The following is a 61556-nucleotide window of genomic DNA, read 5'->3' on the forward strand; positions in this document are numbered from 1 at the left end:
GACATGGCTCCTAGATCCACATTTTTATAACATTTTCTACAGATAGTATAATTATAATATAAATTATGACATGTTATGTCATGTTATGTTATGTTATATTATTAATGTAATATAATAAACAATGCAATCACCCTCATGAATGTCAACATTTTAAATGTCACAAAATGCAGTTTTAAGACCACACAGCTACTATGGCAGAATAGACAGCAGAGAGATGAAATGCTTGTGTGACACATTTTCAGAATGCAGGCTAGAGGAGAAGTTCTCCCTGCAGGAAGAGTTTCCAGCCTCCCTGCAGAGCAGTTCTGTGACCGAGACACAGAGCTGCCTCTGCTGGGAGGAGCAGTCTGAGCCTCTCTGAATGTCCTGTCCTTTTGTGCAGGACTGTAAGGGTAGAGGAAAGGGTGTGTGCCTATTATTGATGCTGTTCTACCAGCTGGTAGAATATTTTGGAAAGCAGGAACATTTTATTAACAGTAAGTTCTTGTTCTCACAGAGGTCTTTAGATGGGCAGAAGCCCAGAGCTCTGCCTTGCACAGGGGCTGTCACAAGCTTCCAAAAGTCACTGACCCTCCATGAAACTAAAATTCAGGGCATAAACATGGGGGAAAAGAGAAACAGCAGGTCATGTTATAAGTAATTTTGAAGGAAATATTTTCCACTGAGCAATTTGCAGATGCTGCAATGGACAGGAATACAAAGCAATTTTTTGATACAGTTAAAGAAACCCATGAGGGTTTGTTTGATGTTCAGCAAACACTGAAGTCTCCAAAGCAGCAGGTTACATCCAGTTAACATTTGAGATCATCCACTAAGCTTCAATACCCAGGGGAAAACAATGAATAAAATGAGCTAGGGAATGATTGCTTCTGCAAATGAAGGTCATCCAAAATCTGAGCATTCCTGTACTGTAAGCTCATTTTGTACTGTCAGGCTCCATGCTATCTCTCATAAATTAAATGTCATCAGAAAGAAGAGCCATGCTACTCATTTTCCTAAGGATTTCCTTTAATTTTATAAAACTTTGCTTACACTAGAGTAGATTTGTAATTCCATTAGAGAAATATAGTACTGCGCTCCACTTCAGAAAATTTTAATGACATAAAAATTTTTTGCATGGCAAAAAAATTATTTGATACTCCTAACTGAGTCACCAGAATAATTCTGTCACCAGAATTTCTGCTGTTAATATTTCTGTAGTTCTTTTGCATCACAAGTCCTTTTGCCTTGCAGAGTTATTATAATTTTTCTTACCAAAAGATCATTTTTTCAACAAGGAACTGTAATTCTGCTAGGAAAGTTTTTCAATATATTATGGACATAGATGTAAACTATACCTAAGTGCAAAATCTTACTACAGTGTTTTAATAATCTCCCAGGACTGGTCATCTGCTATAGTGGAATGTGTTTCCATTATATAGACAAATAAAATATAAACTATTTTAATAGTTTAAAAGTGCAGGGTGTATGCCACTGTTTTGAATCAGGTGAAGGTTGAAATGAAGTTGTTTATGTAGTCAAGAAAGCCACTGCTCAAGGTAAAGGGGAAATGAACATTGAGAGAGGGGCTAAGAGCTCCCCACACTGTAAAAGGGTGCTGAAAGCAGAAAGCAAACAGGAAACCAGAAATATTAAAGTGACATAGTATTGAAAAACATCTGCCACTGCTTTCAGCTGTCTCCTGAGCACTGCTCATTCCAAAGGCTGTCAGTACAGGGGAATTTTGGTGAGTCTGAGAGGGAGAGAAAGTGTGAAAACAAGAACTACCACTGGCAGGAGCTCTCAGGACCTCTGACCAACGAATCAATATGATTTCACAGAAAGCCATTTATTGCTTACATTATACATTTACTTATACATTCTAAAACTGCTTTTCATGTGAACACACACCTTTTCATTGGTGCCCCTACCCTGTAGGGACATGCACCCTACAGGACTCTCTGCACGCCCCCCTTGGGGCACAGCACTGGGTACACACAGCTGTTCAACTGCTCTCTGTTATCTGGCTCTTCTGCTCTTGTTTTCTTGCTTTTCAGACTATTCTTTCTTATTTTTAGAACAGCTTATGTCTCAGCAACCTTGAGAAATTCCAGAGGGTCTGATAAGAAACTCCACAGACAGTTTGGCTGGTGCACACTATGGCCCAAGCTGTTCAGATGCATTGCTACAGACACTATCCAACTTAAGGAAAAGTGCAATGTCTACAGAAAAACCACAACACAGTCTACAGAAGACCTCAAGGATGAGGCTGCCTTTTTCTAAACAACTTCTATTTTTTTGCCAGTTTTTTTCCAATAAGTGCTTTCTCTTTCCCAAACCCTTTTTTTCTATAGTTTAAAGCTTCTTTCAAAACTCTTAATCTTAAATTTTGGGGTGACCCCTGCTGCTATGTCTTTATCTGCCTGCACAGAATCACTTTCATGTGTGAGGTCCAAGATGTCCAAAAAACCCAAGTGATGAATTCTTAAAAGCATCCCCAGACTGCCAGTGCTCAGAAATGCCTTTTTAGCCCTGTAACAAGATTACTGCAAGCTTTGGTTTCTTAACACTAATGTTCAGTGGGAAAAGAAGCCACATCTGCCTGTGAGCGTGCCAAGGTTTAAATCCAAGGTCTTTCAGTGACATCAGCCATGCATTTGAAGAGATGTAAAATTAAAATAGAGTTGTTCTATGGCTTAAAGATTAATGATATAATACCTGGAAATCAACAATGAGAGTAAGCATTATTAAATTTTCACAATGTGTTAGAAGGTCTCCAGATCTTTTTTTCACTGAATTACATTAATCCATTACAAGAGTAAGTGCCAAGCATTGATTTCCAATATTAAAAGCAGATGACCTGCATTTATTGTACAGTTAAAACCATAAAATGTGGATTTTTTTCTATTCCAGTCTATTTCTATACATGCTGCTCTCAAGTGAGAACTGCACTACTGAAATAATTTGCAGAGTTTGCTAATGAATAAATTACTTCCACATTTCAAAATATGTATCATAAGAAAACCAAACCAACCTAGGCAGACTCAAAATGGTAAAGAAAATGAATAGAAATAGCCTCAACACATAGATCAGGATATGACAGACTGGCATTCTGATGTAAAAAAACCAATATTAGTAAGTACAAGCACATACAGAAAGCACATACAGAAAGCACATTATTGCTGGAAATTGAAGTCTGAGTAGATTAGCTAAAAATGTGTGAAGATAGAGGAATAGATATGAAAAACATATAATGAAGTTACATACTCCTGAATTTTTAGAAAAAATGGCTCTTCAAGCCTCATTGGAAGGCACTGTTGTTTTCACTGCCCACACCAGCAATTCAAAGTTTTTTATTCTTAAAACATCCTGGGTTCACACTGCTTTCCATTTTACTGCCTGATGCAGTTTAGTAAATTCTGCCTTGGTGCCTGTAAAAGGCTGTCCATGGATGACTAAAAGAGAGTGTATTTAAGTAAGAAAGCTCTGGATTAGCAAAGGTTGCAGATAAAAATTTGGGAACTTGCTGCAGGTTCACTCTGAATCAGCAGGATGCAATGCCTGTTTCTAAGGGTATTTTTGGGTTCAGCAGCTTTTCCATCCTATGCAAAGAGCTTCCTCCACCCCCAATAGGCAGCAGCTCACTCAGTTAAAGCTTTATAGACCAGAGCAGTGAAGAGCTGACATTACAAGGCAAATGTGGACTGACTGTGCAGCCTGGGTTTGCTTGTGCTGTTCTGAACAGTGCCACAATTCATTGCATTTTATCTGTTCTTCAGGAATGCTATCTTCCCTTTTCTCCAAAACAAATTGAGGCAAAATAGTGCTTCCTGAGTTTGACAACAGCTGTGTGAACATAGAATGGTTTTCTTATGGGTCTGGAATGTACCCAGCATGAGCCCAGAGACATTGCAAGGGGTATTGCAATGGCAGTAACCTGACATTCCCTTTTTTTGTTGGTTTTTTTAAGGAAAACAGTACTTCTAGAATTATCTACTAAGTAATTTTGAATATGTCCTCTTCTGCTTTCAACTAGATCAATTAACATTTTATAACTACTCATGAATTATTGAAAAGTCTCTCTTGAATGCTCAGCTAAATTAAACCCAAAATACTTAAAAACCAAGTAAATTTGGAATTGTTATAGAGCCTCAGAGGTGTTAGCAAAGGATTATTTAGACTTTTTATTAAAAAAAAAAAAAACCTCACAAACCCAGAAAACACAGCAGAAGTATTTAGTTGATGTCTTCACAAACTTTCTGGACAGAATGACCAGAACATACTCAATATTGGTGACAATTTGGTTTACAGAGCTGACAGAATGGAAGAACAGGCTGTTTGCTGGCTTCATGCTGATACCATAATTATTTTGTTGGTATTCTGTCTAAAAGGTCCTTACCTTGCTAGTATTTTTTCTTTTGCTTGTTCTTGCTCTAATAATTTGTCTTTTTCTTGTTCCCTAGGACATTATGACTAAATTCATTACTTGAGTATTTTTAATGTTCCTAAAAGCTACTTCTGAAACTCAGTATTACTAGTGCAAGAAAATTTTAAAGCCCATTTTAGCACCATAAATTGGAGACAGTAATTGAGACAATCAGAAAATATTGAAGAAGCAAAAGAAAAATAGTCAATACTTGCTCTAAAACATCTATAATGGTTGTTTTTATCAGGATTCACATTCATACTAAAAGGACACAATATGTGATAGAGCTGGTTTGCAGGACAGAAAAGGAACTTGGACATTATGGAAAGAAGCTACTCTGGAGAAGCAGGATAGTATTTTCACACAGAATAGTTAGGACTTTAGCAGGGGAAAAAAAGAAAAAATAATTTGGATTCTCTTAGTGACAATCTGTCTTTGATTTCAGCCATCCTTTCTAGAAGTCTTTAAATTTCAGCAAAATTCTATTAGCAATTCGTGACAATTCGCCTCTTTCAAACATCTTTCTTACATTTAATAGCATGTGGTGGTCAGACATAGTGTCATAGTGCTAGCTAATGGATAGGACATTAGACAAAACAGATCTTTGTATTATCCCCAGCTCTGCTGCTGATTTACCCTGTAAGTCAGGTTTTTTGCCTTTGAAATGCAAATAACAATACTTATTCCACCTGAGAAAACCACCTGAAAGGAAGACATGGAAGAAAAATCTAACTTTTTAGAGCTCAACTTCTGCCTATAATTCCTTCACTTTTTTCATCTTTTTACTCCTTTTGTTAACCACACAATGGAAAGCAAAGGCTACTTCACTGAGATTCCCCCAAAGGCTTTTAAAGATTTAAAACAGCATCCAGACCCTTTCAGAACCAAAAGTCCCCAAACACTCAAGGTACACCCTTTGTCTTTCTGTGCACAAGTGTTTATATATAGCTCATATACTTTTGTCTCTTTAATGCAACTCCTTTTTCCTACAAAGCACTTTCAGAAGAACTCATCTGTAACAATCACTGCACTGAAAGTCTCAAAAAAACTTGATCTCTACAATTCCTGCTCACAGACTTCCCCACAAACTGAGTCCACCCACACAGTAGATAGAGCTTCAGAGAACTTCAATATGTAAAATCATAGTTTATAGATTTGCTGTCACTTTTCAACTGTGTATTTTAAAATAATCCTTGGGTTTCCCCCTTTGGCTGGTATTAACAGTATTGTGTGGATAAATTCTCTGTTGATGTCTGAGACACCAGGCATTACAAATTTTCCTCCCTCTGAAAAGCATTTTCTACCTACTTTTCCAGAGCAAGAAGGTTTATGTCATCATAATGCTTTTGTGTGTCTCTTAGCTGCCTCCTGATGATCCTGTTAGCTGTTTTCAAATAGCAATATAAGTCCTAAAGCTAATAACTTCCTCATGATTTACTAAAATAGGTAGCCATGTAAAGGAAAGAAAATGATGAAATTCCCCTTCCTGGGAAGGGGAAAGGCTGAAACTCAGGGAAATTCCTTCCCAAGCACAAAAGGATCTGCACTGACATCAGACAAGAGGAGTGCCTGATACAGTGAAAAATTTAAACAGAAGCTTTCATTTTATTAGACATCAGAGAGTGATGTAAGATACAAAGAAAAGGTCACAGAGGCATTGAAAAACAGGTTTCATTTCACAGAACAATTTGTTTTTGAAAAAGGGTGCGAAAACCCAAATATTTTCCTTAAATGAGGTTGAAACACAGTGTGTGTCTTCCCCAAGGAGCTGTGTCATTCAGTCAATCTGTACAATTCACTGAAGTCAATCAGAGCTTGTTGTATCATTCCAGTGAGTCAAGCTTCAGCAAGAACTCAGCTAAGCATGGAAACAAGGCAGAAATGAAGCACCCTCAGCTGCAGAGGATGGGAAAATTAAAAGAGCACTGGGAACTGGCATCAATAAAGTTCTAATACTTTACAAACATTAAAAGTAGTAGTAGGTCAACCATCATTGTAATTAAAAAGAAATAGAAGAGTACCAGACACCTCCAAGACTAACTTGAGATGCTTTTGTGTTTTCAACTTCCATCCCATTTTCAGTAAATTCATCCTATTTTCCCATTTTCAGTGAATAACTTCTGTACATTTTCACATCCTTCAGTGACTGGGATAAGAAGCTGATTTTCTACTGAGATAGATTCAATTTTTAAGCAATTTTCAAAAAATCTCAACAAAGTTTTGACAAGTTCTTCAGTTTTATATGTGTCATTTTAGGGCAGCAGACAGACTGGAAATGACAATCCTACAAAAGGGAGCAGCCTCAGCTCTGCTCTCTCCTTTGCAAAAAAAAATCAGCGCTGAATGTTTTGTCTCTTTCAGCATCTCAGGCTGCATTTTTTGTTAACTGCCTTCTGAAATGTAACTCATCTTGAGAAAGAAAGGGTTTAGAAAAGAATACCAAAGTCTGAGAGGCCAGGGAGAGGCACGTGGAGCACCTTTGATTATCTGCATTAAAAATGAAATTAGATTAGAAGGATTAGATACAGCAATTCTTGTAATTGCTTATTGTGCAAAAGTAAACCAGGAAATTACTGGAATAACTGAAATACCTGAATGTGCAATATTCTGTAATAAAATCTACAGTAGTAAGCCTAAAATTTTGAAATCTACATATCAAAATAAAATCATCCCTGTAATTTTTTATTGATTCATTCTCATATTGGTGTCAAGGATTCCAGTATGCCACTGGCCTTCTTATGTCCAAGACCACTGTTCTAATGTGCACTTTTGACCTTTTGTGGCCTTTTTAATCTATCTGAAAATTCATTCAAGTCCAGTTAATTTGAAGACGAGAGAATTTGTAGTTTCCTGCTGACCACACCTTTTCCCTAGAACACGTGCCAAGGGTTGGGCTGCTGCAGGCAGGAGTCACCCAGCTGTGTTCTCTCATTAGCAGGGTTCATTTTACTCTGCGAGCTGGAAGTGATGTGGAACTAAGATGAAGGGCTTGATTATTTTTCACTTATTTTAGTCTTTCATTTTTTATAGGAAGTTTGTGAACAGGAAGTTCTTCTCTAGAGCTATAAAGGCCAAATCATGGGAAGAAATGAAGAGGAAACTGAAAGCTCCATCCTCTTGCCTCTAAGACTGAAGACAGTTTCAGTAGCAATCTGAGCACTTGGCTAAGGTTCATCCTTACAAAATATGTTATTTAGGAATAGGCAGAAAATTTTCAAGTGTCTGTTTTGAGGTTGACATTGCTCTTTTATAGTACAGAAGGTGACAGTATATCCCAGTGTATTTTATCCTGAAATTTCAAACATACTTGCAACTCACAATTTTTCTTACTTTCTGTCAGGTGAATAATTTCCTTGACTTCAAAAAATTGCTTGAGAAAGAAGAAAGCAATATGCAGTTATTCATTTGACAGACTTTACTAGTGTTGACATTATATTTTTAAATCAACAGGTTTTAATTTTCTATTTATGGTTTAGACTGATATATAAGCAAAAATGCTGTAAAAATATCTAAATACACACTATAAATAAAATCTTATCATTTTCTGTGATCTTTTTTAAGAACAAACTTGGCATATTTTCCAGTAAGTTAGTGACACAGGAAAAATACATCTTATAAGAATGTTGAAATTTTTAGATGGATTAAGGTAACCCAACAAATTCCATTAAATCTAAGATTTTACAAGAATCCACAGAGTCAAATCATAACCTAAAGCTGTAACAGCAACTTATAATGTGTGAGTGCACTACCCATCAAAACCACTCTACGTGTCTGGGAGATGCTGATACTGTCAAACCTGGCTGACAGCAAACTCTGAATTGAGTGGAGGTGATCTTTGGTGTGCACTGGTGAAAGTCCTGCCCCTGCACACCCAGGAGTGAGCACAGGGTGGGATAGGGGGTGAAGGGAACAGCTCTGAAGGCAGCTGGAGCTTCAAACACAGATGCTCTGCTGCTGCTGCTAACACGTTCTGGATGAAATGTGTCTTGAACCAAGGGAAGTGGGAGCAGCTTGTCAGGTATAATGACAGGAGAATAACTCTGGAGTAGAAAAAAGAGAGACAAGAACTACTTTAGAAAGAGAAAAGGTGCTTCACTATCTCGAAGTATCACAGCAGAAGGACAGAAAAGACAGATTTATACATCGTGCTTCAAGAAGGGTGTTATTTATCCAGACCCCAAGCTTGTCTGTAGGGAAGCTGCATCCTGTTTATATGCAGAAACCTCTGTTTTAACACAAATGACATTCTGGAATGTGGCCCCATTTTCCCTTCCTCTCCACAGATGATAACAAAAATGAGAATGACAGAAATATAAGAAAGGTTTGTGTGCTAAGAAGCTTGAGCTAATGACAATCTAATGACAACCTCACAAGACTGACATAAACAATAAATCTGTTGTTAGAACAGCACAAACAACACAACAGGCAGCTCAACATTTACACTAAACCATGATGTTTCTTTGAGCATTGAATAAAAATGAGCACTTGGACTGACTTTTGTTTATGGAATAGAATATGGGAAAGGAAAATATTCTGATGACTAGAAAAAGAGGAGGCTTGCAGCACCTATAAGAGAAGGAGCTCTTAATTACATCTAGGTACCAGCTGAACCTAGGTCTCTAAAACACTACTGGAAAAAAGCTTAATGAGCAGTGAAATATGGCAGTGATGCATTTATCCAGATAGGGGTTTTCACTGAAGTCTTCTCTGTAGCACTGTCACAGCAGGACAGAAGATGACTCAGTATTTCATTGCCAAACATCAACAACGAGCACCTTCAATACTTGTGAACAAGACTGGATTTTTGTTGTCTGTTTTACTCCTGTCACTTGTACATCTTTTTCTGTTTGATTTTGCTGATATTTATAACTCTGAAAGCATCCAAACCTTCACCACTTTTTGACTGTTCTGTCCAAATTTCTTCAAATTCTCTTTGCAACAGGAGGATTCCAAGGTTTAATAGGCATTTCATGACTGTTGCTTCGCCCAGTGACTCCATGAGGGTTATATTCTGCAGTGGGAACTGCAAGTTTTGAAAAAGAGGGTACAAAAGGTAGAGAGGGAAAGAGTGAAAATGTAAAATTTGGAATTGCTGCACATTCTGTCCTTAACTGAAAAACAAAAAAAAGCTGTGTGTGAGCGATCCCTTGAGAGCTTTCATGTTTGGGATTTTTCCTTTTTAAATTATTCTCATTTACCATCCATGTGTTTGTGTGGATTAAACTGCACCCAGTGTCAATAAGCTTATTACCTTTGCTTTAGCATTGTAAAATCATAGTATGCTCTATAAAATGCAGGAAGAAGATACTTTCATAAGAGGTTCCATCTCTTACCTAGGAAAGATAAATATCTTGCCTGATATTTATTGATTTTTTTCTTCAGCTATATGCTCACTAATCTGTCTTGCTGCCTTTTATTGAAAACATCGTATGTCCCTTTTCCATATCCCTGTCCCATTATATTAGAATAAGTGTGTTCATCATGTAAATCTGTAAATGGTTTATGTGCTTATAGCTGGAGGTATTCTAGGATGTTGCTCACACAAACAATTTGAAAGCACTTCACAGGTTGTGATAATAGCATACACAGAGGTATATACTTCAATGGGAATGCAGGCAAGCAAAGATATATATGTATATATATATAGAGAGAGAGAGAGAGAGTGAGATAGATATATAGATATATAGATATATACATATTAGAAACAAAATCAAGATGTTTAACATCATCTCATGTTAAAAAAAACCCCAACAGCTTCCAAAGCTGCTCTGCTGCTAGGAGGGGAAGGAGGGGATGAGGTTTCCCTTCTATCTCCCACCAGCATCCTGTAAATTTATATAAGACAGAAGAATATTTACTTTCTTAGGAAGGTATGGTAAATCCCTTCTCCATAAAAATATATTTAGCAGACTCATAAATAATTGAAAAATTTTAGCCTGTCTCAAAAATAATTATTCACTGCTCATACCTTTACACAAAAATGACCACAAATAAGCAAATTAAGGAGTGATACAACTTTCAAGTTAATGGCAAGTTCTCAGTTGCCAGACTTTCTAGGAAATATCACACTTTCCATACACATCAAGATATAAAACTGCTTCTATTAGTACAAATACTAATATATCTGAAACTATTTACCATCTCTATTAAAAGACACCAATAATCTTGCTTATGTTGATGTTATTCTGCTGATGCTTGAAAGCAAATCTAGACTTTGCTAACTCCTAACTGATAGCAAACTCCTTGCTGACTGGATTGGTCAAATGGTAATAAACTTACAAGGTTCACATTTACACTTTGGGCCATCAGAGGTTCACAACCTACAGTCTGAGAATCATTGGACCTTAATGATATTTTCTCTCACAAAACTGTTCTAGACTATGCATGACTTCTCCAGTTGGGTTGTGCTGAAGCTAAAAGGTTCACTGGAGTCAGGATTAAATAGCTCTCGAGATTTGAAGATAAAAATCATAAACCATAAACTTATTAGCTTTTCCTACAACACTGGGGATAGGTTAATGCATAAACCCACACACCACGTGGCTCCATGTGCCAGTTGCCCAGGATCTTAAATGCTATTTTCATAACTGTCTTGGCCAGCTGGTAATGTTGTTTCCTGGGAAGTAATCTCTGAACAGACACAGGTATGCTTGCAAGGGAGCACTGCCAAAACATTTGCTATTCCCATTATTCAAATAGTCTTTTTTTTCCCAAGTACATTATCTTTCATTAGCAAAATCATCCCCTTTGCACTCACATGGTCAGTGCATCTGTCTCATTCTATTTCTGCCTCATTGAGAAAAATACCCATATTTTGGTGCCTTGCCAAATAAAGGAATAAAAACAAAAAAAAAAAAGAAAAAAAGTAGGGGAAAATACTAACAAAACCAAGAAAATTCATCCCTGTTGGCACTAAAAGTACGAATATATTTACTTTTATAAGAATACACTGTGTTCTCTGACATAGGGTACGAGGTTTGAAATGGAAAGAATGGCTTTTTCTCAAAGTGGACATTATTTGTGCAATTTTTAGAGATTTTATAAGGATTAAGAGTCCACAAAGCAGATGCAACATGGGGGTGTAATCAGCTGCAATACTGAATCTCACAAAGTGTAGGCTTTTATTTACGCTGAATTTCACTTTGTACAAGGGATCCTCCTGCAGACCATATTCAATATGTGCAAACATTCACCAGCACTGAGGCTTCAGATCATGACAGCAGAGCACAACTGAACTCAGATTCTGCCTCTTACAGATTTCCTAAATACTGTGAGAAAAATAAATTAACCACTTAGTTGAGAACACAGTATCTCCTTTTTCACAGACTGAGGTTGGAATCTCTTCAATAGCAGCGTCTTGCAAGTCCATGTTTGTATGATATTTAATATACTGCCTGCCCTGACTCAGGTAAACCCTGTGGGGTGTAATGTATGTATTGCTTGGAAAGTGTTATTATGGAACCACAAATGAGAACATCAGGAAAAGGTATTGATTGCACTTGTCATGTCTTCTCAAACCATTTGGATATGTTTAGCATATGCCAAGATAAATAACATAAAAGCACTTCACAAAATCCATGATGGTGCTTGAACAGACTCATTGGCAATTAACTTAGAGCTCCACTTGTTTTTCATGAAATCTACAGCATTAGCTCCACATCTGCAAACCAGACTGAAGGACATTATGGGGTCACATTTTAATGACCAAGTCTAATTTTCAGGGAGAAAAAAATTCCTTCTACACATTTTCCAGAGCTGCAGTATTTGAACTCATGTGTCCTTTGCCTTCACATGTTGCTGTAAGAGCTTTGTGCATTGAGCTGTTATTTCAGCTGACTACAACACACAATTGGCAGGAGGAAACCAATCTCTACCGTTTCACAGTTTAGCAAAATATGAGATTACGTTTCCTATCACCAAAAGAATTTTTATCCTAAAGGTGACAACTTTTTTAGGTAGGTTTTAGGTTTAGGTTTAGGTAGGGTTTAGGTTTTTTTAGCTTTTTTTTTTTTAGGTAATGAATGCCCTCTCTCTTCAAATATGGGTGGCTAAGGTTTATCCAGCAAGGGCCAGGAGTGACATGCTCTGTGGAGGTGCACTAAGAAAAATACAATTTCACCTATCTTAACCCATTATAAATAAAGGGTTTGAGAAGGGACCTTTTCACTTTCCCAGTTGAAAGCAAAACTAAGTCACAGGCTTTAAAATCTATTTGACCTTTTTCTAGCATTTCTGTGACTGATTTGTTATGTTTTCCTTTATTTTTCACATGAGGGAAACACTAATCTCCCTACTGCCTCTTATCCTCAAGGAAAAAATCTCCATTTACTCATTAATTTGGTAAAGAAATTAATTTTCTGTACCAAGAAATTGTATTGCAAACATACTATGGATATTTCTGTACAATCACAAGGCTGAAAAACCAAGCAGCTAGAGGAATATCATTTTGCATCATCAAATATTGATTAAGCTAATGAAAACTTTGAGAAACAGCCATATAATGGCATAAGATTAACTGCCTTGTATGCTTTTACTAGATATTTTTCCTTTGTAATTAAAAGCAAGTTTATATGTCACAAAAAATTATATGAATAAATGAAGAGGAATTAAATTGATTTTATATTACAGTTGAAAATGCAAATGATACTCTTCTGATATAAATTATAATCTTTCTCCAGGACCACCTTTGGTACTTCAGAAGCAAAATTTAATTAGAATTTTACAGGAGATTCCAACAGACCAATTATTGGTATTATTTATGAAGACAGTAGCTGTAGTGCTAGACAAAAATTGAGTCTCTTTATCGTTCTTCAGAAAAGCTGTTTTTTATTTCGTGTATGTGCCTAGATCAAGAAGACTTTAGAACCATCAAAACAAACTGGCACAAAACTGCACCAACAGTGTTAATAAGAACAATATTGTGACAATGAGAACTGTTCTTACAATAAATTTCTTTTTCCCTTTTCTCAAAAAACTCACTCTTTCAAGAAATGACAAGGATTTTTACTGATCAAAAAGATGAATTCTCAGTGTGAAATTCAGCAATGAAGAAGACCTACCAGTTAGTAGGCAATTATCTGCCAGGTACAAATCGTGGAGTTTAGCACTAAGGAAAAGTGGAGAAATGCACTTTTGTGTGATCTAGTTTCAGACATATTCCCATGGGAAGTCTTGACCTCCTAAAACATTTCCTAATACTTGTTTTGCAACATATGGTTTGTGAGCATTCAGAAGAAAACAGTATGACCTGTAAATAAATGCCATTTTTAAGAAGCACCATGTGTGCAATTAGGAGATTCCCCAAAGAGCTAAGTGGGGTTTAAAAGCTACTCCAGTGCCTTTGGGCTGCAAAGCTTGGCACAGATTGAACCAGATGATTATTTTGATTAACAGTGCCTGGGAGGCAGAAAGAGAGAGAGGGAAGGAGAGCACTGATGATGCTCAGCAGCACTGCTGCAAGGCATCCTGGCCAAAGCCCCACAGGAGACCGAGCTACACTCTGTTTTAGGTGTGACAAGCATTTCTGCCCTATAACACCCTGATTATGTACAAGGTCTTCGGTACTTGCTGCTCTCAGTCCTGTTGGCAAAATATTCTGGGGACTGCCTGGTCACAATTACTGGAGTTTAGGAAACTTCTGGTACCTATACAACACCTGCCATCATTCCCTTCTCCAGTCCTCAGTATCATTACTTGGATTATTGTATGACTAAAGAGATGGCAGAAGAAAGAACATTTACAGTTATTCTCAGTAGAAATACATTATACCATCTAATAACAATAAATCACTTTATAAGTTATTCTAATCCAATATAAAACTAATTTTGTTCTATAATTTCGTCTTTTTTTATTGCAAGTTAGAAAATAGTCCAAATATGGTACTGGTTTCTGTTCCATGCAGGCTTTTACTTCTTTGCCTAAGATTCAAATACGCCCAGGAGACCTTACCCACCTATGACTTTTTTTTACCTTATTCCTAAAGAGAGAGAAAAAAAATCTGAATTCAGTCCAGAGCTGAGTTTCATTGTTTTACATTATAGTTCTCCCTCTTTCCACAGACAGCTCCTCAAGGAAAGTATGAACATCAGCTTCCATCAGCCTGGACTGTACATGGGGCTATTTGCTGTGCACTGTCCCACTTCCTCTCATGTAACTCATCCTACACAGTGAATTCACAGTCCCTGTGAACAACTTTGGAAAGCATTTATCATGGGACTGGTTTCAGCAAACCTGAAGGATAACCTGTACCTAAACTCTTCCCAGCTGAAAGAACACTTCAGTCTCTATTTACGATCTTTTGGGTATTTTACCCTGTGCAGAAAATCTGTATGACTAGCAATTACCCTTATAACAGATAATTTCTATTTAGAAAGTGTATCAGAGGTATGAGAATTCTGAAAAGGCCGAGGCAACACCGACTCACACTGTCAGTGAAACAGTTGCCAGACATGACAGCTCCATGTTCACTGCACTGAATGAATTTTTGAGTATTATTATATCCCTCTTTCTGAATATCTTCAAGTAGCTCACTGAATACTTATATCCAGGAAAAATGACATTCATGCTTTCAGAAAGGCTTATTTTACTCCAAAACAGACTTTGTGAACACATCACTAGAGATGCACATTTCTTCTGGTTCCCTGATTCAGTTACCCAAGTGAGAGCTGAAATAAGTACTTTTGCTTTTTCCTCTAAATGCCAGTTGGGAGATGACAGATTGTACTCACAATCTGAATTATTTGTGAGTGCAATTAGTGACAATTGCTGTTGTATGGTCAGCTTTATGCCTGATTTTGAAAAGAATATTTTTTTAAAGAATCAGAGTAGTACTTCAAGATATGTCTGATTTGAAAGCTCCGCTCTCCTTAATTTAGTCAGGTTTAAGCATATGACTCAAGTTGGCTCTTGCTGAAATTTCTCCTTGATCTCCTTAAACAGTTCCAAATACAACTTATTGTTCTTCCGGAGCATACTTTTTATTACTTTTTATTACCACTTAGTTATTAAAATAATCACATATGATACTGGTGTTATATTGGAAATATGTTGTGGTTTGACTCTGGGCAAATGCCAGGCATCCGTAAGAGTAATTTGCTTACGCTCTTCTGCTACAGTTGGGAAGAGGAAAGCTAAAAAAAATAATTAACAAAGGGTTCATGAGTGAAGGACTAGAAGAAAAACACTCTAAGGACAGATAGGTTTAAACTTAAAGGTATAAATTAAATTTATTATTGACAGAGTCAGAGGAGGATAATGAGAAGTAAAATAAGCCCTTAAAACACCTTTTTCCCCCACAGCCCCTCCTTCTTTCTCACTAAAAGCAAAGGGAGACAGGGCATGGGGGTTTTGGTCAGTTTGCCACTCGAGATCTTCAGCTCACTCAGGGAGAGGAGTCTGTTCTCTGCTATGCCATCAGTCTCACCCATGTGCTCACAGCATTCCCCAGACTGCTGTGCCATAGGTCACTTGTCCATGGGGTGCAGTCCTCTAGGGATAGGCTGCTTTAGTTTGGAAGCAAAGCCCCTGTCTCCATCTCTGGAAGCAGGGGCCCTCTTTCTGTTTGGGTCTTCCACTGGATCATTGCTTTTCTCTGGCATCCACCTGCTCCAGTGTCAGCACTTTTCCCACCGGCTGCCAGTGGATCTCTGCATCCCCTGGGGACTTCCTGCATTACAGGGGGACAGTTTGTTTTACTGCAGTCCTCACTACAGCTTGCAGAGGAATCTTGGCTCCAATGCTTGGAGCACCTCCTCCCCCTTTTTCTTTTCCTTGGTGCTGCCATTGTTGTTTTTCCTCACGTTTTTCCCCTTCTCTGACTAGAAGAAAAACTGCTGTTTGTAAGTACCATTGTCAACAAGTTCCACTGCTTCAAGGATCCTTACAAGATCCTGCAGCACCAGGAGGTTGATCTCATCTAGGTTCTCCATCGGGGAGTCGCTTGCCAGGTTTCCACCACTGGCCAGGCAGCCCTGCTGCCATCACACGGCCAGTGGTGGCTGCCATGGTGCTGGCACTATTTAAAGCCTCTCTTCATGCAGGGCACAGGGAAGGAGAAGCCACCCCAGCCCTGCCCTTCCAGCTGCAGCAGGGCTGGCTGGGGGTGGCCAGGCAGGCGAGGCTCACTGCGGGCCACAGCAGCGTATCGCCACGGGCCACTCTGCCATGGTGTGGCTGTGGCAGCGGCAGTGGTGCTTCCCCACCCCTGGGGAAAAAAATGCATATGCACTGTTTTGATTTTCTTCTTAAATACATCATCACAGAGGCATTACCAAGCTCTCTAACTGTGTCCATCTTCAGAGTCAGCAGGGATTGGCTCTGTCAGGTTGGACACTTCTAGCCGCCTCTCACAGAACCCATTTCTGTGGCTACTCTCTACCAAAAACCAGGCTGTGCCAAATCAACACAAAATACTAGAAGCCCTCATAACATTTATCTAAATGTAAAAAACAACCACTGTGTAGGTTTTCACAAAAATTAAATTTACAACAAAATCCCAACATTCTCAATGAATCTTCTGAAGCATTTTTCTTCACAGTTGATACACAGTTGATTATTTATAACCCAGACAAGAACTATGCTGTAGATAAATATGGACAGTCTCTAATGAATAAACTTCTAATATTTTTTACAGCACCTCATTATCAGCATCTTCTAGGCAAAGAACCATCATTCTGTTTCATCTTGCAGCTTCAGTGCATAAAGCCATTCCCCAAACACAGCCTCACACACCCACACAGCACTCCTCAAAAGCTCATCTCCTACTTTCTTGCAGCTGCTGCCCTTATCACTGAGTCACTGACAAACTGTATCATGGTAAATTTGGTTTTTATCATATTTAATTTAATTCTGGAGCAATCTCTTTGGAAGCAAACATTGCCCACATCTTGCTAAAGCATGCTTTCTGCAGAGTAGAACTCCCATACTGTACCTCAAACTGACTGCATCAGAGAGCATTGGACTTGCTTAAAATACCACATTTAAAGCACACAGCAAAATGATACTTTAGCAAAATTTCATACTCCACATTAAAATAATTGTCATTTTTATACAAAGCAAACCATTAGCCACATACAGATTAAAGGCATCATACGCCTTCCACAGGAAAAAAAAAATATTTATTTTCACATACAGGCAGTGATAGTATTTTTTCTAACCTGGACAATTGCTACAATCTTGTATGTACTGCACAGCTCTCCTCCTGATTTGCTTTACTACCACCCCCAGGTGAAGAAAAAGTGTGTCAGCTCTCTGTGCCTCAATTACTACTTTTCTGAGGGTAGAAGAAGATACATTAGGCTCATAACAGTACTACAAGTAGATGGGAAAAAAATAAATTGTCTCTCATTATGATGCACTACAATTATATGCCCACTTTAGTCAGGTGCAAAATAGAAAGAAACACACATTGTTCTGAACTAGAACCTGTTCTTTGGGGAAATAGATAGAACTGCTCAATGCCTTTAATTTCCTTCAGTAATTACAAAGTCTTAACCCCTAATAAGACCCACTCCCTCCTTTCAGTTCATTAAAATGGGTTTAGAAGACTTTATTTGGAAAATAGTTACAGTTGAGTGGCTAATAGCATGGAAAAAATGTCAGTAATCTTCCTGAGTCAAGTAGAAATACAGGTGTCATGGTTTAATGCAGTTCAGTTTTTAGTTAAGAAAAAGAAAGCCACTAGCTATGAAAATGATTCCCTGTAAGGACCTTGGCAGCTTCCTTCGGACCTGACAAAACCAATCAGCTGGCTAATTTTATGTTGTCAGCAGGAAAAGAAAGAGGAGTTTGGAGGAGGAGAAGCGTTCTGAAGATTTATTCTGATTTTTTATTATTTTTCTTTTACTTCTGTTAATCAAGTTTTCTTTATACCCTTTAAAGATCTGAACCTGCTTTGCTCTCTGAGCTACAGCCCACGACAAGGACTTTACTGGATTTGCCATCTCTTTGAACTGCGAGAGGTTTTATTGTTTAATATTATTCATTTTTTATGCTTGTAGATACTTTGCTTGTTAAATGAACAGTTTTTTTCCACTTTTCTCCAAGGAAATCTTTTCCTGAACCAGCTGGGGAAGGGGCTGCTTAAATTTGCTTTCTGGAGGGACCCCATTAGGAGGATTTCTTCCAAATTTGCCCTAAACTAGGACAGAGGAATAGACAACTCCAACTGGAAAAAAAAAAAAACAAAAACCAAGAAACAAAAACCAAAACAAAACAAAACAAAAAACCACAGGCAAAAGATTTCAGCAATGTCTCACAACTACAGCTGGATAATAGATTTGATCTCATGTTGAGTTCATAAGGCTTTGAGAGGAGCCCAAGCTGACAAAATCATTCTGTAAAATCAGAAAATGGTTGAGGTTGGTGTGACCTCTGGAGATGCCTTACACTCCCTGCTCAAGCAGGAAGAGCACCACACCAGGGTGGTTCCAGCTGTATTTCAACATCTCCATGGATTGAGACTCTGCAACTTCTCCAGGCCAACCCATTCTAAACTGGTCAGAGATGCCAGTTCATTTACAATTCAGTTACATTTATTAGGGAGAAACTAAGAGGGTATTATAGCATGATGATGACTAACTGAACTTATTGTAATTAGCAAAGAGAGAAAAGGTAGTATGGAAATGATAGAGGAAGAGTACACACACACCATCAGGTTATTGTTTGACAAAATTACTTTTCTCTCCCAAGAGACATTTTATCTATTTATGTAATCAAGGAATAGTCTTCCTGAGACTTGAAGAAAACAGATTTTCCTGCACTGGGAAGGAAATTGGATGTTCCTCTCACTGAATGTAATTATGCAGCAATGAAATAAACATGACTGTTTTTAAAGAAAATGACATGGTATAACATAAAGTGTCTATTGTGTACCTTTGCTTATGTCCCAACACATAATCCCCACACAAGTCAAATCATTCCCATTATGCCAGCATTCTGAAAGCAGGGCTAAGGCAGGGACAGGTGACTGTTTATTTCTTATACTTTACTAGCTCCTAAATCACTGACACAGTCTGCTAAGGAAAATTATGTATTTGACACTACTGAGTTGCATGACAGGTCACTACAGAATTTATTCCCCACACATTCAGTACTTGGTGGTGGAAACACCTTTACTTCTCTTTGCCAGGTCCATTAATATGAAGGGTTAGCATCCTGACACAAGGCAATGATAGTACACAGGTTTTAAACGTTAAATGAAATGTTACAGTGCATTACACCAGCTGAAATGACATGTCCTGCTTCTGTCTTAAAAAGTGACTTATTTTGTAAAGTATGGCTCTGCTGAGAAGTTACATTATAAAACTGGTATCACATTGCCACATGACATTGCGATGACTGACTTGTAGCATATTTCTCAAGCTACAGATAATTTTCTTCCCTCAACTTCCATCATTTTAACTGACAGTCCAGAAATTTTTTCATGAATGCTGAGACTCAGGCAGATCTGTCAAACCCTCACCCCTCACCCCTCACCACCCTCCACAGCTCAGCCAGGCAAGCCCTTGCTGCAGGTCCACAGCTACAGCTTGAATAACTGTGGCTGAACAGGAGCAATTTAACAGCAATTTAAAAACTTATTTGTAAACAAAACAGCCTAGTGAGGCTGTGAATCTTCCTTTGTAGTCAACCAAGCACCCTAATAACCCTCATGGATGTTTCAGTAATGGCTTCTGCTTTAATTCACAGCTCCGAAGCCTATTACTCCTCTTTGGTCAGTGAGGAAGCTGGAGGTAATTTGAGAAAGTTTCTTTTTAGAAAGAAAGGGTTTTTCAAACTCTGCCACCTAATTACCTGTTGGTAATTTCCAAGCCAGAAACAGCATCCATGTGAAACCTGCATACATTCAGAGGTTTTGAATGTGCATATGGAAATATTTTATTAACTGTTACTAATTAGAATATTTTTAGAGATTAAGATCATACACCACTTCAGCTCATGAGTATATCCATATACCAATAGCAGGAATACACTCAGATTCTGTTATGATCCCATAAATGAATTGAATCAGTATTTTCAGCAGTAAAATTATACAGTTCTGCCAGTTGCCTCTCTGCCATGAATCAGAATGGGATCACAACCTAACAGTACAATCCTCTTAGGAGATACAGCTGGCATGCAATTTTAAAATTGGAATAGTTCTATTAGTAATACCTTATTCAGATTTCACTCTGATCTCTGTAAATCAATGAAACTGAGCTGAATTCAAAGGGTTAAAAAGGTGTCAAACTCTCTTGATTTGAAAGACAGTTGTGTGCTAGGGAAGGCAGGAGTCTCCCTTGGAATGAAAAATTGTAAACCTCCTCCCTCTGAATTATTATAATTTTGAAATAAAGTGGCTCTCAGGCAAAGACATGGGGATAGGAATAACAGTTCTTTACTAGTATGTATAATAAAGCAAACAAACAACAACACTGGCAGAGACAACAAACAGAACAGGAACCCAGTGACCCTTCTCGGCCGCAGGCACTTTCCCCCGGGTGCAGTTCTGCTCACGGCCGGCAGGGGCGCTGCTGGCTCCCGGCCGGGCGGGGCAGGTGTGATGATTCCCCCGAGGCTGCAGGGGGCGCTGTGGCGCCAGCTCGGGGAGCACGCGGTAACGGCGGCTTGGCTGGGACAGGAAGGGATGGAAGAGAGGCTTTGCTTCACAAACCCCCTGGGGCAGCCGATCCCAGTGTTCCAGCAGGACTTACAGAAACAGCAAGCTGGAATGGCAGGAATGAGCGGAAATGTGGTAGCAAGATGTATCAGAAGCTTCAGAGCTGTGCCTGGAACAGTGGGACATCTTGGCAAGCAGGATGTGCGGGGCCACAGTGCAGCAAAAGCTCGGAGCAGCACCAAAGAGCAACGAGGATAGCGACAGCACAGCCCTCAGCAGGGCAGAGAGGGGGCGAGATAGTGGCTGGGCTTCGGTGGTGACAATGAATCCTCCTTGTAGTAAGCAACAGCCCACCTGCCCTCCTCCAACACCCACAGCAAGAGACCCAACAGCTCCCTAACCCTCGCCTTTTTGCCTTTCCAAACCTCCAGGTATCCCCTCCCCTCTCCCATGAGTTTGGTCACTCTTTTGTTTATCTTAAGTACCCATAAGTACCCAATAGTTTGTTTCCTAACAACTTATGGAAAAAAATTCCAGAAGAACAAAAGAAAGAAACCCAATCCCCAACACAAATCAATAAAGCAATTACTCAAAACGCCCTCACAACCTCCATGTCAGTTTTGACAGTCTATCATAAATGTTACCATATTAATACTCTAAATAAATATTTGACCTTGTCAAGTCCCATAACTAAATGAAGTCTAGGCTATAGATTAATTGATGTATACAACTGCTTTTATACACAAGCTTTTGCATTTTTTTGTTGCACATAGGAGACAAGTTTGTAATTGATTAAACAATAATCTAACAGCAGAATGAGGCCTGACAGGACTGACAGCATTTAAAGAATCCAATGAGCTGTGGATGGATTTTTAAACATACTGAAAACCATGAGGTGAATGTCAAATTAACACACCTTTAATTTAAATTCTGACCTGGAAAAATCAGATAGAAAAGGGTAACACCTATAAATGAATATTTTCTTTGTTGTTGGTGGGGTTTTATACTTTTGGGATAGTTTTTAAGGATTAGTTAATTTAATACTTTGGATTCTATACAGTTGGGATTTTAATAGCTCAATTTAGCTATTGGTTGGTTTTATATACTTTTTCAAATAGTTTCCCACAAAAAGTTGGGTGTTTATACACTGGACCCTTTATGTGGTTTGGTTTTGTTTTTTTAACTTTGGCTTTTTCTAGAGTTAGTATTTTGTACTGGTTTTATATTTTCTTTTATATTTACTAAGCAGTTAGTTTTTATATTTTTGGTTCTTCCTATGGTTGAATATTGTTAGACTTCTGTATTTTTTATCTGGCTTATTTTAAAACTTTTATTTGTTAAACAGTACTATGTTTTTCTACACTTACACAGTTGGTTTTAATTTGGTGGGAGTTCTACATACCCATATTTTTTTAAAAAAAATCTTTTTACAGTGGTAGTTATAACAGTTAATCTTTTGGTATGGTTTGTTTTAACATGGTTGGGGTTTTAAACTTTGTGTACATTTTGGCATTTGAATACAATTGGGCATTTCTGCCCTGGCTGTTTATTGTAGCAGATTGCTTTGGTAGTTGATTTGGTTGGCTTTTGATGAAGTCAGGTTGTAATATACTTGGGTTTTAGCATCATTGCATTTCTATCTCTTGTGTGTTCTACACTTTTGGGGTTTATGCAAGTGGTTTTTGGTTGGCCTTATACAGTTGGTTCATTCTGCTTTGGCTGTTTAATGTTTGATTATTTATGCTTTCATATTGTAATACAGTTAGGTTTTATAATGTTAATTTTTCATACAGCTGCTTTTTTATATGGTTGGGCTTCTGTATTGTGTTGTGGAGCATTTGTGTTCTTTCTATTGTTAATATTATGTTCCTGAAATTGGTATGCTCTGTCACCTCTCGGTTTGGTTGGTTTATTCCAAGTTGTGCCCTCCTACCCTGGTTGTCTATCTTACCCTAGACCTGCCCCTTGTTCCCGAATGTTCCCTGGCCCTCCTCCCCTCAGATGTCAATCTTCCCTTAGGCCAACCCTCTATTTGAACTGCCCCTTTGGAAATCCCCTAATCCTCGAAGTCCCATTGACCCTTGTAACCCACTCTCCTCCCCTTGTCATCCCCATTGGCTTACGGTGTTATGTGACTCCACCTTGTACACCTCCCCAAGACATCCCTCACTGCTTCAAGTTTTGTGCCCTCCCCTTCATCCTCCTGTGTATATAAGTTGCTGCATCCCTGTGTCTTTTGTTTTTTGTCCCTGGACCCTCTGTGGAATAAAGCCAGGTTCCTTGGAACCCGTACAAAAGACCTCCTCATCCTTATCTCCACTTGTGCCTGACGACCAAACTGTGCCGTAGAGCGTTTGCTCTGAGCCGCACCTTGGGTCAGCCTGCTCCCAAGGTGTGTCTCACCCTGGGCACAGAGCTGTGGGAGAGCTAGCTGCCTCCAGCACCGCTCGTCAGGATTGTCAGGATTTTGTGTAAAAAACACAATTGTTTTTTACACAATTGTTTTTACTATAGTTGGTGTTCTACCCAGCTGGTTTTCAGCTATTTGGTTGAGAAAGCTGGTTTATATAAGCTTTTCATAAGGGTGGTTTAATACGCTTTGGTATTGCTGGATTTTTACATGGGTGGTTTTAGATGATTTTTTTGCCCCCAGTTTTTTGTACTCCATCCCCCCGCCATTGGCTTTTGCAGTTAGTTAAAATATGTTTGGTTTTTTTGCAGTTGTTTCTAAACTGGTTGTTTTTTATAGGTGTTTTTACTGTGTTTTTTTACATTATTGTTTTGCATAATATGGGTATGGTTAATTGGTATGGTTAGCTTTTTTTATTGTTGGGATTTACGCCTTAGTTTTATATTACAGTTGGGTTTTTATATTGTTGGATACCATTCACTTTCATAGGGTTGTGTTTTTATACGACTGGGCTTTAGAGAGTGGACATTTTACCTGGTTGTGTTTCATATAAATTTTTCTTTAAACTCAGGTTTACATTACAGTTCATTTTTTTAAATAGGTATTTTCAATACAGTTGGTTTAGTACAGCTTGTTATTTTGATATAGGGTGGGGTTTTTTGCATTTTTTATAATACCTACAGCTTTTTTTTTCTATTCTGCTTTTTAATATGAGTGGGGTTTTACCATTTTATTCTTAATATGGCTGAAGCTTCAACTGCAACCACAGGTGAAAGCTAGTTTCTATACAGTGTACATTTTGACAGCAAACAGGTTTCTCTAAAACCTTTCTCCCTCATTATTTATAATAATAAATGCTATCTTTATCTGCTGTAATATTTTTTATAATATAAGCTTTTAATATATCAAACAAATGCATACACACATACAGAGACATATCCAAGATAACAGAGGTGTTGCAAAGTCTGTGCTGTTTCTGGGAACACAGTGACTGGAAAACCATGAATACTGTTGATAACAACATTAAATTCTCTCAGTGTCTGGTGAGACACCAGCCCTATGCAAATTGAGAGCGGTGGGCACCTGTTTTCCTTCCTTTTGCTTCTGGAGAGAAGTGGAAAGTACCTGGCACCATGCTCAGAAACTGCAGCCTCCTCTGGTCTTGAAAGGACTGGTACAGGTGGGTACATTTATGGCCAAACAGGCAGCTGGAACCTAGTCAGTGTTTCACTTTTTAAGATTTAATTACAAACTTATTGAGATTCCTCCAACCTTCCCATTTAATTTTTTCCTTCTTCATGCTCACATGCATACTGAAATTTTCTTGTCAAAATCATAGAGTACCTTCTCATTAAAAGTTGAGATAATATAGGGATCCATTCATTTGGAATCAAAAAGCAGTGTTACATTTTGCAGCAAAGCTTATTAAATAATTTAAATTGGAAAAGAAAATCTTGCATTCTACTCATGGAAAATGAGAAGAGCAATGATTTTTAAAATGTAGATTTTTATTACTGAATTAAATGATGTAGAACAGAAAACTGTCATGTTTAAAGAACAGGAAATTTTGTTTTAAAATACAATCATCATTTAAAGTTGTTATTTTCACATTTGAGACCCACTGAAAGCTGTTGCAGTACACCTAATTAATAAGCCATATATATCTGAACATCTGTATTTCACTCTTCATTTATTTTCTTGCTCATCTACTTGGAGAAAAAACACTTTAAAATATTTAAATGAACATCCAGTCAGTAGATAAAATCACAGTTGTCTGGTAAAATTGTCTGGTCTGATGACTTATTATTTGTATGGTTTGGAGCTGAATGACCTTCTGACAACACCAACTTTCTGTCACTACAGCATCAGCTCATAAATACAGTATGGTTTACATTCTGAGGCATGTAACATTCAATTCAGCTGCCTCAGGGTGGGACACTACTGACCTTGTTCAAATGCTGCCCTAGGAGGTGCTCTGGATAAACTGGTAAATTAAACATTGGTCATAGCTGGTTACTGCAAACTATAATTGGGTGAAACAACTTGCCATTCATTGCTGTTAAACAGGAGATAACAGCAGGCTCTGCCTGACAGCCTTTCTTCTCATATTGTTCTAGACCAAATACCCTTTCTTAAAGAAATGTGGGTTTTAACAATTAAGCACTTAATGACTTCTGGGTTGTTTGTTGAGATTTTATTTTCCTGTTTTCCCCACTGACTGCAGTTACTGCACCCTTTTTCAGAGTCACTGAACATAGCAGTTTGCAGTCTGGGTGGAGACAGATCCTCAGACAGTCTCATTGCCAAACTCAGCCTCTTACCTCAATCTCTGCCTCACTGAAATGCAGTAAAGAAGGGCTAAATTTTTGCCAGATACCTCCTGAAAATATGAGAAATGCTTACAGATAAATAAAATTTGACATCATGATAGTATCAAGCAGGAGAACAAAGCAGTTTTCCTGATATTGAATAGAACTTCATAATGCCAAACAGAAAATGCATTATGAGAGGAAAATTAACTGCATCACCTTTTACAAGCAAATAATTCTGACCTCTGTGTTTAGCAGTGTGTATGACAGCCTGGCTATCAGGAATACAGTGCCATATGTGAATGTACCTAAAGACCACTGAAACAAACATCAAAACAGGCTATTTCAGTTTGAATTGAGTAAATTTCCATACTTAACTAAATTCAGTAGGCTCATGCATATTTTACATATTTCAATGAAAGCCTGACATCTTTCATTTAATTTCTTCTAAGCCTACAGTAATGAAATGAGTCTTCTGCCAGAATTTTTCAGTCACTGGGTGACTGAATTGTAATACCACAGAAGTTTGGAAAATAACTACCAAGAGAATTTTCTTAGTTATCTAACAGCTACACAGGAAATGAACAGACTAATGAAACGATGACTTCCTGCATGGAAGCATCCAAGAGAGATTATTTTTGCTTTTTGCACTAGGAAACAAGATTTTATTGAGCACTTGAGAGCGGTGAATACACTGGGCACCAACTCAAACCATTCTGCATTACTACATCCCAGGATGTCAGCTGTTTGCTCTTTGTCCCATTATAGGCATGGCAACTTAGAGCAGTCCATTTCAATGCTTTTCCATAATCTAAAGTGCTCCATCCACTTAAAAACACTCACTCAGACAAATTTATATTGAAAGCTTAAATATGCTCAATGGAGAACAAAAATTAAAGAAGAACCATGTAATTTTCAATGCAGAAACGTTGTCTTGCAATATTTACCTTACATGTAAGTTAATTAAAAAAAAATTATCTGAGCTGTGTTCCTCATTAGATAAAAGTCCTTAAATTTTTCATCTGCCTTGATTTTAAATTCTGTCACATTTGTCTGTAAAAGCACAGTGAGGTGTCCAGATCATTCTCAGTTCACAGCAATCTATCTCATACAGTTGTTTGTAGTATGGAGAGCTGTGAAAGTACAGTGTAGAAAACCACAGAGCTAATATGAAATCTCTCATGGGAGGCTGAGGAAATGAAGAAGATTTAAGAATTAATATACACTGCTTCATTTCAGTCCCATTCTGTCATATCAGTTGTTTCCAGAGATAGAGAAAAATCATCCAGCTGTAAACTAGCAGAGCAAATTGACTTTCTAGGCATTGCTCACTAGCACACTGAATCTCACCACAGCTAAAAAGCAGCACCATCATATTTTAGGAAAAATTCCTTCTGCTGTGACAACCACATGGAGTGACAGCGTACAGACAACACAGATTATGAAAAAGAAAACTTTTCTTGTGGAAGGTCTTTGAAGGTTTTTGCAGCTTTTACAGTTCTTACTGAGTTTATTTCACCACAAAGCAATTCTGAAATAAAACAATCTCAGCTATCACCTAAAGAACTCAGAAGAAGGATCAATTACACAGCCTATGGAATGCTTCTGGTTGGTATAGACCTAATACAGTTTTTCCAGCAGATCAGAGTCACTCTCAAAGTGTCTTATTTCAAACTGTGTATTCTGTAAAAGACTCATATTACCTCTGCAAGTGTTTAATAAACTCATTGTTCACAATGACTACATGGGAGTAGAAAAATTAGTATTTTATGAATTAATCTTATTTATTTTTTTGATCAGCAGGGAATAGCCAAGACTGATTAGTTTAAAGAACTACAAGAGGGTTCATGAGATGGAGTTTAGAAACAGGACTCAAAGCCAACTTCTGACAAAGGCAGAAGTTGTTACCAAACTTCTGATCATTTTATAATTTTGAGATAGAAAAAATAAAACAAATACAGGGGACTGCTGAGTCTCCAATTCCAGCCTCTTTTCAGCTGCTGTGCCAGGCATTTCAGATATTTGGCAATATTCCAGCAGGGCTCACCTGCTGAAGACAGACTGAGTGATTTCCCCCAGAATTAACCAGTAAACCCCACGTTCTACTCATAATGTCACCGTGATGTGACATAAAGTCTACATGTCAGGGATTCTGGCACCGTTAAAATCCCCAACAAAACACAACAACAAAACAAAACAAACAAAAACCCCTAGAAAGTAAGATAATCTGGATGGTGCTAGGAGCAAGGTTCTTGCATTTCAAATGCTCTCAGTTTAAAAAAGTTTAAAAAAAATCCATGCTATTTCTCTGGTCTGTTCACTCTAATAGTATTGGGGACCCTAAGTCTCAGAATTCAGAAGAATGACTGGGTTGGAAGAGACCTCCAAGATCATCGAGTCCAACCCAGCCATAACACAAAAAATTAGATCATGGCATGGAGTGCCACATCCAGTCTTTTTTTAAACACATCCAGGGATGGTGACTCCACCACCTCCCTGAGCAGACCATTCCAGTACTTTATCAGTCTTTCTGAAAAAACCTTTTTCCTGTAATCCAACCTAAATTTCCCTTGGCACAGCTTGAGACTGTGTCCTCTCATTCTGTCAGTTGCTGCCTGGAGAAAGAGACCGACCCCACCTGCCCACAGCCACCTTTCAGGAGGTTGTAGAGAGTGATGAGGTCACCTCTGAGTCTCCTTTTCTCCAGGCTAAACAACCCCAGCTCCCTCAGCCGTTCCTCACAGGGTTTGTGTTCCCAGCCCCTCACCAGCCTCGTTGCCTCCTCTGGACACTCTCAAGAGTCTCAAGGTCCTTCCTAAACTGAGGGGCCAGAACTGGACACAGCACTCAAGGTGTGCCCTCACCAGTGCTGAGTACAGGGGGAGAACCTCCCTGCTCCTCTGGCCACACCATTCCTGATCCAGGCCAGGGGCCATTGGCATTCTTGGCCACCAGGGCACAGGGCTGGCTCATGTTCAGCTGCTGTCACCAGCACCCCCAGGTCCCTTTCTGGGCACTGTCCAGCCACACCATCCCCAGCCTACAATACTGCAGGGGGTTATTGTGGCCAAAATGCAGGACTTGGCACTTGGACCTATTAAACTTCATCCCATTGGACTCTGCCCATCCATCCAACTGTTCCAGGTCTCTCTGCAGAGCCCTCCTCCCTTCCAATAGATCGACACATGCTCCCAGCTTAGTGTCATCTGTAAATTTACTAATGAAAGACTCAATACCCTCATCCATGTCATCAATAAAATATTGAACAGACCTGGCCCCAGCACAGAGCCCTGAGGGACACCACTGGTGACTGGTCCCCAGCTGATGCAGCACTGTTCACCAGCACTCTCTGGGCCCGGCCATCCAGCCAGTTCCTAACCCAGCACAGAGTGCTCCTGTCCAAGCCTGGGCTGCCAGCACAGAAAACACAGTACATGTTACTTCTTTTGTTTTCTCTACAGGAGCTCAAGGATATGCCAAAGGATTCCTTTATTTTGTTAGGATCTTTGGTTTGGATTGTTTTCAGCCTCCTTTTATTTCAGCTTTCCTCTTGCAGTGTAGTTATCTATGGCCCTCCTGGATCCTGGTGATGATGGAGCACAGTTCCAGTATTACAAGGTAGCTTTAACACTATTTGGGACCAAAGTTTTTCATTTTTTTCTGCATTTTCTTTCTGTTTCTAAGAATAAATGACAGCTCATATTGTGCGTAGGTTCCTGCTCATGACAGTCCGGGCTGCTAACAGATTGCTAATCTGATAACCGGGCTATTAAAAGATCTTGAGGAGACGATTTCCTCTTGCTTTCCAATTGCAATCTGGGAAACTTACTCCCTGTATTGAATCATTAGCAATATGAATTACTGTCATGGTACCTAAAAAGATAATGTTCCTTAAATCAGTTCCACACATTCAAAAAGTGCTCAGTCTGCTTCCTCACAGCCCCTGCCAAGGATGGGAACATACTGTGTTAGCACACAGGGATGGTATCCCAGAGCAGGGAGACTTCTGTGGGAGAGGGACCCAAACCACACCAAGTTATGGTCATAAAAAGTAAACATCAGCATGAACACAATATGGCACTGGCAAATGTTGCTGTCTACTGGACATATACTTAGTGTTATATTTTCTAGAGTTACAGATACAGACAGAGGAGCCCATACAGAGACAGCAGGTTTAGATAGGAAAAACACTAAGAAATTAATAATGCTCTACTAGTTTAATACTACAGAGATATTATTCTTCAATTCATTTTGTATTATAAAGCATATTATCAATTCTAACAAGGCAGAAAAACTTCTAAGCCATTCCATCAGTTATCTTTTTTATAGAATAGAGAGAAGTTACTTTCCACAACAAAAAGTAATTATTCCTCAGTGTTGAAAGAGGCTACCACACACTTCCTTTTCATGCAAGGCAGATGAGTTTGGTGATAAAGCCATCTCAGCAAGCCTGGAAAACATTATATTCTGACAGATGTATTATTATATTCTTGTACTAAGATAATTCTTAGGGTTTCACGAATGGGGTAGGATGCTTCTGTACGAGGTACTGTAGAAAAAGAAGATCCAGGAAACACTTTCTTTCCTAAAGCTGAACAGAATTGTCAGCCTATAGGATAAATATAGGATGGCATGACATCTCTTGGAACAAGGCAGTAAAGTAAGCTGTTTCTACCAGCCACTGTTAGGCTGCTGGGGTCTCTTAGATGGAGCTGACAGCACATGGTAACTGAGCTGTGTCTGCTCCCTCTGATTGTCTGCTGTGTCCTCAGAGGGAAACAGGCTTGGATTGTTTGAGCCACTCAGCTGCAAAAAGAGCTAAAGGTCTAGGCTGAGGGTAAACAGCCAGAGTATGTGTATATGCCTCTTCATCCAGAGCAGGTATTTGAAATGAAGAGTAGCCCCAAAAATGAGAACAAAACTGATGTCAAATCCCACTTACTTTGTAAAGTCCCTTCCTAAAATAAAACCAGTGAATCAAAAACTCACAGATTTCAGTCTAAACATATTTTGAGGAAGGTAAGTTTACAATGCTTAGAAAAGTTAATTAATGTAATGAACCAGGATAAGTTTGACTACTAAGTGTGTTTGTGAGGCAACTACTTCAATTAAGAAAAGATATTCATGTTAATAACTCACTGACTCTCCCCTCATCAAAAAAACTCAACTGGTATTACAAAATTCAAATTCTTCATTATTCCAGTCTATTTCTCCATTGGCTGACTCAGCTGTGGCAAATTAGATTTTTTTGCACAGCCAAGTAGTTTTTAACATGTGTTAAGGTAGAACAAATGTTTATTCTAGCCAATATTAAATCTGTAAGATTTTTTTATAAAATGCATGAATTTCTGAAATGTCAACATTTCTCTGTGTGCTTTTGGTATTCTAAACCAAGCTATACTGCAGCAAGGAAGAAAACATTTTATATTAACTGCTTCTCTAAAGATGATAACACAGCAAGTAAATCTAAGGAAGTGAACTAATAGTCTGTCAAATGATTTCATGAATAAGAAACGGAGACAAGACAACCAGAAACTGACAGTGACTCAGTGGCAACACTCGGATGGAAAAGGGTGAATTGGACAGGAGCACGCAACAAAATCTGTACTGGGATTCTATGTGACAGATCATTATCTAAGAATAAAACCTGTCTCATTCCATATCAAAGCATTTACAGACTGAAGGGCTATTTTGTGAGCTGCATGAAACTCTGGGTTTTGAAATGAAAATAAATTCAAAACAGTTACTTTTCAGACAACTATGGAACTACAAAATACTACAAAAAGACAAAAGAACAAGGAAAAGGTGCTACACAAGTAAAGCAACCAACTGTTGTCAGTTCATATTGCTATCTTGAGCCATGTTAACTGATAATTTATTTTAAGTAGACTGAATGAGAAGTCTTAATGGGTAAGAGAACATTAATAGCAAGGTTATCAGAACACAGATAGGGTTGCAGATGCTGAATACATAAATTTTCTCAGAAACAGATAAACTATGGGTGAGATCCAGAAGTGAGAGGAGTTTCAGGTTCTGATAAAATCCCACTAAAAATCAGTCAAAAGCCTCACACTGAATTCAATGAACTCTGTCAAAATTAAGTGATCTAATCAAAAGAACATCTTTTTAAGTATGAACTTGAGAGTTCATCCAACATAGGAGAATAACATTCAAAGAGCACAGCAGAAAATAAGGAAGACTGCCTAAAGCATGTAGCATCTCCCATCTGGTTGGGTTACCATCCTGTGACTGATGACACACTTGGGACTGTAGGCAATGAACTGAATTTTGTCAAACTAAATGAGACACAGGAGAATTTGAGCAAAGACCTTTAGAGCCAAGAGCATGAAGTATTATCTTCTCAGATAGAGCTGTATTGTTATGTAAGCAGCACAAAGAACATAGGAGAAATGTTAGCAGAAAGGTTAATCTTCATGGAGCAAAACAAAGAACAACTTCAGAGCACAAACACCACCTGAAACACCTTCTGAAACAAAAACTCCTGGTTCCTGCAACCCAGCATGCTTTGGTGTGCATTGCAGAGCTTGTACAAACCAGATTTCTTTGGAAGAAAACTAAACTGGAGAGAAGCCTTGAGGAACTCAAACACTTGCTAGCACACATTCAGTTCATGGCATAGAGGAGACTCAGGTCAAGGGGAGATCCCCAAAGACTCCCAATGCCACATGTGTCCTCAACACCATTATCAAACCATGCTCCCTGAGATGTTAACCAGAGCCTACACATGTACAAATTGTATCTGAAGAATCTACCCAAGACAAAGGAATCAAATTTGGATGCAGCAGAACAAGATGAGGCATCTGTTGAAACAGTAGGAAGAACAATCAAAGCCTCAACCTGAGTTTAGTCTGAGTTCGGTAGAAAGAATACAAGCAGAAAAGCAACCAAAAAGCCCTATTGTAAATTGTAATACTAAAAAAAATAAACTCTCAGTCTGAAACAATGGGAAAATGTAACTGCATGTAATATCTCAAGAGATTAAACACGTGTCTGAGCTAGGTTTTTCCTTCATTCTGTTTCTCAGTTTAGGAACTGGGCAGTTAATTCTTAACACTAGTATGACTGATTTATAGCTAAAAGCTATTTTCCTTGGTCTATATTAAATGGTGTTTACTTGAGAAGGTCAATAAACTGCACTGAGAGAAAACTGAAGTATGAAAGAGATTTTTTTCATAGTGGAAAACAACCATTATTGAGAGTAATTTGCCCACTTATTGACTATTTCAACCCAAAGGTCAAGGGATAAATGAACAATGAAACACTTAACTGTGGTGTTTCTTTGAAACTCAGATACATTTAGTCCTGTATTAGTCTGTTGGAATCAAAAGGTCAACAATATGTGAAAGGGAAATGACTTAGTTGCTCTAAGGTAGCAAGGGAAAATATTTTGGTTTTGCTTTTTGTTTGTTATTAATTACTAGGATAAACAATAGCCCAGAAGTTAACACTATTTTAGGCTGTACTGGTCAATAACCACTGGAAATTAATTTAGGTAAAGAGAGCATATAGAAAATAACATCACTGTTTTCCAATAAATTTTCTCCCAGAAATACTAACTTAGTTTTCCATTTCACTGCACTGTTAGTCACATTCAATAAGTTTAAAGACTGCAGACATCTTTTATACCACATTAAAACCCTAAAAATTATTTGAAACTCTCAGAAACATCTTACTACCTCAGTTCATTCCTTAATAAAGTTGGTATTAGATGTATTATAGTCTAGATAGACCTCACTTTTGGAAGTAATGTTCATTGTAGTTCAGATCTCTTGCTACATTTGATAAATTCTTATTGCTCTGGATAGAAATTGGAGCTGGAGACTTTAAAAGTGGAGATGGTGTGAATTATTTTGAAGTCAAAGTGCATCTGATCACAGGCATGTGATGTGAAGGATGTCCAAATCCCTACTACAGTGCACATCTGTGAGGGGAAAAAAAAGAAGAAGTAACCAAAATATAACAGCTAAAGTCTGTTACAGATTAACTAATTACATGGTTATGCCTTTGGACCATTTTTATACCTCAACTACATCTACAATATAGCTTCATTAAAGATAAGGTAGTTCCTGTTGCAGAATGTCAGACCATGTGTTCTTTCTGAGATGGCTGGATATTGAATAACAGTGTTTAGAAACAGCCCCATAACATGTGTGAGATTTATTGTGTGCAGCTTGCCCCACAAGGAGTTTGTCATGGGTCCCAGCTCTATGCTAGTCCAGCACAGTCATTGCTGCAGCCTCAGCACAACAACAGCTTGCAATGGAAATGTTCTTGTGTTTTTTAGAAAGGGAATATTTTGATAATGTCCATTCCCTGAAATTCTGAATTATGACTATTTTAATTTTGGGAGAGAGGGGACTTCTGCTTTTTTTTCAAGTAGTGCTATCAGTCTTCTTCTATATAAAACATACATTTAAAAACAACCAATTGTGCTTCATACTGTATTGGGTATGAAAAATTAGGAAAATTAGGTTCATTTCCCTAGGAAATTTTGAACAGAAAAATCATAACATAACACTGAATATTGTTCACACTGGACAGTTGCTCAGATGTATTAACCTACAGGTTAATTATTCCTATTACAGGAATGACCTTGCTGCATACTGCAGGCAGACTGCAATAGTGACTATTGTCTAATTACTGCTATGGCATAATGACACATTTCTGAAGGGTGCTTGAGTTGCTCCTGTCCTTCAAACATTTGCTGGGAAACACTACAAAACCTGCAGTTTGTCTATGCCAAAGGCATTATGCGACCTGTATGTAACTCTTCAGGGATGAGTGTTTAGACAGCACTCTTAAGCTGGTTTGTATTTCTAGTCCATTTCATGTCCTGATGCTCTCTATAGGAACAATTTAGCTGATAGAATCAAGGAAAAGAATTACAAAACTGCTGAAAACACAATGTTAAGCAGCAATTCAAATAATTTAAGATGACACAGGAAGGATTAGGAGGGACTTAGCCATTGAAAATTACCAAGTGTTTGTTGGCATCCAGTGTAGATGGCTACAAAATTAGCTGAGGCATTTGAAACAGCAGTTGAAGGACAGAGATTTTGGTAAATATCCAGTTAAAAGCTAACTTTTAACAGTAATTGGCTGTTACTGGGGAGCCATGCAGGCTAGTACTCTTTTTCTGTATATAAAAAAAAAATAACCAAAAATCCTGACAAACAAAACAAAACAAAATCCTAAGAGGTATGTCATTTTTAGATGTTTAATGACTCTATTCAAAGGCATGGATAAAAAATTAAGAATGATAAAATACTTTAACAGGGAAAAAGTAAAAGCAAGAAAAAAAAATCAATGACTGGAAAGGCATTAATGATTTGAGGGTTTGCTTTGTTTTTCATTAGAGTTGTGAGAAATGGCAATTCTAATGCAAAGCTACATTTCAAGGAGCACAGCCTCATTGCTAACCCAGTAAAATCTTTTTCTAGTGCTGGGATCATTTAGAAAACATTAACTGCAGAAATTAGAATATCTTACACAGACAAAGGCAGTGTGTACCTTAAAGCTCATCTTTGCCTCTGTTTACTGACTGGTATCTAGATTAGAACTAAGATAAGAAACTAAAATTCTTGATAGAGTGTTGATTTATTGAGTAGAAGTTGAATTTACTGCTCTAAAAAGTAAGATGTAATGGGATGATTTGCAGCATATGAATTGAAAAGCAGAATTTTAGCAATAAAAATCTAAAATAGCCCTGAGGATTTCTGACCAAATATTTACTTTCTTGGGAAATGAAGCTTTTCTGTTTATTTACAGGCTGACTTGCAGGTCACCATTTTGGAGAGACTTCTTTGTCCCAGCTGGCAAATAATCACTCCTGAGTTATGTCCTAACACTCTTAGTCCCTGCAACATAAACTTCCAGCACAGCTATTCCTCAGGAATATCCTAAATCCTGAACTTTCTGTCAAATGCTCTATAGTCCTTTCAACATCTCTATGATAACCTGAAATTTATTGCAATTTAAAAAGAAAACTATTTTGGAAGCTGCTGAATATGCCACATTTTATGCACCAAGAAAAGAAAAAAAAAAAAATACTACCATTTGAGATACTAAAGATGGCAATATATGACATAATGAATTTAGATTATTTCTTCAAAGAAATTTCTATATTGGATTATGACTGTGTGTTGTTTTCAGCTGGATGATTTCTGAAGCACCTGTCCTCTAGGGAAAGTCAAACAACATAATTCCCATGAAATTCTCTTGTCTCATGGAATAGTGATTTTGGTGTAGTATGTATGTATGTATGTATGTCAAAACTGACATAGGAGCCAAGAAGATTTTGAGGGTTGATGAATATGGGCATTCATCAGATATCCAAATGACGTTTTTTAGTTCAGAGATCCATCTTGACAAGTCTAAACACACTCTTAGCCCACTCATAACCTGGTAGCTAAAATTTGCTAGCAAGAGCTCACCAAGGAGTAAATCTGTGCTCAAGTAGCCCCTCCTTTCTGGGGGGAGCCCAGAGAGGGGCTGTTGAACACTTGGAAGAATTCCCTCTTTTGTTCCTGCCCAGGGGCTAAACTTACTCCTTATATGAGGCTGATACAGGAGGTTTTACTTCAATACTTGTGTAAAATCCTGATAATCTACAAGTAGAAAGTGCATATGGAGAATTAATGTAATAATGACCTTTTAATTAGCTTTTAATAACCCAACACACTACATGGTAAGGAGTACTTCATCCACTTACACTTTTCATGACAGAGCACATAGGATTGTGGCTTACTTGAGGAACAGCATCAGCTGACAAACACATATATTTACTTGAAATTTAAACATCCTCAGAGTTCCTTCGGGTTAATCAAGCCCAGTCACGCACATTTTCAGTGTTGCAAGTATTTCTGAAAGAGAAATGGGACATGGGGCAAGACAGCAAAGGATGCCCTTCCAGATTCCTCTTTTCCATAGTTTGGCTTAAGCTCTGCGGGTATAAACACTGAAAAGGGCATCATGTCCAAAAGCATCTGCTAGATTCAGTGCCTTCATGCCAGCAAGTTTAATGCAACCTGAAACATGATATTACAGCTAGAAGTCATACAACTTAGAATCAAATAGACTGGTACAAACTGCATTTTAATATTAAAAAGAACAGTCCTGAGGACAAGAGCAAAATCCTTGCCAAGTTTTCAGTTTGTGAAAGAAGCTGAAACTCAGTGTGGACAACAAATGAGCAACAATGATAGGAGATTGCCATCTGGCCTTCTTATTTATAAATTAAGAGGCATAACAGGATGAACAGCAAAAAAGAAGCAAGAGGTGACAGATTATTGCCTTCAATATCTCTTGAAATGATCCCTAAATTATGCTGATGAAGGGAGGCTCAGCAGGCTCTGTAAACTCATACAACTCACAAAACCTTGACAAAGCAGATGTAATTATTTCAATTTAAGTGCTTTTAACTGTGTTTTTTGGTGAAATTATTCTGGTTTCCAAAATAACTGGATTTTAATAGAGACAGTTTTGAACTATGGGAATCATTATAGTGCTACCACATATGAAGATCTCTGTGGACATTTTTGATTTCTTTTCACTTATCTGCCATAGTTTTAAGGAGATTCTGCAGGATAGGATTTATTTCTTCTGTGTTTCAAAGTCTGCACTACCTTAGTATGTTCATTAACATTAATATCCTTATAATAATTCCATTAGAGAGAAGTTTTACATAATAATTTCAAAAATTAAGTTTTTAGCCACAGGAAGCAGGACAAATTATGTTCAGTCTGCTTATAAAACATCTTGGTTTCTCCTCTCTTTTGCAAGAGGAGAATAAGAAATACAGGAAAATTAAAATGCCAATACTATCCATCCTGAAGTTCATATAATTTCAAACAAAAGCACTGTTTATCTTCAAAGAAGACAGCTTTGAATCCAAGCACTTTGAAACAGAAATGGCCTAAAAGTATGTGTGTTTCTTAGCATACAAATTTCTCTGAATCTGAGCAATTCTGCTTCACTGTTCTGCTTGCCCAGTGCATACACGTCATAGTTACACCCCCAAAATACATCAGGAGAATTCTAATTCTATGTTTCATTAACTTTTTTTTTAAAAAATAGTATGCACTGGTGACTTTTAGGTGCACTACTTTATTTTAAGTGCCATAATAAATGCTGCTGGGCTCTGCTTTTTCCCCCTGAATTAATTTATTCTGTTTTGATAAGTCCCTCTCCAGTAGGAGACAAAGATGTTTTGTGAAGAGTGGAAGGCAGGTATATTTATTTTAGACAGTTGCTGGAGAATGGCAAGTGGACAGTCAATATATTTTAGTTAAGTAACTCTATTCACTTAATATGAACAAGTTTCATCTAAATATTAGTACAACTGCTAAAGATGTTAAAAAACAGCTTTTGAAAGTTCAAGAAAAAAAATAAAGGATGAGTTGGGTTTTTTAATGCATTTTTAAAGACTTTACACAGTTGGCAGACTTTCCCCTAACACATACCTCTTGAAAATGCATTTAATCAATTTTAATTAATTTCTTAAATTCTTTCAAGGAGTAACATGTATATCTGACAGAAATTTAATATGAAAAGGACTAGAAAAGTAGATTGACATTTTTCATGCACCAACTCAGAGAGTCCAAGGCAGATAAATTTTCCTTCCTGTTGCCTGTACCTGAGAAGTATCAGGCACCAGTAAAATGGAGTTCTTGTCAGCATCCATGAAGGACTGTCTCAGGTTCTTTTCTCTTCCACACATCAGTGCCTTACACCCTTTTTCCTTCCCCTAAATCAATTAACATTATGATAATTTTGTTCCTGACTCCTGTTTTTGGCTTGATGAAGCTGGCTTTCTAATCAGGAAGGGTAAACTTAAAAGTCAAGTGCAATCAGGGATTATTAGGCAAGAAACGATTATGAGAAGTATTCAAACATAACAACTAATGCTGTACTAGTATAAAAAGCAAACATCCTTGAAACAAACCAAATGAATTTCTCTTTGATTTAACACACAAATAACCTAAAAATGGGTTGATATGCTCCTGTCTTATCCTCATCTTAGAAAAGGAAATATTTTTGAGAGGGAGATTTAACCACAGAAAATCTTCATGAAATCTGATACCGTTATTTATTTTGACAGCCAACATAGAAAGCAGGGACTGGACAGAACTGGAAACTTAAGTCCCCAATAATTTGCTGTGTTTCAGACCAAGTGTGGATGCAATTTGGTTGATGAAAAGTGAAGAACAAACACTTGATGTGGTATATGCACACTGCCCCTGTTCTGTCAGTGCTGGTTGGCAGCTCTACAACAGAACACACCCAGCAGAAGATGACAGTAAATGATGTTCTGAACATCAGGGAGAAGAGCTTTGGTTTTTACTTGTAAGAAATTCAGATAAAGACTTTTTCAGACAAGGTCACAAAACACAGTGTTTATAATATGTTCAGAAGCATCACTCCATTACACATGGAAATGGAACAAAGAAGACAGATGCATTTTCTTCTGCTTCTTTCAAAATCTTTAAAAATAATTCAAATCCACGTAATTTTTATTTCTTTTTCCTAACATGAAAATTACAGAATATGAATCTGTGGGAACTTAACTTTTGTATCATTACATTATATTGTTTGTATCATTGTCTCATTAGTCCTCTCTCACCCTAGAGATTGGACACACAAGTTACAGTACAATTGCCATGATCTCCTACAGGATTTCAGCCATAAGAGAATATAAACATATCATAGGATATGAGTAGATATATAAATGGCTTCTCAAGAAAAATCTGGATCTCACAAGACCTGGAAGTACAAGTTTTACTAGGTGCCTGCAGGAACTTTACTGAAACCAGTGAAATTAAGTTATTATGAGAATTATGAGAATATGATAATATTCTCTAGTGAAACAGAGAATTCCACTGAAGCGGAACCACTCCACAGAAATTTACCTGTTAAAAAAGAAAGACTCATAGAAAAATGCTTCAGTGGAGGAAGAGGTTTTACTGAAAAATATTCACATTATCATCACTTGGAAATTCCTTAAAGCCTCTGTTTAAAAATTCACAAAGAACTAGCTCCACCACTAGGACATCAACAGAACTTGGACTAGGACATCAGCAGAAGTAAAAGATAAGTTTGCCTGTTCAGGGATTTGGGAAGGCATATTGTTTTCAGACACAACGTGTTAAATTGTGTGGCAGAGCTCAGTTTCCAACTTCTCCATAGGTGCTGGCTGCACATAAACTTGTGACAAACAAGCTGACAAAATGACAGCATTTCAGAGTATTTAAAGAATGATTTCTATGTCCTTCCAGTATTCAACTTGGTAACTGAGTCCCTGGACAAAACACCTGGATCACCCTGTCACTGCTTGGTGGCAGGTGACAAGAGTGGATTGTTAAGCGCTGCATGGGCAGGAGATTTGATATCACAAATGCAGGAGTAGTCTGTTTAGACTGTGGACTATTTCTGACACACACACAGAAGAGTTTGAGTGTGGCAGGTGCTCAGACAGAAAGAGTTGCCTTCTTGCCCCACCACTTGAAACTGAGAAGTTCAGATTATTTTGCATTTCCACATTGACTTCTGATATACTTCTATTAAGTATATATTTCATTAAACACCCACAAAGAGAAAACTAATTAGAATTTGTTTTTAGGATTAGCTATTATTCTAAGTGATGACGGAGTAAAAAATGTAGAGATTCTAAAAATCTATCACTACATTAACAGAGATTGCGCACTGCTTTGTATCTTAGCAACAATATCTGTTTGCAAATCAAGCAATATAGGCTATATAAAAAACAGAAGTCCAAACTTCCACTTGAAACAAATTAAATAAAACCTAACAATTTGTAAAATGACTTCTTCCACATGTAATAATTCAATCAAAAGTCTGAAGAACTTTTCTGTTCTATTTCTGAATCAGTTTGCAAGCCTCAGGATCATAAGTATCTGTCATATGGTTCCAAAAATTCATGGTAAATCCAGGATCTCTGAAAATTACTATTTAAGTGTCTTTTAAAGTTTCAAATGCTCCTGTTAAAATATTTTATCTAGGAAATGATGAAAATATGAATGTAAAAATACTGATCATTTTGATGGGAGCAATACTTTACAATTGTATCATACCAGACAAATAATTAACAACCAGTGACATATAAAAACAGTGCTAAAGTCATACATCAACACATAACTTTGAATCTGAGTAATTGCATTTGTTACAGGTCCTGTGGGGAATCAGTATCAGAAGTTCTTCCTCCCCATTTCAATTATAGCTATAACACAAGTAAATTAAGCCAAGTCAATATTCTCAGAAGTTAATTCTGTATATGCCAATGTCTGCTCAGAAGTTTTAAATAATAATTTATGCATAGCAAGGAACACTTGGGATTTGGTTTTGATCTCCTGCTGTTTGTGGCTTTCTTTTTTTTTTTTTATCTAGTGGGGTTTTTGCCACACAAATTTACATGGATTAACATTTATTTAAAAGGATCTTATACTTTATTTAATCATTCCATGTTTACCTCATTTTCAAAATCTTTCTTTCCTATTCATTTCCGTACTTATGCAACATATTTATTTCTTTCGAGCCTTGAGGCATCCTGCAATCTGAGGAATATAAACCACCTTGGTGCCATTCATATTTTATTATAGTGATATTGGAATCTCTGTGCTACCTTATCCTCCATTACTTTTATATCTAGTTGTAAGACAATAAAAACTAAAGGCAATTGCATGGCTCTATGACAAAAACAGAGACTCAAGAATTTAATTATGCCAGAAATGTGAATATAAGCAGAAAAAATGAAATAATGATCTCTGTTGTTAGCAACAATGTGAATATAAGCAGAAAAGATGAAATGATGATCTTTGTTGTTAGCAACAATTTAGTGGCACAAGGAGGTAAGGGCAAGATTCATGATTAGTCTGTCTAATGTCTTTTAAGGACTTTTGGGGATTTTATTTCGATGCCTGCTGAAGTCTAACACAACATAGAAAAATCTCCTTTAAGGTTTTGCTTCCTTACTTTGGGATTCTTGAATTTTTGATGATTTAACCAAGCTGTTACCATTTGGTAGAGATAGCAATGAAATAAAGGGACAAGGCTGTGAGTTATGAAGCTTGCTTGCTGCACACTCCAGCTCTTTCAGTTATAGTTTGATGAACACTGTTTTTTTAAAAAAAATCTTGCAGATACTTGAAGCTGTTTATCCTCTGTCCAGATTAGATTTTCTTGAACTGGTCCATTATAACACAATTTGAGTTAACTAACTGTCCTAACAAGGCCTTTTCTTGCATCCATCCCATCCTCAGAGGAGTTAAACTCCATGATTTTAAGAGGGGCTGAAAAATTGACTTCCCCTGGCATTGTAGTCGCAGGAAGCTCACACTGTTCCCTGCTGTCTAACCCTCCCAGACAAATCAACAGCAACATCTAATAATTAAAGCCACATTTCAAGATTTCTGTGACTGAGAGCCCCAGATGCAAGTAATCCATCTCATCCCCCTGAATTTTACCCCCAGGAAGAAAGCAATGGAAATTTCTTTCCCTTTCAGCCATGCTTTCTGTGCCATTGCCACTGTGGCTTTCTGTCCCTGCAGGAGGAGCTCTCATTGTTACAGACCTCTATACTATTCCTTTTCTGGAAGAAGAATTAGTATATTAATATCTTGCAATGTCATCTCTCTGATTTTTAAGTGTATACATAATCACACCAAATACTAATTGATCTACACAGCAAAGTCATTCATTTCAGATGTTAATCTTAGACAAATCCTAATAGATTGCAATCTAGAAAACAATAGTTTTCACATCTTCCCAGAAGGAATAAATTAACTGCTTGTAAGCCATTAATTTGCAGCTCTCCAATGATCAAGGCTGTCAGACTAATGTGATTTTAAACCAATTAGGATTTGTCCTTTTGTTCATTCATACCAGTAACAATAACGTGAGCATAGTAAGAATTGATATTAAAATATAAACTTTCAGTTGGAAGAGAAAGATTGCAGATTTCTCTACTTCATGTGCCATTTCCCAGCAGTTGCAGTGTATGGACTGTTAAGTTAAAAGAGTTCATTTTAAACACAGCTGGAAAACCTGACTGGCAATGAGCTGTACCTAAGAACCTTGAGTAGGTTTCTAACCTGTCCTCCACTCAGATTGTATCTTTAAGAATGTTTCATTTCTCTGGTGAGATTTTATATGTAGTTCTATCTTTTGGATCAAAGTTGTCAGGCATTGTATATTCTATATTCTAGGCCAACAGAACATCTACAACCACATAATACAATAATGCTGAATTATAGCCACATCTTTATATTGACATTCACTTCTTCTGCAGTAGTTTGTGATTCCTTAAACAGACACAATTAAGTGCTTGGGTTTTCCATAGCAGTTCTCAATATTCATCCCCCTGGGCAATTTCAAGCAGACATTGAAGAGCAGGTGGGGCCTAGTGATCTTCAGCAGCTAGAATGAGGAACTTGACAAAATAAATGAGTTTTTATTCATTTCCCTCTTCTCTTCGCCTTTAGAACCGGTAGGAAACAAACTGGCTTGAAAATGAACCTGATTTCTTCCACTGCTCAGCCCCACAAAGTTGCAGCCATGCAATTAATGCTTCGTTTGTATTCAAAAGCTAACGAGAAAAATTAGTTGAAAAGTAGATGTGACATTTCTTTTAAACACTATCATAACAAGCCAGATGATACATTCACCTGCTGCTCATGCATGGCAACAGTGAATTAGGAGAAGATACAGATTTTTTAATGAACATTTAATTGCCATGGGACTGAAGGTGTCTTGGTTTTATGTTGCAATATTTCTAAGGCTGTACCCATTAAATGCAAATTAGTTAGAAAGCAGTCTTGATAGATAGAGCAGGAAAAATGATGCATGTTTTATGTCCTTATTGAATTTCAATACTGTTTGAGGTCTGACCCTTTCTCTGCCCTGGGTCCAGGGCTGTGATGCTATTTGCCTGCTTAATTTTCAGCCTGTTTCTTGAGAACTACTGTTCAGCAGCTTTTCACACTGGCTGGGGATTCATCCAGAGCCACCCCCAGGCTCTCCACTCGACATTGTCTTTGAGCCATTTTCTATGCATATGATTTTCTTCTAACACAGAGGAAAATAAAAAAAACCAAACCCAAACCAAAAAAATCTTCTTGAAAAATTCAGGGCACATGTATGCTCACTGTGAACACTTAAAGTAATTTAATGATAAACCAAATAAAGAAGAATAAATACCTGATCCTTACCCTGCTGTTTTAGGGAGAGACAAGCTGAGATCAAAAAGAGTTAAATAATTTGACAAAGGCAGCTAGAAACACACGTGTGTTCCATCTACCTGCTCCAGGGCTCTCTCTGTAACCAGTCCTACCCATTAATCAGAGCTGGTTATTACTCTGGGTTCTGAAGGAAGAGAAAGAAAACAAAAGCACTTTTAATCTCAACTTGTTTTCATCTCATCTTTCTGAAGAAGGGAGATATGTCTGAAGAGAGAACCCGTCTCTGACCAGTTGAGCTGTCACAATGAAGAAGGCACTCTCAGAATCTTTCTTAATTAATGAGTGTATGAATTGAGGGAAGACTTCAGGCTGAGAGTTGCCACTGAAACAATGACTTACTGACTGTAAACCAACAGGACAAGCTCCTCAGATGCTATAAAATCACAGTAGCACCATCTGGCACTCAGTCAGTCCTTGTGGAATTTAACTACCTGGCTGAAAAATGGAAAACTGCACTCTCCTGTCCACTACTTGTTAAAACCTCAACTTTCTCATAATAACTTTAAAAACTGAATTATGTTTTTAATCTCCCATTCCTCAGCTATCTTGAGAACATTTCTCTAAACTATAAATGTAGTGGTATTTCTTAGTTGGCTTACCCTTAAGAGTATTTTATTCTTCTCATAAATACACTGAGACAAATGCACTTGAAAAAAACTGATAATCTAACATCAGCCAAATCATGGCAGTCAGAATCACTGACAGATTCAGTGCACTGACTGCTTCAGAGCATGAGGTGAAAAACTATTCATTTTCCTTTTTACATTAGACACAAACCCTTCAATGGTAGCAAATAGGAATAAAATCATAGAACAACTCACTGTCAGGCTGGAAGGCTGAGCAGCATTAGAAGTTCTTGGAGTTCATCACAGAAGATTCTGACTGCTACTGCCAAAGCTTTTGTAGGGACACACAGTTTTGATAGTGACAGATTAAAATCATGGTCATGCAAAGACACGGTCACAAAATCAAACATTTTGCTGTGTAAGCCACAGATATCATTCCTTCCTCACAAGAGGAAATAAAAGCATATTTGCACCCTCATTTTGAGCAAGAACATAGCAACATTCTTAGAAAAGCCCTTTGAGGACCTCTTTCACTTGGCTATTTTCAAACTTACTTAGCCATTCACAATGTATGTTTACTAGAATACACTTGATATTTCTAAATTGTTCTTTTCCTCCAAATTAACACCAGAATGTAGGCTGATAGATCTCTTTCACAGGCAAACAAAATTGTGCTATTAAATATGTCAATGGATAACATTTTATATCTGAGTTTAATGACTTGGCCCATGTGTTGTTCCCTACCATACCCAGAGTCAGATAAATAATATTTTATGATTCTGTGCAAATGAAAAGGTAATACAGTTTTTATTTCTTGCTAATAAAGCCACCAACACTTATCTTCTGGCAAAGGAAAGTTTGTGCTCCAGATCATAATTCCTGTTCTTAGAAAAGGTTGTATCTATTTTACAAAGAGAAACATTGTATTAGCAGCCATTGCAGTATTGTCTGTCACCTGCAAAGGTACTCTCACCTCATCACACAGATACAAGATATATATATATATATTTTATACTATATACTGTATCTTTTAAATTTATATAATATATGCAAATTTAAAAGAAGACAGACATGTATCCTGAGGGATTCTTCAGAGAGCTCACCCTTTCTCATTTATTGTAGGTGGTTCAGTGCTAGATGAAGCATATTTAGACTTTTCTTCCACCCATGTGCCTTGAGATTTCCTGCTTTTCCATGAAGGCTCCATCACTCTCTAATGGTTTATGTTCTTAAGGTTCCAGATCAGACAATATCTGAATTCACCTCACTGAATTCAACTGTTACCTTTCATTGCTTTCAGTGATGCATTTTTATTGCTTTAATGGGGCATAAAATCCTCACCTAATACCAACTCTCAGCTGGAAACACTTACTCAGTCTTCAGTTTACCTACCTACCATTCCCTAAACTCTTCTTGCCTTTAACTCAGCAACACAGACTAGCTTCTGTCAAATATGTTCTGACAAATATTCCCAGCAGTTTATGGTGCCAATATAACCTCAAGGTCTCTCTTGTGTCTCAAAGCTTTGCCAGCACCATCTTAGAAGCAAAATGGGGATATCCCCCCAAAACATCTTGAGTACTACGAGCAAAGTTCATTCTATACTTGACCAAAGAAAAAGCACTTTTGACCTCTAGGCCTTCACAGCCCTGCTAGTGAAGATACAGAAACAAGTTTATTTAAAACTAGGAAAGATCTTATTGACATAGCCAAATTCCTACTTAAGAGTCAGCAGCTACTCTGGAAACTAATCAAGGGCCTACAAAGGAAGTTGGGGGAACAGTGATTTAGTTCAAATAAATTATAGATTGGCTTTGGTTCAGAAACTAGCACATGAAATTTAAATATCTCATACAGAAAGGCAGACTAATTGATTCAAATTGCTTTTGGTAGCTTACCAGCTGTGAGTAAAAGTAGCACTACTGCAATTACAGAAAGGCAGAAATCTTGTTCAGACAGGCACAGCATTTATGAATGAGTGAGGTTTACACTCCATTGCTTGTAGGAAAGAAGTGTGCCTTCAGATCCTCCTTCTTCAATTATTTGCTTTTGAACTGTTACAGGACTGCTGCCTTTACATATTAATATAAATTCTTTACAAAAATTTCAAAGAACTAGGTTCATCATCTTTTGTAAAGAAATAGATGATTTGTTAAGTTTTGTTGATACAGTGCCTGGCAGAGCACAGCCATGGTCTAGTTGAGGTGTTAGAGCTGGGTTGGACTCAATGATCTTGAAGGTCTCTTCCAACCTAGATTCTGTGATTGATTCTAGGCATGGGTACTGTACAAGGACTTCAAGCTATCACACACATCTGCATCTTTGCAGGCTCTGGTGTTTTCCTTGGAAACTGAACTTTATAAATCAGAGTTCTATTTTGTATCAAAATGTTGCATTTGATGGTGCAAAATCATTATCTTTGGGTTTAATTTTCTTCCTGTTTATATTCATAGTGGCTCAATTACTACGTTATTTATAACCTTTTCAGAGTCTAATTATATTGCATCAGATATCCTGAGATATTTCTGGATGGGCATTTTCTACACAAAAACTTCCTGCTTATTTTTATTGTTGCAGCTATGCAGCTCCCGCACACCAGCAAGATTAATTAAGTAGGCACAATATTGCTGAAATCGCCTCTGGTTTGCTCTGCCTATCATCACTGAGATTTCTACAACCAGCAAAAGACCTGCTGAAGAAATATGTGACTAATGCTGAAACAATCCAGTTTAATGAGACCTCCTGGGAAACCACTTCTCCTTAAGTGATCAAAAGAGGAACTTAAATCCCTTTTTGTTCAAATGGAAAGGGTAACGGGCTGCATAAATATGTACAGCAGCTGTTGAGGTCGATGAAAACTGACCTAAGGCCATGAGAAAAATCCTCGTAGTCATGAAGAGCAAAATATTACCCACACTGCCCCCTAAACAGCTGTATGTAAATGTTGCTAGAAAGTTCTATAGTTTCTCTGTTGTTATTGGTGAAGATTTGGTGCAATAATTTACGTATTCCTAATCCCTTGTTCTTATTGGTTCTTTCCTCTTAAACTCCACCCTCAACCAACCGTATATAAATTACTTTCTACCCTGGAACCTGGCCTTTTTGGTGCACCCTCTACTGTTGTTTGGTTTATGTGTTTGTTGTTTTGGTATGAAAGATTTTTGCTTTTCGGGTCACTGAATCGTGCCTGTCCCTCTTTTCTTCATCACCCTCTTGAGGACCTATCAGTGAGGATCCTGAGGTAGCACCCGGCCAGACCATCTGGGCCTGGTGTTCTACAAGTCTAATCTGTGCTAATTTATACAGATTTACAAGTAAATCTGTGCTAATCTGTTAAACAGCCCTATAGCTTTATATAACTGTATTTAACTTCACACTCAAATATAAATCTTGTTCATAAAGCTCACTGTAGGCTCTGCATATATAGAGCACAATTCTGCTGTCAACTACCTAGAAGAATTTATTTCCTAATTACCTGACTAGTAATTCACTTTTCTTCTCTGTGATGTATTAAATTCTGGTAAGCTCAACAAACCCTGATAACTGCAGTCTGTGTTTACCAATGTGATGATTGCCTGTGTGCTCACAAGAATAGAACAGCACCAAAATTCATAGAGATGGTCAGAAAAATAAAGCACCAACAGCTATGCTGAGATTACAGGAAGTCTCCATCCTACCCTCAGGCTCTGAGTCTTTATGGATTCCTTATATATGAAACAGAGAGAAAAAAGTTCCAGCTGTGAGTTGTCCTCTGAAAAAGCATCTGTATTCATGGAATACCAGAGACACGTAGGCAGCTATGTTTCTAATTTTTCTAATTGACTGTCCATGATGCCCTGTAAGGTTCCTTGTCACCCATTCCAACCTTTTGCTTTTCGGGAGGCAAGAGGCATCAAATCAGTTCTTGCCCTAAGAACTCAACATTATCCACTCTCTGCTTTCCTTTATGTCCTGATCTGCTCAGTTCACACCATTTTTATGTCCTCCTGCTGCCCTCCTTGGCTGGAGTCCGCTGTAGCTGCTGCTTTCGGGGGCCCTTGTCCATCACTTGGACATCACTTGTCCCAACTACAGCCCAAAAGTACTTAACCTGCAAAGGATGAGGAAAAGAGGCCACCAACAGAAATGCAAAGGGTTTTTTTAATCAAGTCAAACCATGTATCAAAAATCAGAAAAGGAAATATAACCAAGCAGTAGCACCCATTGTATTTTCTTTTCCTCTCCTTCTTATTGTACCTGACTGTTCTCTACTTTTCCTGGAGGATGGAACATCTTCCATTTTTGCATCTTACTTATTTTCCCATTCTTATTTTGTTTATAATTAAGTTACTGCTGGGCAGAGAGTCTTCAATTTGAGCCAATTTTGACCAAGCTCCAATTATATTTTAATTTAAAATGTGAAAGAAAACAAACTACTTCATATAGAATGCTTCTGCCTGATAATTTGGAAAATGCATATTTTAGTGGAGAAGTCATCTTCGTTAGCATATTTTAAATAAGGTTGTATAATAAGACCTCTTCCCATTTAATATGGCATTGCAGGGAAAATTGAGAGAATCCCACTGAATTTTACTAACACGTTTTAAGACTTTTAGCATTAATTAAATAATGTTTGATTACAGAGAAAAAAAATGCAGCAAATTTCACAGGAAACCAGAGCTTAAATGGTTTAAGTTAAACACAGGTATAAAAAGAATGAGTTCCTCAGGGCCATACATTATTGTGAAGGAAATACAGCTGAACAAGTTAAGCAGAGTGGGAGATGTCAAGAGGGAAGCTGGAAGCTTTCAAATGCCAGGTTACAGCACGGAATGAGTGACAGCCCTTGCAGCTCTAAAAGGGACTATACGTGACTGGAATTGTCAAGGATTTTTGGTACAGGAATGAATCTCTTGGGTGTGATTTTTTATTTTTTTTTTTTTCCCTATCTTTCCATTTCCTTCTTTCTATCGACTAGAAATCTCTAGAATACAAACAGCACAAAATGTACACAGAAGAATGAAATACAAAATATAGTCATGGAACTGACAGAGAGATTAAATTAGATATTTGTTTTCTCTGAACTAATATTGTGGATTTGTTGATCATAAATATAGGCTGGGAAGAGCTGAAAAGCATTGAAGTATGAACCATTTCAGGATGTTTGCATTATTTTATTTCTCTTTTCTTTAAAATACACACAAAGGTAAAGAGAGGTATAACTTGTTCTGCTTCTGCTATTATTATTCTCTTCTAGTGGAGGTCTGAACCTCCAGAATTCCAGTCATGCCAATGAATCCTGACAGCTCTAATATAAAAAGCTGCTCCAAGGAATTGAATGTATATTTTTCTTTCCCGGTTGAATGACTACAACCTTGTATTGTGATATTTTTATGAGAACTTTCTGAAATCAAGTACCAACCTGGCAAAGCTGCTAGGAAACAGAATAATGCAGGCTTAACCTGTCCCCCTGCCCCAATATTTAGCATTGGTTCAAATATTGAGTAAGCATGGAATAGTGAGGAGAAAGGGAGATGGTGGTGACTTGTACATCTCAGAAGGAGAGTGGGTGTAAGGCCATGTGCTGCAGCAGGTGGGTCAGGAACTGACAGGACCAGCTCATTCTGCACCAAGGCAGATGACAGCTGCTTCCCTTGGTCTCCCTCCGTATCTCCAAATCAATGATTCTTACTCCTGAGGCATCTTGGTGGCATCCATGATTTGCTGGTCCCCAAATCTATTTATGCTGTTGAATAAGCATAAGAATTTCAGCTTCATCAACCTCAGAAGAGCTTTTTCCATGGTTATGCAATCACTGACAATACCAGCAAAGCTGAAGGGGTCATCACTGCCATTGTTTATTTCATCTTCTTACCTAAAAAGCTCTGCTAATTCTTGAGGAATTATTCCAGACTTGGGATTAATGAGATACATTATCACTGCACCTTGCCAGATAACTTAAACCACCCTAGCTCAGGTTCCTGGAGCAGTCAAACTGAGATAGCACAGAACTCTGCAGGGACCAATTTCTCACTCAGCAGCTTCTCTGAACCCAAACCACCAGGATTCAGCAGCTTGCTGGTTTCCAGTGCCCATTTCCATTGTCTGTTTCATTTGCAGTGCCCATTTCCATTTGTTCAGACAGCACTGCTCCATGAGCAATACAGACACAACCTGAGCGTGGTGACTCAGCCAACATTTAATAGGGGACTCCCTTTTAAATACCCCTTTTTTAATACCCCTTGACATCATTTACATGGACTTTGTTGTGTTTAAATACTTGTAACTGAAAAGACAGTACTTGCTAGAGCTTAATACATGAATGCACTGATGAATGACTGGCCAATAGATCATCAACATCATGTTAATATACAGAATTACTTTATAAAACTAGAGGGTTTTTGATTGTTTATAACATTTTTTTTAAATATAACCAGTAAATATAAATGATTTGTGATGCTTCTTCACTTACTTGGGCCATTTAAAAGGGAAAATTAGAATGTAGTTTTCAATGAGCATAGTAATCAAGGTTCATACTAATGTGATATATATAAGTGTGTGAGAAAAGGACTGACAATGATAATCATTACCATTGAAGATGATTTTGATTAAACGATGATTAAGTAATTAAACATACTTATTTAAAATTTTTCCATTTCCATCATAGCATGTTTGATTAAAATGTCACATAAAATAACAAGGTCCTGTATGAAATAAAGCATTATTTCAATATTACAACCAAAGTTTGTCTCCAGAACTAAGAAGGAGAGGTTTATTTCATTACTTTCAGTTTTAGTTTGCCAATTATAGGTGATAATTTCTTTGCAGTAATTTTGAACTGGGGAGAAGCTGCTGTGTGTTGTTTCTCTCCTTCTCACACCATTCAGCAGGTATCCAAAGAATCACGGAACAGGCTGAGTTTGAAGGGACCCACAATGATCATCAAGTCCAACTGCTGGCCCTGCACAGAACCATCCCCAAGAGTCATACCAAAATTCTTGTGCCCAAGAGCCTCGTCCAAACACCTCTTCAGCACTGTCTGGTTGGTGCTGTGACCACTTTCCTGGGGAGCCAGTTCAGTGTCCAAGCACCCTCTCATCCAACCTAAACCTCTCCTGACAGAACTTCAGGCCATTTCCTCAGCTCCTGTCACTGGGCAGTGGGCAGAGAAAACACTATCTGTATGGTGCAGCAGCAAAGGAGAGACAGGCTGAAGACAGGGCAAGGCATTTGAATTGTTTTTCTACATTTAAATTTAGTTGTATGCAATCTGCTACTGAAAGACACCATGAGGGATTCATGTGCTGTGCTGTAGCTCTCATGATTCATCTAACTATTTTAGATCTCCAGGTCAGAATGGGATCAATCCAGGCCCAGAAATGCTGGTTTTATTTTGTACTTTAGCACTAGAGAGGATCCTTTATTTTGAAAAATAAGAGTATTTAATCTTGCAACTTAAAATTGTATGAATAAATGTTGAATAACATATTACATATAGCTATATCTATCTATCTGTCTAGTAAAAACTCTGTAGACATAATGACTGCCAACCTCCAGTCACTTCCAGACACTTGCCATTGATAGGACAAACAGAAAGAAATCTGTTTGATATTTTTGGTCTAAATATTTCAAAAATAAAAGAAGAAAAAAACTTTTTTATTCCTTGTTTTTTTTCAGGTGAGAAATTCATCAAAACCTGTTCTGTGTGGCAAAATTTTTTCCTCTAAATGATCACCATTCTGTCTCTTCACTTCCCCTGCCTCATAGTCATCAAAAATTTCCTTACCAGGTGTAAGGGACTAGGAAAGACAATAGCAGAGTCTGTTATTGTTTTAAATCTGTACCTTAGAATATTAAAAGCTCCACTTTGAGCAAAAGACTAAAATTCCAATTGTAAAAACAAATCTATCAACCATATGGAAGGGGAAGCTGAAATTTTACTGGTATATCCTAGAGAGTTTCTACTAGAGCACTTACATAATTGTAGCACCTTTATAAAGGGGGAAAACCAGAAATGAATGCAGAGAAATATAACTGGTCTGATGCTCACAGATGGGGAAGGAAATAGAAATTATGTTTTAGATTTTTTTTTTTTTAGCTAAAAATAATCCTGAAATCTTCAAACTGCATTAAGATAGCATCTCCAGTACAAAAAAGGAGTTGGAGGTAACACTAAAGGGACCAACCCAGAGCAAAAATGAGCATGCAGAAGGACCTGGGGTGATGCAATATTCAGACTACAATGGGGCCATTCTAAAAGTGAGTTTCCCCATTTCCAGTTCATGACTGTGACAGGGCATAGTATTGAAAATTGAGAGGTGGTTGTGGTCACAACATTTGGAGTTCTTCCAGAGTAACCTTCAGAGGGTTTAAAATGAGCACAATCATTTCTGTAAGTGCTCATTCATTTTTCATATGCCCAGTCTGTCTTCCATTCTGCTTTAAATGTATTATACTTGCACTTGCACTTTTAATGGATATCTAAGATTTTAATGGAATTTCAGTGAACTGCACTTTGTATTTTCCCCCAAAAAGGAATGATTCATTAGGAGCTGAAGCCAGGCTCCTTTTTTGTTCTGGCTAGTGAGAAGACAGCCTGGAGGTATACTGTATTAATTCCTAATATAAATGAAGTTAGATGACTGCAGAGCATAATGGTTATTTATGCTGAATAATAAAGCAGGCATAGCAAAGAAAATGTGAAATGGAAGGGGACATAACAGAAAATACATTTCTGCAAACTAGGGAATGAAGTAAGAGGGTAGAAAGTTACAGAAAGATTGCATACAGAAATGCATTCAAACTATAAGCACTATTTTCTTTCAGATATCATAAGCAGAATAGGATTTTGTATCATATTAATCACAGTTTTATAAATGCAACAGAAAAAAACATACAGGTGAACACCAGTAGCTAACAAATGAAATAAAAGCTTTAGGTACATTGTTTAATTTGCCAATTCCAGTCACATTCCCTGCAGGAGCTGTCTGATATTCCCTACTTGGAATAAATATATTTGACTTCAAAAATAAATGTATTTCAGCGTGTATTTATTCAGCTTTTTGGTAGTGCAGACTTAATAACAGATGTGTGCATGCCATGGTAGATGAGCATACAGAACTTTAATTATAGCTATGTCAATTTTAGGCCCCAAATCTTGCTGAAAACACACTTACATTGGAAAAACTTGTTTGCATCAACTTTGTAGCTATCTTTTATGTTGTGGAATGCATTTGTTAAAGGTGACACCATTTATCTCATTTTCTAGTTCATCGACGTGTCCCAGAACTTTTTTTTACTAACCTCAAATCTTTAGCACTGTATCTTAAAATCCTAATTAAAGATTTCTTTTGTGCCAGCAAAGAAATGATAAAGCAATAGCTTTCATATGTAACCATCAGGAAAGCAGGTAAAAATATCCATTAAATGATTGCACAGGACATGTATTCAGGAAGGTAAAGAAGCTGAAATGATGGAATTGTTTTGCTATTTCATTGTCTTATTACATTATGCTCTTTATCAACTCATTGTCTTCCTTTGTAGTACCCATTCTCCTTTTTCTTCACACTGAATAACTAAATAACCCCTTTTTTGCAGAAACACTTAGCTGAGATGTACATTGTTGTATCTAGTTTTCTGAGAGTCTCAACCAGAGACTTCTCACTGACTTCCCTAGGGGTTGGACCAAGCCATAGGAATAGATTTGAGACCAGCTCTTTCAGAGGTGTTTTTACTTCACAAGTTGCTTCTCATTCACAAAATAGAATGATTTGATCCTGAGAACGTGTCATTTCTTTCCAGAGGAATTATTACATTTGTACTCAAAATAGTTCCAAGAAAGTAATTGTTTTATGTAATGCCCATGATAATTGAACTGTGTGCTGCTGATAACTATATACTGGAAAAAAAAAAACAAAACTTGAATTGCAGAATTTCCTCTTTTGTAGAAAATAATTTGAAAGCTTCTGGATCTTACATCATAACCATGAAACTTCTGTCACCCACATGCTTGTGAAGAAGAGTGACTCACTGAAGAAACAATTATTTTTTACTTATCAAGCAGAAGCATATGTTTTGTAGGTATTATTTTTCCTATTGGAGACTTTCTCACACTTCAGGATACTCCTAAGCAAATTTTTGCACCTTTTATGCAGTGCCAACCCTGCTTTTTACCAATCTAAGTAACCTTATACAGTATATTTGTAGTCAGAGAGAATCACAAAAGAAAAAAAAATAGATTAATCAGTTAAAAAATGAAAGCATATAAATAAACCACAAAGGAGATACAAATTGTTATTTAAAGAACTATCAATTAACAGTATTTTCATAGTTAAGAGAAACAAACTCCCTGCTGCAGAAGTGGTGGATCCCATTCATTTCTCCATACATTCTCAGAAAATTATCTCTGGTTATTATCCTGTTGTGATCTGCAATACTCTGAGCCTATTTCTCTGGAATCTGCCATTTATTTATTCAGATGAACACATGTGTCTCCTATCAGAAGTCGTAACAGTTTCTCAAAAATTATCAAACCTGTTGCTTGACTAAAGACTTTTTGATACATTTATGATGGTGGATAAAATAAGTGGGTGATGGACCTTTTCAGCCACCAGTTCTACAGAGCATCTGAGCCAAAGGGCTGGAGCCACCAGTCTTCACAGCTGTTCATCCATCCACCTTCCACTGCTGCAGATACTCTCTTCTTCCTCAGCTTCAGGACAAGATTGCCATTACAGAAAATCTCAAATTTATGCAAAAGATAAAAGGAACCTTCCAACCTACCCACCTCAGCACAAGGAATATCTCAGAAGCACCATGTAAAAATAATGATATATTCATTTGATTTTAGCCACCACTGTCTTTCAGATCTTTTTCAAACAGGTTAATTCTTGTTTATTCCCATTACACCCTGCCTCAGTAACAGATGTTAGACAGATCTGTTACCATTGATACTGACAATACTTGAGCCACTCAGCTGCACTTTGTCCAAGATGCTATTTTGTCTGTGAGGTTCTCTTTCAGGACCTGTACATACAAACTCCAGTGATACTCATTGTGCATAATAACACTGATTTCTGCGACACCCAAGCCAAAGACCTGTGAGAAACACATACACAGATGTTTGGTTGCCAGCCCATCCCTGAGTGATCAGGCAAGAATTCATGGACAGAAGGACTGTATGGCAGGAGCCATAGTGAATGAAATAGGCAGGAGCAGTAGTGAATGAAATAATGCATGAATACATTGGCAGCAGTGATGAAGAATCCTCTTCCAACTGAGAAACACAAATAATAAGCACATCTTTTCAGATAAAAAAGGCTTTAGAGCACTGTTTCAGAGGCAATGGTCCACTAATCTGGCAGTTAAAGAAGGAAATATTTTCACTGGCCAATGAATTAATTTATACCTCAAGTTATTCATCATATCCCAGGAAGGCAGCTCTCCATTCAGGAGACACCTGCATGGGACATAATATGGCCTGCCTGTTCACCTGTATTTGCTTCCCAGATCTCATGCTGCAAAACATCTGCTTCTATTTCTCTTCTCAGAAACTTTCCATGAACGCTTTTATTTTCTGGTACACAGATTCCTGAAAGAATGACCTTGAGGGGATGGATGCAATGAAAGAATAAACCCTAAAAAAGCTCAAACCAAACTATAGGGAGAAAACAGGTCTTTCCAGAGCAAGTTTTACAGCTTTTCAAGTCATTTGATATTCAGTGTTTAATAATACAAACAAAACTCATCCAGGTGCACACAGAGTATTGGACTTTTTCTGTGCTAGTTCATGCAAGAATACATTTACCTATGAAACCAGAAGAACATGAAAGTTTCTTACCATGCCAGGAACTTCTCACCCCAAGCCCGAACTGCTAATTAATTAAACCATCAGTAAATTGCCTATCTTTAGATTTATTCCAAAATACATAAATACTAGCTTAAATATTCCACAGGAAGACATTACTAGAAAAAGAATGCCATGATGAGAATAAAGAAACCTGTCACTTGAACTCTCTTTGAATTTGTTTTGTCATACACTTCCACAAAATGAGGCATTCCAAATTAATCTTATCACAGATTACTGCCCATTGGTACTTTATCTTGTGCTTCATTTATATCAGTTTGATTCTTTAAGTGGTCTGCTCCAGAATGGAAGTTCTTGGGGAAAAAAAGGTTTTATTTTTCCCTATTTTTTCTTTAGATACTGCTTTAACATAGGAATTACTCCTTACGTATCACCATCCAGTATACTTAGGCCAGTATGTTTTTCATTTGCAAATGCTTCAGAGCCAGGTCCTTGTTCTGCAGATGTGTTTATGGGGGTGCCTGTCCCACCCAGTGACCAGCATCACCTGTGTCACCCCAGGGAGCCCAGACATCCCTTTAACAAGCCCTTGAAGGCTGGGGTGCCACAATTCTGTTGAATTCATTTCCATTTCCATTTCATTTCTGTTGAATTCATGTTGAATCATTTCCAGAAATACTCACTTTGGTATGCAGCTGACATGGGCAGGAGGGCTGGACACGCCAGGCTGCAGTTGGCCTTTCTTCCTATCAAGGCTGTTATATTTATTTTGATGGATGTTCTTTGTACACGGGGTAGAGATTGTGCTGCTTGCACTGCAAAGGCAAAAGGATTCACTGAGTATTTCAGTTACTCCTTACCGTGCTGAGAAAAATGTTATGGAGAACAAAAACACGTTCTTCATAACATTCACAGCATTCTTCTGTTCATTAGAATGCTAATCTGGTGTGAGTTTTTTTGAGTATTACTCAGGGAATTTAAGCACTCTGAAAAGATCTTGTGGAATCAGAAATGTCGCCTGGTAATAATAATAGAAGAAGGGACTTGTTCTCTAATTACCAGACATGAATCTGAGAAATTTGTCTTCCAAGGCACCATGACTTTGCAGTTCATTACATTCTCAATGACTCATATAATGAATATGTCCTTTTAATTGCTCTGTGCTGTCTTGACCCCTATGTTAAGAGGATCATCCATTCTTTCAAAGATAGTGGTTACCCTTGTGTTCACAGAGTGCTGCCTTCATCCAAGTGGATTTGCTGCATCCAAATTTTAGCAGGTAATGGGAATCCAAGTGAAGAGCACAGCTACACAGACTGGGGAATAATCCAGAGAGAGAGAATCTCCTCAGAGTACAAAAGAGAGCTGACAGAAAGAACAAATTAAAGGAAGATTGAAATAAGCACCAGAGGGTTAGAACTTTCTGTGTTTCTATTACACTGATATCAGAGGTTTAATATCATATGGTGAGGTCCTCATACAGATACACCTGTATCTATTAGTGTAGTAAACTGCACTGACTCTGCTTCCCATCAGAAGGTATTAGAATTTGTAAACTGAACAGTCCTTCACCACTTGTCACTAGAGTTACACGCAGAACATGTACAAGTCGATACATGAAACACCTCATAGAAGTACCAAATCTTAGGAGGGCTTTAAGTATGTTTGGAATGTGGTATTGCTGACTATCTTCAAAACAATTAGCAATAAACATTCAGTTTACACGTGTGAATTTCTTGTTCCCTGAGGCTTTAAAAATTCCACTCCAACTAATTTTCATGGTTAGATCAGCATCAGTGAGGGTTGAATCAGTACCATCTTCTGTTAAAAAGCTGCTGCAAACCACTGATTCATACAGACACTTTGAATTCTCAGTATAATGGAAAATCATTTATGTACATGTCAAACAGGTCAAATTTTATTGACTTGAAAGCATTAATAGTTTATATTGACCTTGAATTAACATAGTCAATCAAAAACTGAGATAAAGCATAAGCTACCATGTCAGCTTACTGCTTTGTGCTTGTTTCCTTTAGCACTGACTCATCTTAAGTTAAAAGGTCAAAAAGTTCTGACTGCTAAAGAACTTTGAGGAAGCTTCTCACCCTTTTAGTGAAAAAGATGTTAAAAAGTTCAAAGCAAAAGAGAACATGAAGTTATGGAAGAGCAGCCACTAGCAAGCCTAAAATCTGGAGTTAATCATAAAAGCAGAGTAAAGGAGGACTCTTTTTTTCTTTTATTGCTGAGAGATGAGTTAAATCTTACCTAACTAGCATTATCCAAGAATAAGAATGTCTAGTCTTCTTGCTTAGCATCACTTTCCCTAAAAAAAAAGTCCTTTTCACATAGACCCTGGAGAAGTCTTAGCATATGCATTCACCCCTATGGTTTTGTTTGTTTTTTTCTATAAAAAAAGAAAGTTATGCAAAAAACTTACTAGTATTTTGTCTCTTAGCTCCTGATAGCTTTCTAACTTGTTAAAACTAAATTAATAAAGTCCTGCTAAAGTTTGGGCTATCTGAATACAGTTTTTTCTAGGACAGAGGACATAATAGGAGTTTTACATGTTTCACTGCCAACTCTATCCATTGCACAGAGGCAATTATGTAGAGCAAATTATGAAATGGATGGTCTTATATTATAAAATCTCAAGAACTGTAATAAAAACCATGAGCACTAACCCTAACCCTGCCTGCTGAGTTTACAGTACATACCAAGACAAAAGCTGTGCACCAAAATCAGTCTCTTCTGAATAGGAATGAAAAGGCAATAAAAGCAGATATGCTGACAATTGATAGCCACCAGGATCATAATCAGGATCATGGATGTACTGGACATATTACATCCTATACTGTCTAAATAGGATCAGCACTAGAAACATTACAGAATTTATATCTATGTACTGAGAAGCAGTTAATGGAATTTCCAACAGGCATCATAGAATAATTTGGGTGGGAAGGACCTGTGAAGGTCAACTAGTCCCAACTCCCCTGCAAAGAGGGGTTCTTAACCAGATCAGGTTGCTCAGAGCCCAACCAACCTGATCTTTAGTGTTTCCAGGGATGGGGCATTCATCACCTATCTGCTCATCCTGTTCCAGTGTTTTGCCATCTTCATTACTAAAAATTTGTTTCTCACATCGGTATCCAATGATAGGAAAGAGAAAAAGCACACAAATGGATATGCAAAAAAATCTAATTAAACATAAGGAAGTGTCTTACTGTAAAACTGATCAGATACAACAACCAACCATAGAACAGGCAGCCCAGAGAGGCTGTGGCTTCTCTCCCCCTGGTGATGCTCCCAACCCAACTGGACACAGCTGTGGGCAATCTGCTAAATTGATTCTGCTTTGAGCAGGGATTTCAACAAGATCATCGCCAGGGGTCCCTGCCAAACACAGCCCTCTTGGATTACGTGGTTTTAAGTGTTTTTCTCATCTTTGTAACTCCTTTTGGCAGTTAGAAACAAACAGCCTTTTGGCTCTCACACTTCCTTGGAATATAAATATTTAGGGATATAGTTCAGTTGAGGTTTACATTGTATCTTCAAAATTACAGAATTTGCCTTGCTGTTCATATCTTGTATTTTCTAAGATGCTTAATGTCTTTGTTAAAGTCAAGCAATATTGCATTTGTCACACTGCCATGCACTAAGTAACAATTTAAAATCAGTGATGTTCACTGCAGAAAGTGCTAAGATGACTACTTTTTCTGGACTGGAACAGAAAAGAAAAGCACATATTTGGTGGATAAAAACCATGTTAATAGAGGCCTGTTTATGACAACACATAGTATAACTGATGATTAAATAAGCTTGCACATATGGCAAATGAAAATTATAGACAAAATCAAAATTCATGTACATATCTTTAGAGACAAATTGAGCACTGTGTAAGTCTAGGGATGGTTTTCCTTTCCTTTGGAAAATGTCAACTTTGCTTTGAATGATAACATAATATAACTAAAAACAGCACTAAAAGCAGTGCTGTTCTGAAAGACCAAGGAGGCAGGAAGAAACTCAATGCAGCAGTCTAAAAACCATGACTAAAAGCTTCCTCTTCCCTCCCACCACTACCATTTAAATTCAGGTAGTACAAGGTGTAGTCTCATATTGTAACACTGTTATGCATGAACAGTCTCTCTTTTTTGTTTCAATAAATACTGAACATTCTTCTGAACACTGCCCTTTGCTAGGGAAGTGAGAAGTCTAGGCAGCAAATAGAAGATTTATGACAATATTTTTTACATTGGGATCAACAACTTCTTACAGAGATGTGAATTGCAAGTTTTCTCAAATCATACTTGGTTACCAGTTCTAGATTGTGATAATGAAGAGAAAAACACTTATAAGCATAAAATCCCAAAGCTTGTACTTGCTGTATGAAGAAAATGAGTCAAATGATGGCTCAACCTACCTAGTGCTTGGGGAACCTATACATTATTGCAAGAAATGTGGGGAAGAAACAAGAGAAGCTGAAGAGGAATACTTAAAAATGAGCATTTAATGACAAGCAGTACAGAATCTTAGTAAATTAGACAAGTTACTGCAACAGAAAAGGCCACCATATTCATGCATGGCATTTGAGATTCAAATTTGGGAAACTGCTTTTGCTGAAAGTCTGGAAATTTGATAGCTCCCATTGCAGATGACCAAATAATGAAAATGCCGGCATGAATACAGTTACAACATGGATTAATCTTTAAATTATGGTGATGATAAGTTTTAGAGATGCACAGGCACATCAAGAAGACAGAAAAAAAATCTGTGCTAAGACTGTTATACTTAACAAAAAAGGAAGAGACACAGTTTGGATGAAAATGATCATGCTATGGTAAGAGCTAATGAAACCTGGGAAAGAAAGGGGGCTGGATAGCAGAATGGGAACAGACAGACTTAAAGAAAAGAAAGTTCAATAGATTCAGAAAATCCTTTGGGAAATCAAGCAATGACTGGGAATAAAGTTACAAAGAGTGGCACTTCCACAAAAATTACCCATCCCAATATAGAAATTGAAAATAACTGTATCAGAAGGTCGTCACCAGCATCAAGCCAAAGAAGGAAGCAGAGAGAAAGTGGAAATAGGTTATACTAAAAATATAGGAGGAGTATGTAAAAGAAAATTAGAAATGTCAAAGCATAAGGTGGAAAGAAGCCAGCAAAGAATTCAAAGACAACAAGAAATCATCGCAGATGTTGGGAGTAAGAGAAT

The 61556-nt window shown here is 37.6% G+C and overlaps 1 long non-coding RNA gene across 2 annotated transcripts; it reads right to left on the reverse strand.

Moving 5' to 3' along the window:
- Positions 1-53571: 53571 nt before the first annotated feature.
- Positions 53572-59662, reverse strand: LOC147650382 (uncharacterized). Of its 2 annotated transcripts, XR_015276689.1 has the most exons (4): positions 59566-59658; positions 57563-57709; positions 57028-57159; positions 53572-55813 (listed from the first exon to the last, which is right to left on the reverse strand). It is a non-coding gene; the product is annotated as an uncharacterized LOC147650382 (long non-coding RNA). The 2 variants fall into 2 exon arrangements; XR_015276688.1 differs by lacking the exon at positions 57563-57709 and having other exon boundaries at positions 59566-59662.
- Positions 59663-61556: the final 1894 nt, after the last annotated feature.

Source organism: Cyanistes caeruleus, chromosome 15, assembly GCF_971803275.1.
Source record: "Cyanistes caeruleus chromosome 15, bCyaCae1.hap1.1, whole genome shotgun sequence".
NCBI lineage: Eukaryota > Metazoa > Chordata > Aves > Passeriformes > Paridae > Cyanistes > Cyanistes caeruleus.